This window comes from Rhineura floridana, chromosome 2 (assembly GCF_030035675.1).
Source record: "Rhineura floridana isolate rRhiFlo1 chromosome 2, rRhiFlo1.hap2, whole genome shotgun sequence".
Lineage (NCBI taxonomy): Eukaryota > Metazoa > Chordata > Lepidosauria > Squamata > Rhineuridae > Rhineura > Rhineura floridana.
Window position 1 is genome coordinate 96,966,753 of NC_084481.1, and position 57,937 is coordinate 97,024,689.

Sequence of the window (57,937 nt, forward strand, 5' to 3'; positions counted from 1 at the left end):
GACTCTTGATTTTTGGGGTTCTCTCTGGGTCTCAGGGTGAGTCATCTTAATCTCTGGACTCTCAGCTATCATTTGTTTAAAAAATTAAATTTCTAGGTGGTCTGATACATGAGATATACACCAAAACGTCAGGCCCCCCTGCAACTTTTGTTAAATGAGCTTGTAGCTGGCTTCTCTAACCCCTCCCTTTCAGGTTTGTAGACAATAAGTGAAGTCAGGGTTGTGATAGACCAGGGATTTGTTGACCTCTAGATAGTAGCTAGACCCCATTGCAGGGCAAGAAAACTGTTGTTTTTCCCCGCTTATCTGAAAATCTCATAAATTGAGTAAGTATATAGCTTTCAGTCTTTTTCTCTCTTGTGTGCAGTAGACCCCCATACTCCAGATGCACTTAGGTAGGGGAAAGGGTTTGTGTGTGTTAGCCCAAATGTGCTCATTTTGATATACCCCTTCAACTTCACCAATACTGAAGCGATCTAAGGTTACAGTCCAATGTACACATATGCTTGCTGCAGCCATCCCATTAGGGCTTATTTGGATAGTTGCATTACTACTTGCCTCACAACACACACACACACAACTATCTGGTGAGATGTCTTTTTGGCTTCACCTGTTTGGCTTCACCCTTTCAGTTCCTGGTCAATATGGTGGCTGAGGGAGGGGGGACTTCTCAAGGAGTAAAAGGGCGATAAAATGTCCTGAGTCACTAGTTACTAAACAACTCATTGATACATGCTCATCACACTGATTGTGAATGACTTTAGAGCAACCTTATGTGCAGCTATTGAGTAAAGCTATGAAAGTCTATTGCAATTTAAGAGCAGCATTTTCTGAAACTCTCACATTTTGCTATGAAATATTACTCGATCCAGGTTTTTCTTCTGAATTCAGCAGTAACAGTTCACTAAACCCTACATCCTTGACTAGAAACACATTGGTTTCCAGCTACTCAAGTTAACTGAAAACAAAAACATTCAATGTTCATTAAAATGGATCTTTGCTTACCTTTTCTTTAAAAAGAAAAAAAAAACTCTAACAGCACAATCCAAACCCAAATCAGCTGGGATGAGAGTAGGGTTGCCAAGTCAGAAGCATCCCAAACCCTTTTAGGGGCAGGCCCTAGTGATGTCATTAAGCATCATACATTAAGCATCAACCACAGTTGTGTGAAGCATACCACTCAAAAAAAATTCTCTGATTGGAAATTAAATTGCTTCTATGGATGTAAGGGAGTAAAGTCAGAGGTAAATGGAGTGCAAATGGAAAAAGGAAAAGAAAAGACAGTGATGTTTTCCTAAATGCAATACCATACCAACCACAACAAGATTCCTATGAGTAAGACAAAAAAACTCAGCATCTCACCACCAGTTAGGTTTCCTAACCAAAACTAAAAAAATCCTGGCAGTCGGTCAGCCAAGGTCACAGAAATCCCCATGCAACACAGCCTGATCCCCAATCATGCTGTTTTGCAACTGTTTTATACTTGTTTTATCATTATTGGATTTTAAACGGCTTTATTTCTTTTTGTGAGCTGCCTTGGTTTCCAACCCTACCTCTCGGGGTTGTTGGAAATATTCCATATACACACACACTGGGGATTTAGAAATACTTACACCCCATATAATAGTTTAAACCAGTTGGCCATTGCAGAACTTTTATTAAGTATTTGTTTCCTGTCAAATAAAAGCAGTGACACCTAATGAGCCCTGCCTAACTGCTTTTAAACAAAAAGGATTGGAGGGGGAAAGAAAGATTTGCAATACAATCCTTTTTGATGTTCACTCAAACATCCCATTAATTTACAGTACAGCCCTAACCATGTCTATTCGAACAGTAAGTCCTACTGAATTCAATGGGATTAACTCCCAGGTATGCGGAATTAGCATTGCAGCTTTACTCCCAGAAAAGCTTCATACTGGGAAGGTTTTCAAAACAGGTTATGAATAAGACAAATAAAGTGCCTTCTTCAACAGTCCAGTAAAATTTAAAATTATTTGACTCCTTAATTAGAAAAGTATAACACTGCAGCATGTACATTTTTAAGACTTCTGTTTAAAACAGGGTTGCCAGGTTCAATCCCTGAGATTGCTTCTGTATCTTTAGGAGAAGAGAAATTCAGCCAAGTGCAGGTGTTCTGGCAACTCTGTAATGAGAAAAACCACAAGGTGGAATTCTCCCTTCCCCCGTCACAACTTTTAAAGACACAGAAAACCTCTTGGTTGCCAGGCCCAGCCTCAAAGAGGTTTTCTGTGTCTTTAAAAGTTGTGAAGGGGGAAGGGAGAATTCCACCTTGAGGTTTTTCTCATTACAGAGTTGCAAGAACACCTGCACTTGGCTGAATTTCTCTTCTCCTAAAGATACAGAAGCAGTCTCAGGGATTGAACCTGGCAACCCTAGTTTAAAAATTATTTGAAAGATAAAATGTATAATAAGCCATTTTTGCAAGTAATTAAAAACCTGCATGTACACTTTTATTATAACTAAAATGGTTTACTGTGTATGCCCAAGATCCTGCTGTGATCTTCTGTTGTAGTGCAATCCTATGCATGTTTACTCAAAAGCAAGTCCCAATTCTGTACAGAGAAAGTACTCTTTATCCTGCTGAAAGATATATATTTATGAATTCCTGATGTGAGACAAGCAGGAAAAGGAAACTGTTCGCAGAACTTAAAATGGGATTTAGGAATTGCCTGGGGGTCAGCAAATCTTGTCAATCACAACTCTGACTTCACTTACTGGCTAAAATCCTGAAAGGGCAGGGATTAGAGTGGCTGGTACTAACAGAAGTTGCTGGAGGGGGGACTGACATTTTGGGTTACATCTTTTGAACTAGAACACGTAGAAACTTAATTTTGTTAATTAAATGAAAGCTAAGAGTCCGGAGATTCAGGTAACTTCTGCAGAGAGGACCCCCAAAAACCAGAGTCTCTGGGCAAAAACCAGACACCTGGCAACCCTAGATGAAAGAGTTTAGATATGGCAGATCATGACCTGGGGCTTAGCCAGGTCTATGCCAGCATAAATCCCTCACCCCAGGCCATCTAGGACTCAGCAAGCTCAACCAGGGATGAGGACAGCATTGCTCTGTAAATGTGGATAAATCGTTCCAGTAACAGCAACTAACCTTGTTACAGCAAAAGACCCTTCCTCTTCCTATGATTATGAATAAAACTCAACTTGTATGATAGTATCTGATTGCTGTCTCAGCCTTACCTGTGGTCAAGCAGAGTTTCCTGCACATTGTGCAATGATTCCACAGGCTATGAGGTTTCACCTATTTTAAATAAATTGGGCTGGTGCTTATTGAACAACAGGAAACCTTCCCTTGGTGGCACATCCCATGACACTCAGCGTAGACAAACCACATGGTAATTATTACCATCACATTGTGTGTGTGTGTGTGTGTGTGTGTGTGTGTGTGTGTGTGTGTGTGATGTGCCTTCAAGTCGATTACAACTTATGGAGACCCTATGAATCAGTGACTTCCAATAACATCAGATCTTGTAAATTCAGGTCTGTGGCTTCCTTTATGGAGTCAATCCATCTCTTGTTTGGTCTTTCTCTTTTTCTACACCCTTCTGTTTTCCCAGCATTATTGTCTTTCTCCCAGCACTACCACATTAGTCACATCAAATAAATGCAACATGTGACAATGCTGATGCTTCCTTATTCTAAACCTTGGCCCCTCAGAAGTTGCTGGAGTCCAACACCCATCAGCCCCAGCCAGCATGTCCATTACTCAGGGATGATGGGAGCTGAAGTTCTGAACTAATCAGTGTTTATGTTGAACTGGTACAAACTGTAAAGGACAACCCAAACCCAAGATCTACCAGGATGAGCGAGTTAGGATCTGGCATATCTCTGGCTAAGCCAGCAGAAACAAGGCTCAGCTTGTTCTATGCTGACATACGTGTCCATCCCTGGCTCAGCCAGAGATGTGGCAGTGTAAGTTCCTCAGCCAGGCAAGACCAGCGTAAGTCCCAAAAAAGGGCTGCTCTGGGAGCATGGTGGGGCAGGACATGGGGAGGGGGACTTACACTGGATCCTAACTCCACTCAAGTTATGTGACTTGTCAATTTACACCAGCAAAATGGTGGTGTAAGTCAAGTCCTATTTTAAAGGCTTTAGCTTGTTCTGCCAGCAGTAGCCTCACTCCTGACCAGGATTTGGATCTGGCGTACTTAATGCTTGCTTAACTTAATTCCAAGGGAGCAAAAATTACTAATGTTCACTTACTCATTCCATTTCCAAAATAGAAATAAATCCAGCAAATATGATTAGTATTCACTGTTGTTTTTGTTGTTTTCCATTCTCAAACAATGTGTAATTGAGGACTATTTCCCATTTGTATTGCCTTTTCCTTGTATTGAAATGAACGGTGTAGAATAACGTAATAATGTAATCACATAAATTTCTGCCACAGCAAGTCAAGTAATGTAGCTTTTGTGGGACGCTGAAGTGTGGCAGAACAGATACAGCACTGCATGTGACAAACATAAGCTAAAATGAAATTTGGTGCCTTCTTACATCTCTAACCAGAGCCCACTGATGGACGAGGAGGCTCACCTGAGGACATTTTCCCAAGGCTTCCTGAAATCTAGAGCCAATCCTGGTTGCCAGCCAAGCAACCAGATCTGGAATGTTGCGGTGGGTTGGTTGGTTTTCCAGCAATGCAAATGGCAGGGTTGCTCCCCACTAACAAAAGCTGCCTTAGCTCTGTTCTTCTTTAGCTGTACACTTTGGACAAATGGGCACCTTTTCCACTGGGCTCCACCTCTAGGCCCATGAAAACCTTCTGACCTTTTCCTCCTGGCTCCAACCTTCGCCCACCCTGGGATCTGCTCTTTGACTCAGAAGTCTCTGCCTCAGCCCCCATCCACAAATTTGAAATAAATAATAGTAACAAAACTTTGTCAACTCCTACGTGATAGTCCCTTGAACTTTCCTTTGCTCTGCTTTTCAGTTTCAGTTTCTGTTATGTTCTCTACCCAGCAGGCAACAGTCTGCCTGAACTAAAAAATAAGAGTTTGTTTATTCTGCCTTAATTATGATAAGTAAAGCAGTATTGGGTGCTTATTAATAATAATAATAAATTTTATTTTTTAGTCGCCTATCTGTCCGAATTAACGAACACTCTAGGCAACTTACAACAACATAATAATAAAATACAATATACAATCTAAAAACACAATCATCAATTAATCTAACATCAAAAACATCAATTAATATATCAAAAAGCTAATCCACCCCAAAATTCTTGTAGGCCTGCCTGAATAGCCAGGTCTTTAGAGCTTGGCAGAAACCCATCAGGGAGGAGGCATGTCGAAGATCATAAGGGAGAGAGTTCCAGAGGGTGGGGGCTACAACCGAGAACGCCCTCTCCCTGGTCCGCACCAGCCTAGCTGTTTTGACTGGTGGGACTGAGAGGAGGTCCTGTGTAGCTGATCTTGTGATCTTATTATTATAGGGTGAAATAAAGAGATAACTTAAAAGTGATCTGAAAAAATGGCTACCCTGAGATACTGTTTAGCCCTTTCAAGCACTCACTATACTCACAATCATACTGGCTATTTGTTTCTTTTCCTTGTGTACTTGATGGCAAAGGATGAAAACAGCTCTAGAGGAATAGAAATATTGCTGACTGGCTACCTAGGCTGTAACTCAGGCCTAATTTCTGATTTCCCCAATATGTGGAGCTCAGCATGAGGCCTTGTCAGTGTTTCTGGACAGAAAAATCAACCCTGCAACAAGTAAAAAAAACCAATTGCTTTCCATAATTAGTTTTCAATTAGTTAGTCCTTTATGTATCAACCAGTGAAAAGGTATTCCATAGACTGACTAACAGGCAGGAAAACCTAAAGGTCAGGAACAAGACTAGAAGGAAGAACCCTCAAGCAGGAGTTAACAAACACACCCTAAAATATTTCTGCTTTAGTACTGAGATAGCTAATGCAGCATCAAAGCCAAGCTCAGGAACCCACTGTCATGATCAAAGTAGTTCATGAAGAATCAGAGCACAGGAAGAGACCTCAGGTGAAAGAAGACTGTAGCTATAGTCAAAGTCAAGCTTTGGTATTCCTGGGGATCTCTCAAAAAAGGGTGAAACAATTCAACAGATTAAACTTCATTCATGTAAGTTAAAATGCTTGCTGGATGGAGGAGTGAGGGGGAAGGTCACTGCCTTTCCCTTCCCCGGGACTGCCCTCATGTCCTCTCCACCAGTGGGGGAACTTGGCTGGTGCTATGCACGCATCCCCCTCCCAGTGCCCCACCTACAAATGTGGCTGCCCCACCAAAGAAGGAAAGCTAGCTATACAGCTGATCCCCAGGCAGCGTGGGACTGAGGGGAGTTGTAGTCCAAACCATCTGGAGGACATCAGGTTGGAAAAGGCTGGACTGGCACTGACTTTTCTAAGAGTAAAGCTGCAATGCACATCCCACATACCTGGAATAAACCCCTTTGAATTCAATAGGACTTACTTTTGAGTACACATGGTTAGGATTGTGCTGGCAAGGCAGCTCACAATAATAAATCCTTTTAAAATCCAATAACCCTAAAAACAAGTATAAACAGCTGCAAAACAGTTTAAAGTGGCATAATTCTGAATTTTGGGTTGGGTGAGTGAAGTTCCTTATCACTTGAGGTTGCCGTTCTGTGCACGCTTCCCTGTTTGAGCAAGCCCCATTGAATACATTGGGAGTTGCTTCTGCATAAACAAACATACAATTGCACTATAAATATCTTTAAAGGTTGTGTAAGTATAAACATATTTGACAGTCATGCTTATATAAATATTTCCTCATACTATGTCCTGATAAGTATCTGATTTCACACTATGGATGTACATCATTATTTCCTCTACATTTTAAGTGTGCCCTTCTTCCTTGGGGTGGTCATGGTTCCCCTCTGTTATTTTCATCCCGAGGGGCAGTTAGACTGAGAGATGATGAGTAGCCCATGGTCACACCCAGTAAATTTTATAGCTCATTTCCATTAAAAAAAAACTAATTAAAGTGATTTACATGCAGGCAAATTTTATTAAGTAGATCTACACAACACATTTAAAGCACATCCAACTTGCATTTAAAGCATATGCCTTCCTCTAAAAAATCCTGGGATCTGTAGTTTCCCCCTCACAGTTATCATTCCACAACCCTTAGCAAACTACAGTTCCCATGATTCTGTGGTGGGATTCATATGCTTCAAATGTATGTTGTATGTGCTTTAAATTAATGTGTGGATCTGTCCTAGGTATGATGTGCATTCATTGTGTGTGTGTGTGTTATGTGCCTTCAAGTTGATTACAATTTATGGCAACCCTATGAATCAGCAACCTCCAATAGCATTTGTTATAAACCACCCTGTTTAGATCTTGTAAGTTCAGGGTTGTGGCTTCGTTTATGGAATCAATCAATCTCTTGTTTGGCCTTCCTCTTTTTCTGCTTCCTTCTGTTTTTCCCAGCATTATTGCCTTTTCTAGTGAATCATGTTTTCTCATTATGTGTCCAAGGTATGATAACCTCAGTTTCATCATTTTAGCTTCTAGTGACAGCTCTGGTTTAATTTGTTCTAATACCCAATTATTTCTCTTTTTTGTGCTCCATGGTATCTGCAAAGCTGTCCTCCAACACCACATTTCAAATGAGTTGATTTTTCTCTTACCCACTTTTTCACTGTCCGGCTTTCACATCCATACATAGATATTAGGAATACTATGGACTGAATGATCCCGACTTTCATGTTCCGTGATACCTCTTTGAGGACCTTTTCTTGTTCTCTCATAGCTACACTCCCCAGTCCTAGCCTTCTTCTGATTTCTTGACTATTGTCTCAATTTTGGTTAATGACTGTGTCAAGGTATTGATTATCCTTGACAAGTTCAATGTCCTCATTGTCAGCTTTAAAGTTAAATGTTCTATTGTCATTACTTTAGTGTTTTTTGATGTTCAGGTGTAGTCCTGTTTTTGTGCTTTCCTCTTTAACTTTCATAAGCATTTGTTTGAAATCATTACTGGTTTCTGCTAGTAGTATGATATTGTCTGTATATCTTAAATTATTGATATTTTCCCTCCTATTTTCACACCTCCTTCATCTTTGTCCAATACTGATTTCTGTATGATATGTTCTGCATATAGATTAAACAAATAGAGTTTCCATTGGGGAACCCATCATTTTCTTCATATTCTGTCCTTGTGCATTCATTAGTGAATTGAAAAGAACAGTTTAAAAAGATATTTTTATAAACTGGGGAAGGGCTGTAGCTCAGTGGCAGGGCACATACTTTGCATGCAAAGGTCCAAAATTTATTTATTTAATTAATTTATTGTTTAATTTGTATCCCGCCTTTCCTCCCAGCAGGAGCCCAGAGCAGCAAAGTGTTAAAAACACTTAAAAGCATCATAAAAACAGATCTTAAAATACATTAAAACAAAACAGCGTTAAAAACATTTTTAAAAAAAACAACTTTAAAAAAGGGTTAAAACATTATTAAAAAACATATTAAGCAATTCTAACACAGATGCAGACTGGGATATGTCTCAACCTAAAAGGCTTGTTGAAAGAGGAAAGTCTTCAAAAGGCGCTGAAAAGATAGCAGAGATGGTGCCTGCCTAGTATTCAAAGGGAGAGAATTCCACAGGGTAGGTGCTGCCACACTAAAGGTCCATTTCCTATATTATGCAGAACGAACCTCCTGATAAGATGGTATCTGCAGGAGGCCCTGACCTGCAGAGCGCAGTGATTGACTGGGTATATAAGGGGTAAGACGTTCTTTCAGGTATCCTGGTCCTGAGCTGTATAGGGCTTTATACACCAAAACTAGAACCTTGAACTTAGCCTGGTAGCAAATGGGCAGCCAGTGCGATTCTTTCAGCAGTGGGGTGACATGTTGGCAATACCCTGCCCCAGTGAGGAGTCTCGCTGCCACATTTTGCATCAGCTGCAGCTTCTGGACCAACCTCAAGGGCAGCCCCACATAGAGCGCATTACAGTAATCCAGCCTGAAGGTTACCAGTGCATGGACAACAGTTGTCAGGCTATCCCGGTCCAGAAACGGCCGCAGCTGTCTCACCAGCTGAAGCTGGTAAAAGGCACTCCTAGAGCCACTGAGGTCACCTGGGCCTCTAGTGACAAAGATGGATCCAGGAGCACCCGCAGGCTACAGACCTGCTCTTTCAGAGGGAGTACGACCCCATCCAAAGCAGGCAACTGACCAATTATCCGAACTCGGGAACCACCAACTCACAGCACCTCCATCTTGCTAGGATTCAGACTCAGATTATTGGCCCTCATCCAGCCCACCACCAAGTCCAGGCAGCGGTCCAGGGCTTGCACGGCCTCTCCCAATTCAGATGTTATGGAGAAATAGAGGTGGGTATCATCAGCATACTGCTGACACCTTGCCCCAAATTTCCTGATGACTGCTCCCAAGAGCTTCATACAGATGTTAAACAGCATGGGGGACAAGGTGGTACCCTGCAGCACCCCACAGCACAGCTGCCAGGGGGGCGAAAGACAGTCACCCAATGCTATTCTCTGAGAGTGACCTTGGAGATAGGATCGGAACCACTGTAAAACAGTGTCTCCAATACCCAGCTCACCAAGTTGGCCCAGAAGGATACGATGGTCAATGGTATCAAAAGTTGCTGAGAGCAAGTAAGAATAACAGGGTCGCACTCCCCCTGTCCTTCTCCCGATAAAGGTCATCCATCAGGGTGACCAAGGCCGATTCAGTCCCATAACCAGGCCTGAACCCAGATTGGGATGGGTCAAGATAATTTGTTTCATCCAAGAGTACTTACAATTGCTGCACCACAACCCTCTCAATCACCTTCCCTAAAAAGGGGGTATTTGCAACTGGTCGGTAGTTGTCACAAACCAATGGGTCCAGGGTGGGCTTCTTCAGGAGTGGTCAGATCACCGCCTCTTTCAAGGTGGCTGGAACCACTCCCTCCCACAGTGATGCATTGACCACACCCTGGATTCACTGGGTCAGACCCCCTCGGCAAGCTTTAATAAAACAAGAAGGGCAAGGGTCAAGAGGACATGTTGCTGGCTGCATCATCGCAAGCACCTTGTCCACGTCATCAGGCCGCATCAACTGAAACCGTTCCCAAGAAGTTGCTGCAGACGTTGCACCGGACACCTCATTGGGGACTACAGTAGATGCGGAGGGGGCATCAAGACTGCTATGGAGGCGAGCAACTTTACCCTCAAAGTGCCTTGCAAACAATTCATAGTGGGCCTCCGAAGGGTCTAAGACTCCAGTTACTGGAGTTGACATCAACAGACCCCTGACAATACGGAAAAGCTCCACTGGACGGCTACTTGAGGATGCGATGGAGGCAGAGAAGTGGGCCTTCTTCGCCACCCTCACTGCCTCACAATAGGCACGGTTGTGATGTTTTACTTGTGCCCGATCAGCCTCACAGCACGTCTTTCGCCACTTGCGCTCTAGCCGTTGTCCAGCCTGTTTCATTTTCCTTAGCTCACTGGTGTACCAAGGTGCAAGCCAGGCTCCACAGTGCCAAAGAGGGCGCTCGGGGGCAACCATATCAAAAAGCCCAATGCGCTTCACTGTTCCACAGCATGACAAGGGCTTCCACAGGGTCACCTGCTCTATCTACTAGGAACTCCCCCAGGGCATTCAGGAATCCAGCGGATTCCATTAGGCTCCGGGGGTGGACCATCTTAATCTGTCCAAAACCCCAGCAGGGAAGGATCAGAGCCATAAGTCTAAACTTCACCAGGAAGTGATCTGACCATGACAATGGGGTGACATCCATCCCCCTATCTCCAGACCACCCCTTCCTCCATCTGGAGCAAAAATCAAGTCGACGGTGTGCCCTGCCCTATGTGTTGGAACAATAACAACTTGAAACAGCCCCATGGTCGTCATGGAGGCCATGAAGTCTCGAGCCGGAACACTAGAGGCAGCCTCAGCATGGACATTGAAATCACCCAGCACTATCATTCTGGGCTCCTCCAACGCCACAGCTGAGATGACCTCCACCAGCTTGGTCAGAGAAGCTGTTGGGCAGCAGGCTGGATGGTTCACCAGCAGCAACCTAGTTGACTGTCTCCTCGGCCCAACACCAGGTGCAGGCCCTCACAGCCAGCTCCAAGACAGAGTGGTTTCCTGGTGACAAAGATGGAAGTTCTGTAGATCATAGCAACTCCTCCCCCCCCCGTACCTGCAGCCTGTGCTGGTGTTGCACTGAGTATCCATGTGGGCAAAGTTGGGTTAGATCAACTCCTCCAAGCTTACCCACCCAGGTCTCGGTAATGCACACCAAATCGGCACCTTCATCCACAATCAAGTCATGGATGAGAGTGGTCTTATTGTGTACCGATCTGGCATTAAACAACAACACACACAGGCCAGTGGGCACAGCAGATGAGCAACGAGGAACCAATCGATGAGATGAGTGGCAGCAAGGAACAAGGCGCAGATAGCTTTGCCTTTGCCTTCTGTGGTAATTCACCACATCCCTATGGCTATACTTCCCTCTGCCTGTAATCACAACAAAGCCTGCCGGAGCAAATTATCCCAGTAGGCCTCTGCGAGGATTGGGAACAGTCACACCCATTCAAACCTTTTCACACAGGGCCCATCTACTCCTCCTCCTGTTTCACACCCAGTGTGGGCCAGCCTTCTGCCAGTTACAGACTCTCACTCAGAAGGCATCTGGCGACTTTCTCCTATCATTCAGTTCACTGCACAGGCTCCCACCTTGTGCAGGAACTACACATGCACCACATTCCTTCCCCACCATCAGTCTCCTCTAGACTGGTTTAACAGAGAACACATTAAAAAACAAGAAAAAGTAATAGAAGGGGGGTAGCTCCCTTGCCCTCGGGGCTCCCTAAGGGACTCCCCAAGGGGCAAACCTCTTTGGTGTCACCCCTTTGGTGGCGATCCCACCAGCAGCAGACCCACTGCCCAAGGGCAGCTGGGCTTTTATGCCTCCTGGCCCAGCCAGCAGCTGTTGCAAGAGGCTGCAAGATTAACTGCAGCCTCTCTCTAGAGCAAGGGCCAGGCAGGGGGTCCCAGTCCTTGCAGCACTTACCAGGGACTTCAGCTGTCTGGACAGACAGCAGCCCAAAGGAGCTAGTAGCAAGCACCCAGATGCCAGATACTCACTCCCCCCAAAAAATTCAATTTCTAGAAAAGACTATTGCCTAGAATCTTGGCAAGCCAATGCTAGTCCATCACAACAGTACTGAGCTAGATGGTACCAAACGGCCTGAGTCACTATAAAGCAGATTCCTTTGTTCCTAAAAGTGAAAACAGACCCAAGGGCCACAGTGACTCCAAAATATATTTATGTATATTATTTACTACATTTATATCCCGCTTTATTGTAAAAAATCTCAAAGTGGTTTACAAAAGGAGTTATAACTATAAAATTATTGGCAAAAACAGTTAAAGACAGGTATTTAAAACATTCAGAATAATAAAACCAACAATGAGTTATAAACAGATAAAAAACACAATAGCTTCTACATGCCTGGGTAGGCTTGCCTAAACAAAAATGTTTTTAGCAGATGTTAAAATGAGTACAATGAAGTGCCTGCCTAATGTCAATAAGCAGGGAGTTCCAAAGCATAGGTGCTGCCACACTAAAGGACTGATTGCTTACAGGAGCAGAATAAGTGCTATGTGGAACCCATGACATGGAAAAGCACACCTTGAACTTAGCCTGGTAGCAAATCAACAACCAGTGCAGATTTCAGAGCAGAGTTATTATGTGCTGATAGGGTCTCACTCATGTCAGCAATCATGCCATAGCATTCTGCACTAACTGCAGCCTTGGGTCAGGTTGTGCTGCATGGGAATTTCTGTGACCTTGGCTGACCTGCTGCCAGGATTATTTTAGTTTTGGTTTTTCGTTAAGAATCCTGACTAGTTATGGGATGCTGAGTTTTCTGCCCTACTCATAGATATCTTGTTGTGATTGGTATGGTATTGCATTTAGGAAATCATCACTGTCTTTTGTTTTTGTTTTTCTATTTGCATTTTATTTAACTTCACTCCGTTACATCTATAGAAGAAACACCAGTGGTTCCATGTGCTCAGCTCAACTCCCTTAAACCCACTGATGATGCACCTTGTTGGTTGCATGATGGTTTGTTTCTTGGCCAATACTGGTAAAAGAGAATTCACATACTGGGAAGCGTGGCTGCAATTGTTGTTCCCAAGCTGCTGCTTGTGAAGGTAGACCAAACCATGTGTGTTTTTTCTCTGTCGATTAAACTCACTGAAAATGAGTTTGTAGCAGCCCACAGGGTAGAGAGAAAAAGGTAGAGAATCTTCTTACACTTACTCATTTCTCAGACATCTTTCGGAAGTGAAGGGTCAAATTTGTAAAGAGGTTTGGAGCAGCCATTTTAAATGGCAGGGGCAGGGCATTCCAGGCAAGGAATTGCCAATCCCACTTTGATATGGATATCTTTGCAGAGGATCCCTAGTCAAGCCATACCAACAGCACAATCCAAACCATATCTACTCAGAAGTAAGTTCTGTTGAGTTCTATGTGGCTTAGTCTTTTAGCAAGTGTGTTTAGAATTGCAGTCTTCAGTGGCATCCATCTTTATTCCTAGTGCTCCCATCTAACATCTCCACATCACTAGGCTCTTCTCTTCCTACAATGGCCTTCTGGTGACTGGCCTGGCCTGAGAGCACTTCAACCTTCTTGCCATTGGCAAGTTGGCTAGATTAAATGTTCCCTACCCAGGCTCCATCTTTTAGCTAAGATTTCCATCTTAATTTCCAATTAGAGATATGTTTTTGTTTGAATTGTATGCTTCAAGCAACTGTGGTTGATGCATAATGTATCTTGGTTAATGACATCACTCGGGCCTGCCCCTGTGACATCACTCAAGCCTGCCCCTATAATATCACTAGGGCCTACCCCATGACATCACTAGGGCCTGTCCCTGGAATCTCAGGGTTTGAGATACGTCTGACATGACAACCCCAATTGAGGCCTAGAACTTCTAACAGCAGTCAGCTATCTTATTTTTTAAAACTCAGCCAGGTGTTCTTCTTCCCATACTGCCTCTGGAAGGCAGTTAGCCCTTCCTACAATTATTAGCTGTTCACTCTCCCAATACTATTGCCAACTCTTTGCCAGACTAATGAATAACATGGAGCTAACAAGTATAAACCACTGGTGGTCAGCGGTGTGGTCGTCCAGGGTCTTGGGGAGGTCTTAGACCCCTTACATTTTGAGAGCAGGGTCCCAGCAGGGTCGCTATATCTCTAGCATCCTATGAGCCAATCAGTATGAAAGGCAAATGTGTTAGCCACTGAGAAGAGTTCTAGCATGCTTCCTTGTCCTTTCCTGCTGATTGGAGCCAATCAGAGTGAAAGGGGATGAGTCAGCCATTGGGAAGACTCTTCTCAGTAGCTAACACTCTCCCTTTTCATACATTGGCTTCTAATCTGTTGTTGTGGGAGAAGTTAACAAGGATCTCATTCTCAACCCAGCAAGAAAAAAGGGTGTGTATGGCTATGACTATTATGAAGGGACCCTGCACTTCCAAATTTGTCACTACACTACTGCTGATGCTATAGTGAAACTACGCACTTTCATTGTACAGTTTCCACACTGATTCAGGAAGCCTATGAGATGTCAAAGTACAGACAATGTCATGCAGACAAGAATATGATGTACTGACACTATTCAATTTGAATAGTATAGTTGAGGTTGACAAATACAGTAAACATATTAGCTACAGCTACGGCCTTAGATCATTAGTAGGAATGAATGGTCTTAAGTTAGTTAACAGCCTTGGCTCTAATTAGCAAGTTCATCAATCGTTCATGGCCAGCCCTGTGAGCCTTTATTAAAACAATCATATGACTGCATTTATACCCAAGAGAAGACAAGCAAATGAATAAATAATTGTGTACAGAGAACATTATTAGAAGAAAATAAGTATTGGCATTCTTTGTTTATAAAGTCCTATTATTTTTAATTGCAACATACAGAACTCTGCAACACACTTTATAATTATTCCCTGTGCACTGTGTTTATGACATAACAAAACAACCCTTAGAGTATTTTTCACTCTGTGGATATGATGTAAGATGCATCTTTAAAATGTACATGTGGAGTTGGACTGAGTAAAAACACAACAGAATGTTCAAAATATAAATACAAGATGATTTCTGCAAGTATCCAAACACTAAAAGCTAAATGAGCCAGCAATAATAAAACACCCACCCAACACAGAATATAAAATCCAGTTTCTCAATTCATCTATTTCACAGAGCAGTGTAGCAAAAAATTATATGTATATATATATATCCTGTATATGTCATCAGAAACAAATAACTCTTCAGAGAATTGGTGAATGCAGCAAGCCTTCATGCAGCGAGTATGTCTGCCCCTGTCAGCAGCACTTAAATCTGCAGGGTTAAGGGAGGGAAAACTCACAATGAGTTGGATCCTAAAAAATGTTCATGGAAGCAAGTTGGCAGAAGAGAACTTTTCCAGCCCTAAAAGCCTCTCCTGAGAGTTGGGAGAGCTTCCAGAATAGACTTAACTTTGGCATGAGAGCCACTGGGAGAGGGGGGAATCATCCAAAATTGTTGTATTCATGGAAGATGCCCCTGCCTGATTCCCTTTCCCCCAATAGCCCCACCACCACCACCACCACTTATCCCATTCAGGAGGGTGCTTTGACCCTCATGAATGGTTCTTAGGATCCAGCCCATCATATGTGTTTATATATTTATTCATGTATTATTTCATATATTTATATGGTGAGTGAACATGCCAGTGGTGTTCTCAGGGAAGCCTAACATTTGCCATAATGTGTGGTTCGACCCTTAGATTCATTCCTGAACTGACCTTTAACATTGCAGAGATTGGTACCCCAGCCACTATGTCTTACTGTGTTAAGTGGCACTCACTCCCCAAAAGTGCATGTACAACTGCCTTCTCCCATAACAACGTTAACATACGTCACTGTGCCTCTGTTTACAATGCCATCTGGTTATGGAGCACTCTTCCCAAAGAAGTCTGCCTAATGCTAATTTTATCATCTTTTAGGCATCAGGTTAAGACACTCAGGAATTTTAATGAGTTGACATTTTAAGCACTGGTAATGACAGTTTTATACTTTGCTGCTTCTATCTGGTTGAGTGTTCAATTGTGTTAATGTTTTGTTTAATTATTTTCTTATTAAATCTCCTGATGACCTCTCCCAAGGGCTTCATATAGTTGTTAAACAGCTTGGGGAACAAGATGGTACCCTGCAGCACCCCACAGCATAACTGCCAGGGGGCCAAAAGACAATTACCCAATGCTATTCTCTGAAAACTCCCCCTGTTCTTCTGCCAATAAAGGTCATCCATCAGGGCAACCAAGGCTGATTCAGTCCCATAACCAGGCCTGAACCCAGACTGGGATGGGTCAAGATAATCTGTTTAATCCAAGAGTACTTGCAGTTGCTGCGCCACAACGCTCTCAATCACCTTCCCTAAGAAGGGGGTATTTGCAACAGGGCGATAGTTGTCACAAGCCAATGGGTCCAGGGTGGGCTTTTTCAGGAGTGGTTGGATCACCACCTCTTTCAGAGTGACTGGAACCACTCCCTCCCGCAATGACATGTTGATCACACCTTGGATCCACTTGGTCAAACTCCCTCAGCAAGCTTTATTAAGCCAAGAAGGGCAAGAGTTAAGAGGACACGTTGCTGGCTGCATCATCGCAAGCACCTTGTCTACATCATCAGGCCACATGAACTGAAATCGTTCCCAGAAAGTTGCAGCAGACGTTGCACTGGACACCTCATTGGGGACTACAGGAGATGTGGATGGAGCATCAAGATTGCTACAGAGGTGAGCAACTTCACCCTCAAAGTGCCTTGCAAACAATTCACAGTGGGCCTCAGAAGAGTCTACAACTCCATTTCCTGGAGTTGATGTCAACAGACCCCTGACAATACAGAAAAGCTCCACTGGACACTATTTGAGGATGCGATGGTGGCAGAGAGGTGGGCCTTCTTCACCACCATCACCACCACACAGTAGGCACGGTTGTAATGTTTTACGTGTGCCCGATCAGCCTCACAGCATGTCTTTCGCCACTTGGGCTTTAGTCATTGTCCAGCCTGTATCATTGCCCTTAGCTCACTAGTATACAAAAGTGCAAACCTGGCTCCACAATGCTGGACAGGGCGCTTGGGGCCAACCGTGTCCTTCCCCCACACGTCTTACTGTTCCACAGTGTGACAAGGGCTTCAACAGGGTCACCTGCTCTATCTACTGGGAACTCCCCCAGGCATTCAGGAATCCTATGGATTCCATTAGTCTCTGGGGGAGGACCATCTTAATTTGTCCACCACCCCTGCAGGATCAGAGCCACAAGTCTAAACTTCACCAGGAAGTGGTCTGACCATGACAATGAGGTGACATCCACCCAGCCATCTCCAGACCACCCCTTCCTCCATCTGGAGCAAAAAACAAGTCAAGGGTGTACCCTACCCTATGCGTCAGGCTGGTGACAACTTGAGACAGCCCCATGGTCATCATGGAGGCCATGAACTCCTGAGCTGGAACACTAGAGGCAGCTTCAGCACAAACATTGAAATCACCCAGGACTATTGTTCTGGGCTCCTCCAGTACCACAGCTGAGACAGCCTCCACCATTTCAGTCAGAGAAGCTGCCGGGCAGCAGGGTGGATGGTACACCAGCAGCAACCCTAGTTGACTGTCTCCTCGGCCCAACACCAGGTGCAGGCCCTCACAGCCAGTTCCAAGACAGAGTGGTTTCCTGGTGACAGAGATGGAAGTTCTGTAGACCCCCCCCCCGTGCCTGCAGCCTGTGCTGGTGTTGCACCGAATATCCAAGTGGACAAAGTTGGGTCAGATCAACTCCTCCCAGCTCACCCACCCAGGTCTCGGTAATGCACACCAAATCAGCATCTTCATCCAACATGAACGCCTGCTTTGTAAAATGTTTCTGTGCCAAGGGATTGTGGGATAACACATCTTGCCTGAATTATTATTTATTTATTTATTTTATTTAATGGATTTATATTCCGCTCTAGTTCAAAAAATTTAGAATTCAGAGCGGAGAACAGTAAGGCATAGTCCAATACAAAATACTAGATAACGCAATTAAAAAATATGAAAGTATATCTACTAAAACAATTTTCTACAACATTTTCAATCAGACGTTAAAAGCTTGGTAAAATAAAAATGTTTTTATCCGGCGCCGGAAATCGATGATAGAAGTGGAAAGTCATATCTCGGGCGGAAGCTGGTTCCATAAGGAGGGAGCGGCAACCGAGAAAGTCTTATTTCTGATAGCCGTGTGTCGGATGGTAAATGTTGATGGGACAATCAGAGTAGATTCGGTGGTCGATCTGATAGGATGGGAAGACTGGAATTTAGAGAGACGATTAGTCAGATATATCGGTGCTAATCCGTGTCGGGCTTTAAATGTTAGAACCAGAATCTTGAACTGGTGCCGGAATTCGATGGGGAGCCAATGTAGATGATAAAGAAGGGGCGTGGTGTGGACCCACGGACTAGTTCTAGTGATCATTCTTGCTGCTGCTCTTTGAACTAATTTAAGTGGTCGGAGCGATTTTGCAGGTAGTCCGATGTATAGGGAATTACAATAGTCTAATCGCGAGGTCACTAGTGCTTGAGTAACTTTTCTTAAATCAGACATTCCCAGGAACGGTCGAAGTTGACGAACGAGTTTTAATTTAGCAAAAGCCGTTCTAGAAACAGCCGTAATCTGGGGTTCTAAGGTCAGAGCTGAATCCAAAATTATGCCCAAGCTACGGACTTGAGTCTTTAGGGGAAGGAGAACTCCATCTAGTGAAGGTAAATTGCCTAATTCTTGTGGAGGACTTTTTCCGATGAGAATGACCTCTGTTTTTTCTGGATTGAACTTTAGTTTGTTCCTGTTCATCCAGTTTTGTACTGCCACAAGACATTGATTAAGGGGATAGACAGCATCTTTTGCATTTGGTGGAAAAGAGCAATAGAGCTGAGTATCATCCGCATATTGGTGATAATGAATTCCAAATTTCTGAATAATCTTACCTAAAGGTCTCAGATAAATGTTAAACAACATTGGGGACAGGACAGAGCCTTGTGGGACACCAAACCGTAGAGGCCAGGGTGTAGAATGATAATCCCCTAGGGCAACTCTCTGAGTCCTGCCCTCTAAGAAGGAGCGGAGCCACTGTAAGACTATACTTCTAAATCCTATTGGAATTAGGACCTCTGAGAGGCCATGAGACCATCAGTTCTCACAGCTGAACTCAGTTAATTAAGCAGTAAGCAAGAACACCAATTTTTATTATTTTTAATGGTCCTCTGTGAGCAATGAAGTCCTTGCATCAGATTGCTGGGGATCCAAGCTGAATAAATATCACCTCTTAGGCATGCCAAGCAAGCACACAAGAGACAGGTGAGAATACTGAAGGATGAACTGAGCATCTGATAGATCCAGAGCAAGCAGTGAAGATTGCTGCTACAACAATCAGATGGGTAACAGCTCTAAAGGGCTGGAGTTTGTGATGAGTCAGAGCATGTGTGAACAGAAATTCTGTTGAGGTACTTGTGATGGCTTGGTAGAGAATCAAATAAAAAATAAATTTCAGGATAAGGTTTTCACAAGGCTTGTGTTTCCACCAGAGCCTGAAAGTAATTCTTTACAAGTAATGACTTACTTGTAATTCATTACTTTTTTGAGGAATGAGTGGGTAATTCCTTTACATTTTGATTGTAATAGAACTAGGAGTAATTTTACTACTTTTGTGGAGTAATTGTAATGTTTCCAGCATTACGTTTGGGCATTACTTGGGGGGCGAAAGCAGGGGAACTCTTCTACTCCTCTGATTTGTGGATGAAAATCATGTGCCCCAAACTGGGCTTCTGTGCAGCATCGCTCTTCCCTCATGCTCTGTGGGTGGGTAGGAGGCAACGAGGGAGGAGGTGGAGAGTGAGACGGGGTGGAGTGGAGAAAATAATTGTTTTAAAAAATGGATGGTGGTGGTGAAGAATGGAGTGGAGGGGAAAAGGAACCGGAGGGAAGAACATGGATAAAGGAGGAGAAGGAGGCAGCAGCAGAATGGAGATAAAGAACTGTGGAGGTGAAAGATGACAATGTGTGTGTGAATACTGTGTTAGTACTTGGCACACAAAGTGGCCTCCACTACACTCTCTGGCTACTGTGCTGCATTTGCAATATTTTAACTTTTTTGTATCTTGGGAAAATGTTTGCTTGGGTGAGTGTCCCTTTGTTGGTGGCAGGACAGGGTCCGGGAGATGGTGAAGTGAGAGAGTTTATGTTTGCTGGCTGAGTAGGGGCACATGGTGGCACTTGGTTTGATGTGCAAAGATTTGAGTAGTGGCCTCTGCCTCCCTCCCCATCTCCCTTACCAGCAGAGAGACCACCATTGCTATCTTATGGATAAAAAGAATTATTCTACTACCTCTGTATGTGTGTGTTTATTTTTAATGTTGTTTTAGGCTACATAGTTGTGTAGCAGCCAAGGCCAGCACCTTGTAGGCATTTTTTTAAAAAAAGTAACGAAAATTTAATTGTATTGATTACTTTTGAGAAAAAGTAATCAGTTACTTTCAGAGCAGTTGTAATTGTAAGAGTAATTACTACTTTTGGGGACATGTAATTATAACTGTAATTTATTACTTTTTAAAAGTAATCTTCCAAGCTCTGGTTTCCACTGACTCAAGGTGATTTTGAATGTTCAGCAACTTAATGTGGGAGGTAGGGAGCAGGTAGCCTGCCATTTCTGAGCACCCAAAGTAATGTATACTTTGAAATTGTAGCTTTATTAGAATGGCCTTGTAGTGATCAGTGAACTACAACTCAGGACCTCTGTGTTAGCAGGAACATTATGCCTCTTTCTTAGCTGAAATCACTCAGGCAAAAGTCATCTAAGGGCAGGGATGGGCAACCCTTTTTCTCTCAAGGGCAGTAGTGGTCAATGGGGCAGTGAAGCCAAGGTGATGTTGCACACATGGCTTCCAAACAGCAAGTGTTGTTGTCACCAGTGGTGTAGTTTCAGAGGGTCTTAGACCCCTTACCTTTTGGGAAGCAGGGTCCCAATGTTTTCAGCATCCCACAAGCCAATTAGCAGGAAAGGGGAGTGTGTTAACCACTGAGAAGAGTCCTTTCCTTGTCCTTTCCTGCCAATTGAAGCCAATCAGAGTGAAAAGGGATTAGTCAACCACCAAGTAGACTCTTTTCAGTAGCTAACACTCCCAGCTTTCATGCTGATTGGCTCCTAGGCATGTCTGTTGTGGGAGAAGGCATTAACAAGGATGTTATTCTCAACTCAGCAGCAAAATAAGAAGCTGAACTGGGGCCACAATGTGTTGCACAGAATATTGCTTTCTTAAAAAAAATTAAGAGGCTACAAGGGAACTTGAAAAGAAGAGCGAAACTATTCATAGAGCTGAAGGATGGGCATACTGGGAAGAAACTGAAAGAAAGAAATGCATAGAATCAGACCTGCAGCTGGGAGAAGGTGGCATGCCTTTATCAATACATCTGATCCTAGGGATAGAAAAATCTATAAATTTTGGTTCTCTCAGTTTTTCATTTTTCCAATGTTAAATCCAGTTCCCCATATTTCTGTATCAATTTGCACTTTAAAAAAAATGAAAATTTTGTCAGCATTTTAGTGTGAATTTCTCCTAATAAAGTTCTGACTACAGCACACATATTTGCAAGCAGTTTCTCCTAATATGATTCACTGTATGCTGTATTCACTAAGTTTATTTGTATGCACACTTTTCTCCAATATATGCATTCTTATAAACACTGTTTGATTGGAGAACTACATCACAAAATTCAGATAAGCTTGAATTTCAAAAGATGGCTGTGTTTCAATTCTCATATTGTTTTGGAACATACAAATTTGATAGATTTGGCTTTTGGCTTTAAATGAGAACTGAATCAAATTTCTTCCCAATTGCTGTCTGATCCTCAGTCACTGCAAGCTAATGCTTATTGCACAGGTCTGTCCTATGTAATAACTGAGACATAGTTTGAAAGACTGGAATGAAATACCAACCCATCTCAATGAAGGAACTAAAGCTGTTTCCAATAAATCAAGTAACAGCAATCTTGATCATTAAACCGATCTAAGTAGTGCAAAAGTAGCCAATATGGTGCTCTCCAGATCTTGGGCTAGAACTCCCTTCATTCCTTACAATTTGCCATGCTGGCTGGGGCTGATGGTAGAATCATAGAGTTGGAAGGGGCCTAAAAGGCCATCTAGTTCAATCCCCTGCTTGATGCAAGAATTCAGATTAAAACGTTGCTGACAAATGGCTGTCCACCTGTATCCTGAATGCTTCCAGTGTTGGAGACCCCACCACCTCCCTAGGTAATTGGTCCCATTGTTGTACTGCTCTAATAGTAGTTGGAGTCCAACAACATTTGGAGGGCATCACATTGTCTACTCCTGATACAGTGGGTCGAAGGGAATGCTCCCTGCAGGAACTTGTCCAGAAACGTGTCCACACAGGACTTCAGAAGCATGCTGGTTTCTGTCTCCCTTACCAATATGTAGTATCTAGCTGTTTCCAGAATACAATATGACAATCACTTTGTGTAAATTATACAGAAGAATTATTCACTCTCTTGGGATTCATTAAGAAGTGGAACAAAGATGCTGAGTAAAGAATGCTCTATACAGCATACTGTATCTGGGGCTTTACTTCGAGTCGAGGAAAAAGCAATGAATAAAAACTTTTAATAGTTGTATTATATATATATATATATATATATATATATATATATATATATATTGTGTGTGTGTGTGGTCCCATTTAATACAAGAACTACTTTCTTTTCTTTAGGAAAAGGCACAGAATGTGATCGTTTATGTTCCCTTCTGATAATAACTTCAGTAGAGGGGACTTGAAGCGATAAGCAGGCCCAGCTGCAGAAGGAGTGCCATGGTCTCTGTCCAGCAGTGCAGACTATCTCTACCCCCATTTTAATGTTCTAGGCTACAGAGCATTTTTTTCTGAGCTACGTAGTGTCTCCAAGCCCCAATCCCAAGACCTCTGACTCTCTTTCAGCCATGATGGCTGAGGGCAATCACACACAAGTGACAGAGTTTGTTTTCTTGGGCTTCACAAATAATCCACACCTAGAAATTGCCCTCTTTGTGGTGTTTTTTTTCATCTACCTGGCAGATGTGGTGGGAAATGTGGGCATGATCCTCCTGATCATCATAGATGTACAGCTCCACACACCCATGTATTTCTTCCTTTGCCACCTCTCCTTAGTGGACCTGGGCTACTCCACTGCCATTGCCCCACGCATGCTGGCTGACTTCTTATGCCAGAGCAAGGTTATCTCCTTTTCCAGCTGTGCCACACAGTTTGCATTTTTTGTGTGCTTTGTGGATGCTGAATGCTATGCCTTGGCCGCCATGGCATATGACCGCTATGTGGCTATCTGCCGTCCTCTCCATTATACCACGGTCATGTCAAAACAGGTCTGTTTGGTATTGGTGATTGGTTCCTATGTAGCAGGTCTGATAAGCTTAGTGTCCCATACCAGCCTGACTTTCAGCTTAGATTTCTGTGGCTCCAACATCATCAATCATTTCTTCTGTGAGATCCCCCCGCTCCTAGCACTGTCTTGCTCCAACACCTACATGAGTGAGATCCTCCTCTTCAGCCTCTGTGGATTCATCGAGTTCGGCACCATCCTTATCATCCTTGTCTCCTACCTCTTCATCTTCACTGCCATCTTGAGGATCCGCTCTGCTGAGGGCAGACGTAAAGCCTTCTCCACTTGTGCTTCCCATCTCACTGGGGTCACCCTCTTTTATGGGACAGTTATGTTTATGTATCTGAGGCCGACATCCAGTTACTCGTTAGACCAGGACAAATGGGCCTCTGTGTTCTACACAGTTGTGATCCCTATGCTGAATCCTCTCATCTACAGCCTGAGGAACAAAGATGTGAAGGAAGCTTTTAGAAGAGTCATCAGCAAGAAAGCTTTATCCCAGTAACGTCCTCTTTAATTATGAGATGCTGAATTCAAAAATCATGGGAAGGGGTACTTTGTATGTCTTATAATGCAACATAATATTGTGCAGGAATCTACAGATGTCTGTGCAGCTTTACTCAATATAAAGGTTAACATGTTAAAGAAAGAAGGATAGTAGTTATTCCATAACAATAAGAGAAGGAGGAAGATTCACTTTCATGAAAGATGTGATATTCGTTTCCATGTACGAGAATCTGTGAGTATAATGCATGTTTTATAAAAATTAAAATCTTTCTCTTTTTTCAAAACAAACAAGAGTTAATTATAACATTTGATTTGGAAATATTTTTATTTTTGAAAAATACTATTAGACTTTTTCCCTGCTTTAGTTTTGATTGTAGAGGAGTGGGGGGGGCATTCCTAAAGCAAAAGTTTTAGGAGAGTATTTTTCTGCAACCAGAGCGTTGGATTAGAGCAAATTAGTGAAATCAATGGGACAGAAGTTAGTCATGACTAAACTTTCACGTTGATTCCAAGAGTCCAAAGAATTGAAATCATTAGCTTTCATGTATCAAAATATATTAGGAAAGAGTGTCAGGACTGGAAAATAAGATTTATATTAAGGACTATATGGAACGCAATCAAAATTATTTTAAGAGGTGAATTGATTTATAGCTCAATTTGTTGCTACTTGGAAGTAAGTCCCATTGAGTTCAGTGAGACTTACTCTCAGGTAAGTGTTTATAGGATAATTTGAGTTTCATTTATTACATTACACTGACTGCAAGTTGCTAGTTTGTTTTTTCAAATGCCTTATGGAAGATCCATGTAGGTGATGCTTAATTATTGAAAGTGCTGGGAGATGGGGATCAAAGGGCAAAGTAAAGCTGTATAAGGATACTATAAACACCACTCATAGTGAAATGTTCTATACCCTCATAAAGATGAAGCATAACAAGAGTCATTGCTTCCCAGAAGATAATTTCTACATAGATATCATTTGAGTTGTAGGGAGAGTTTGTATATAGTACACTTGAAAATGTGGCAATACACATGTAGGCCATTTAGAGTCATTTATGTACATGAGTGCATTTGTCATGCATTATGATGTGCATACAACTTGCATGTGTGTGTTTTTCTGACATGGGAGTACTAGCTGTTTAGGAAATTGTCTTCTGTAGAATGGCCAATAAATCATAGCCAAATTCTATCTGGATCTCAGATCCATTATTGCAAGGCATACTGCTGGCCCCATCCCTTGGACATTCCCATGTGGGTGTGAACATCTGCACTGATGAATGCACTAGGGGAGCATCTCCTTGTACACATCCTTTGTCAGGACAGATATATAAACCAATCTGGGGGCATTCATGGACTGGAGAAAACAGCACACCTCATGCTGGCCGACAGCATGGCAATGTTAATTGTGTACAGAGGGGTTACTGATACAAACATAACCCTGTGAAAATGTATTTTTGTGAATCCTGGATTTTTGTGAAGACTCCGTATATTCATTCCTACTGTCTCTCAAATCTTCAACCTAGCATCTTCTCTTTGTACACCTTTTTCCAAAATAAAAAGACATATAAAATAAAATCAGTAAAAATAAACATATATAAGATTTCTACATAATACCATTATTAAAAGATAAGAACCAATAATATGTTATTTTCTGTCATATGCAATAAGAACCTAAAGCAAAAATCAGAAGCTAAGATGCTTAATGGTGTGTTTATTCCCCAGAGTAGAAGAAGCTGGGGGCTGGGACCTTATCTTCATGATCAAGATAGTCAAGTCCGCAGCTATGGTCTGTTCCTGTAATAACACCTTCACTACCTCCTCCTGGGGTCAAGGGCAAATGGTGGTCTTTCATTCTCAAGGCAAATACATAAGCCCACAGTTCTAATTTGAGGGCACACTGAAAGAGTATTAGGCCCAAGCTGCTTATATACACTGAGTCAAAGGAAATACTGAAGGAAAATGAGTATCCCAGAATTTGTATTTCCCTAGGATGTCAAATGACTCAGGGCTATTCTTGCACTAGCATGTGTGAATTCAGATTTTCTTGATGTGATGGAAACTTGTAGTCAGCATGTTCATTTTGGGCCCCTTCAATCATCCTTTTTTATCATGCGTTCATGATTATTTGTGTTCATGGTGCTACCAGGGCAGTCATATGCAATCCCACTTTCAATACTGTTTGCGCCTGCAAACCTTTTGGGACAGTCACCCTGCTTCATTTCCTATCCATGCATATCCTGTAACTTCCTGTTGAAATCTGGTAACTTTTTGGGCCCCACCAGAATGGTGTCTGTCTTATTGTGTGTGTATTCTACAACATGTTATTGACATGATAACAGTGGTGAATTCATTCTGCTTTAGTTTGTACTGCAGTGCTTCCCCAATGCTACCACATGATTGTGGAATGGTCCCACGCTATGGTCTGAAATCACATAAGGCCAGCTCCCTGCTGAAGCTAAGTAGGGTCAGGTCTGGTCAGTGCCTGGATGGGAGACCGCCTGGGAACCATATGTAAGCTGCCTTGGGTTTCAACCATTAAAAGAAAGGTGGGGGTATAAATGTAATAAATAAATAAATAAATGCTGTCTGGAAGGATTATGACACAACAGAAGCAGAACAAAAATAAACAAGAACATTTGTAGTATAAAATGTTACAGGATTTCAGCAAGAAGTTATGGGATATGCACTGACTAGAAATGAAGCAGTGCGACCAATATCATTGAAAGAGGGATTGCATGTGACCACCCTGATAACATCATGAGCATAAATCATCATGCATGTGCAATAAAAAGGATGTCTGGAGGGGCCTATTATACCACAAATGTTCTGTTGTATGTTTGTCCCACTTTTGTTGTGCTGTGGCCCCTCTGGACAGCAATAATGAGGGATCATTGGGGAAGAATAAAAAAAACTAATAACGCAGAATAAATCCGCCACTAATGCACTATTATTGTGTCAAGGGTCCCATTCACATGATAAATTTATGTCACTATTATTCCACTTTAAACAGTCATGGCTTCCCCCAAATAATCCTTGGAAGTATCATTTGTGAAGGATGCTGAGAGCTCTTAATAGACCCATGTTTCCCTCACAGAGCTACAGCTCTCAGAGTTCTCTGGAAACAGAAACTGACTTAGGGTTGCCAGGTCTCTGGTTTTCAACCAGAAACTCTGGTTTTTGGAGGTCCTCTCTGGATCTCCGGGTGAGTCATCCCAATTGCCAGACTCTTAGCATACATTTTAAAAAAATTAAGTTTCTAGGTGGTGATCTGGTTCAACAGATATACACCAAAATAACAGCCATCATCCCCCGCAACTTCTGTTAGTATCAGTTGCTATAATCCATGCCCTTTCAGGTTTTTAGCCAATACGTGAAGTCAGGGTTGTGGTTGACAAGGGATTAGTTGACCTCCAGGTATTAACTAAACCCCATTGCAAGGCCAGAAAATTGTTGTATTTTCCTGCTTGTCTGCACATCAGGAATTTATTATAGCTTTCAGCAGCATAAAAAGTACTTTCTCTGTGCAGGAGATCTGAATACATCGGGACTTGCTTCTGAGTAAACATGCATAGGATTGCACTAGAATAGAAGATCACAGCAGGATCTTGGTAGTCATGCACAGTAAACAATTTCAGTTATGATTATAATAACAGTGTACATGCAGCGTTTTTAAATACTTGCAAAAACAGCATATATATTTTATTTCAAATACTTTTTTTAATTATGAGTCAAACAAGTTTAAATTTATCTGGGCTGTTGAAGAGGGCAGTTTATTTCTCATATTCATAACCTGTTTTGAAAACATTCCCAATATGAAGCTTTAATCCTATACTCAATTTTCTGCGACTAAAGCTGCAATGTTAATTCCACATACATGGGAGTAAACCCCATTGAATTCAGTAGGACTTACTTTTGAGTAGACATGATTGGATTGTGCTGCAAATTAATGGGAGTTTTGAGTGAACATAGCAAAGAATTGTGTTTGTGTTATAAATATTTCCCTTCCACTTTAATCCTATTTTTAAAGCAATTAGGCAGGGCTTACTTCGGTATCACTGCTTTTATTATGTTGGAAACTAATACTGATTTTATCTTATTAAAATGTTCTGCAATGGCCAACTAGTTTTAGCAATAAACTATTACATGGGGTGTATGAATTTTTACATCTCCACTATGTGTGTGTATATGGAGTCTTTCCAACAGCCCTGCAAGCTAGGGTTGCTGACTGGAAACCAAGGCAGCTCATAGTAAGAAATAAATCCATTTAAAATTCTATAACCATAAAACAAGTATAAAGAGTTGCATACAGCTTAAAATGGCATGATCCAGAATTTTGGGTTGAGTGAGTGAAGTTCCTTAACACTTGAAGTTGCAGTTCTGTGCATGCTTCCCTGTTTGAGTAAGCCCCATTGAATACATTGGGACCTGCTCCTGAGTAAATAAACATAGGATTGCACTATAAATATCTTTACAGGTTGTGTAAATAATAAACATCTTTGACAGTCATGCTAAATAAATATATCTTCATATTATGCCCCTATAAGTTTCTGATTTCACGCTATGGTTGTACATTATTTCCTCTACATTTTAAGTGTGCCCTTCTTCCTTGGGGTGGTCATGATCCTCCTCTGTTGTTTTCACCCTGAGGTGCAGATTAGGCTGAAAGATGGTGCGTAGCCATGGTCACCCAGTAAACTTTGTAGCTTATTTCCATTTTAAAATTTAATTAAAATGATTTATATGTAGGCAAAGTTTATGACACAATGCAGATCCACACAATACATTTAAAGCACATCCAACTTGCATTTAAAATGCATGACGTCTCCCCAACAAATCCTGAGAAGTGTAGTTTCCCCCTCACAGTTATAGTTCCCACCACCTTTAACAAACTACAGTTCCCATGATTCTGTGGTGGGATTCATGTCCTTCAAATGTATGTTGAATGTGCTTTAAATGAATGGTGTGGGTCTGCCCTAGGTATGATGTGCATTCATTAGTGAAATGAAAAGAATAATTTAAAAAGATAATTTTAAACAGAGGAAGGGCTTTAGCTCAGTGGCAGGGCACGTGCTTTGCATGCAAAGGTCCAAGTTCAATCTCTGGGAAATACTATTGCCTGAAATCCTGGAGAGCCAATGTCAATCTATGTTATCAGTACTGAGTTAGATAGTACCAAATGACCTGAGTCAGTCAAAGGCAGATTTCTCTGTTCCTAAAAGAGAAAAGAGACCCAAGGGCCACAGTGACTCTGAAATTTGTTTATGTATTTTATTTACAAAATTTATATACAGCTTTATTGTAAAAAAAACCTCAAAGAGATTTACAGAAGGAATTAAAACAATAAAAGTATTGGCAAAAACAGTTAAAGACAGGTATTTAAAAACATTCAAAATAATAAAACCAACAATGAGTTAAAAAACAGATAAAAATTATAATAGCGTTTACATGGCTAAATGTTTTTAGCAGGTGTCAAAAAAAAATGCAATGAAGGTGCCCACCCAAAAAGTACTATGTGGCACCCGTAACATGGAAAGCACACATTGAACTTAGCCTGGTAGCAAATAAACAACCAGTGCAGATTTCAAAGCAAAAGTACTATGTGCTGATAGGGTCTCACTCACATTATCAATCATGTTGCAGCATTCTGCACGAACTGCAGTCATCTGGTCAGGTTGTGCTGCATGGGCATTTCTGTAACCTTGGCTGACTGCCTGCCAGGTTTTTTTTAGTTTTTGTTTAGGAATCCTGACTGATTGTGGGATGCTGAGTTTTGTGCCTTACTCATAAGAATCTTATTGTGGTTGATATGATATTGCATTTAGGAAATCATCACTGTCTTTTGTTCTTGTTTTTCTATTTGCATTTCAGTTACCTCTGACCTCACTCCCTTACATCCAAAGAAGCAACACCAGTGGTTCCATGCACTCAGCTCAACCCCCTTAAACTCACTGATTATGCACCTGGTTGGTTGCATGATGGTTTGTTTCTTGGCCAATAGTGGTAAAAGAGAATTTACATCTGGGAAGTGTGGCTTCTTGTTGTTCCCAAGCTACTGCCTGTGAAGGTAGATTTAACCATACATGCTTTCCCTCTGTCAATTATTATTCACAGGAATTGTGTGGGCTGTCAAAGTGAGTTTATAGCAGCCCACATGGTAAGCAGGAAAGGCAAACCGCTTTCTGCAGTGAAGGCTAAAGTCTGTAAAGAAGTTTAGAGCAGCCATGTTAAAAGGCAGGGACAGGGCATTCCAGGCAAGGGTTTGCCAACCCTGCTTTGATATGGACATCTTTGTAGAAGATCCCTAGGTCATGCCTTACCAACAGCACAATCCTAACCATATCTACTCAGACATAAATTCTGTTGAGTTCTATGGGGCTTAGTCCCTTAGTAAGTGTGTTTAGAATTGCAGCCTTTGGGGGCATCCATCTTTACTCCTGAGTGTTCCCATCTAACATCTCCACAACACTAGGCTCCCTTCTTTCTACAATGGCCTTCTGGTGACTGGCCTGGCCTGAGAGCACTTCAGCCCTTCTTGCGAGAAGCAAGTTTTTTTGTGAGAATTTTTTTTGCTTAAGTGGTATGCTCCAAGCAACTAGTGCTATGCTCCAAGCAACTGTGCTTGATGCTTAACATATGCTTAATGACATCACCTGGGCCCACCCCTGAAATCTCAGGGTTTGGGATGCTTTTGACCTGGCTACCCTAGACTTACTGTTAAACCACTCTGGCAATTGTATCTCTGTGAAGGGAATAGAGGTCTCTTAACACCTCTCAGCACCCTTCACAAACTCCTCTTCCCAGGCTGTTTTGAGGAAGCCATCACTGTTTAAAGTGGAATTCACTAATAGGCAAAAAAACCCTTGCTGTTTAAGAATGTGCCTATAGCCAACATATGTTTCTATCAAACTTTAAAAAGCAGGTAAATTGGGCAGCTATAGTGAATGCAGCAGGGGAGCAGGAGAGCTAACCTCCTCTCAGAGATATTGTACTGCCCTACAAATTTGTAAAAAATGCAAATACAATTTGGGTTGGTCTTTCATAGTCCAATCCACTTCCTTTATAGCTTGGAAGAACTTGGTAGCATGTGCCTCTGAGGATATGGTGAAAAGCAAGAGGGAGGGGATGAGGGGAAGAGGGGCTGACTGTTAAACCACTCTGGCCACTGGAGCTCTGTCTGGGGAATAGGAGTTTCAGCACCCTTCACAAACTATGCTTTCCAAGATTCTTTGGTGGAAGCCATGACTGTCTAAAGTGAAATAAAGCTCTGGCCTGAGTGTGGCCGCCTGATTAGCCAAACCAAACAGCTGTGAGTCTGGCTTTTAGAACACTGACAGTTACTGAGCATGCCAGACGTTGTAACAGACTTAAATGTTAAATTTCTTAAATTAATTAAAAATCAGCCAGGCATTTTTTTTAACTTTCAAACTGCAGAAGATGAAGATCAGATGAAGATGAGTATGGCACAAGGTCAGTAATAGGATTGCAGGTACTCTGTGAACATGGCTGATTTTTAATTAATTTAAACTAATTATGAGACCACTGACAGAAAAAAGTCCAATAGGGATCTGGATTTTCTCTCTCTCTTGTTTTACACTTTGAATGCTTGATTCTCTCTGAGTGTTTTGTGTATCACCATGAAAACTTAGAGGGATGTTAAGCAAGCATTTCTGAGTTCAGGACTACAGTTTTTTTCTGGTTTTGTTTTGAAATGAGCTTAATGGCATAGCGGGTATTTTCAATTTAACACTGCGGGATGCAAAAAATCCATGGTGACTATAGTATACAGCCACTCTTGTGGCTGTATAATAATAGTGGAATAAATGTAGCCAAGAACATGTTGCATAATCCGCTGTCAAACAGCAGTCTTGTCACATTCATGCTTAAAATGAAGCAGCTCCTCTCAGGAAGGTCAGTCTGTAATTTCAATTACAACATTAAGATCTTTGTTATTCATCCAGTAGATGCCTGAAATAGTTACACCAAAAAATGACTTTTTCAACAGTGTTGGTCACATCTCTAATTTCAGCTTTTCCAGTTTGAAGTATGATGATAAACAGATATATTAAATGGGATGACACCCCCTCCCCTCACCAACCAACCCCCCAGGATGCTTGCAATGAGGAATTATTACTTTACAGTATCAATACCTAATCCAGGAGCTCCAGGTTAATCCTACTCTGCACTATCTGGACCCCCAGTTGCCAGCTAGAGGCAAGGGGTTATGTGTATATATGGAAAGGTGCCTGTGGCCATGAAACTGGCTAGCAATTCCTTTGCAGTATCTCTCATTCTCCAAAAAACATATCTTCCACAAAGTGGCCTACCACCAAACATGGTGGCCATGTGCCCTAATTTTACAGAGGACATTCCTCAATCTGAAGAGCTGTCAGAAGACACCCCTTTGTTTGAAAGAGTCCTCTATTTGAAAGGCTGCCCTGTCTAAGCCCACTTTAAAGATAAAGAACCATAAGAATAGAGAGCAGGGGCCTTTCAACTGCCCATAAAGAGCTAGCACCTGGGCAGCAGAATGAACAGACACACAGGTCACCTGGACACAGCTTGACTATGGTGATGTGTACTTCTATTTCAACAGTAGTAATTATTTATAAATTTTGGTCAGGGACTCTGTAGTGCAGCTAATCCCATGGGGCTTATTGTCACCACTGATTAGCAGCACTGACAGCAAGCTCCACTTACACAGGAGCAATCAGAAGCCCACTTTAAGGCTCCTGGTTGTTCCTTTGCAGCCACATCTCTACCTGCCCCACACCTGGCATCATATATGATGGCAGGTGTGGGGCAGGTGGATGTGGTTTGGGGGAAATGGCCTCGCAGGCTGAACGGCAAGCAATGGCCCACACACAGCAATGGTAAGGTGAGTGACCAAGTCCATAAAACTGGTGAGAAATAGGGGCTTAAGCACTCTTTTTATAGGACTGGGTGGAGGATATATGACACACCTATGACACATTCACCCTGGGAACTTCCCATGATAAATCCTCATGCCTTTCTCACGGTAGGTCTCAGTCTAATTCCATATACAGTCTCTCTCTCTCTCTCTCTCTCTGTGTGTGTGTGTGTGTGTGTGTGTGTGTGTGTGTTCAGAGATTATTTGTATGTTACCCATCCACTGAAACAAGCACTGTGAAATCCTCCATTACATATAGCCATAGTAGTTATGGAAATAAGAGAATTATCAACAACTTTCCCCATAGAAGGGAGATAAGCTTGTAAATATATGATATGCCTGGCATTTTCCAAAGTATGCTGGACAACATCTCTTCCAGCATGTTGAATCCATACCATTATGGTGGACACTGCCGCATCTCTGTCCTCTGGTAATTCCACATGATTCAACTGTATACATCCTCTGTAATTTGTAGACAAAATCACTGGGCTATCATTAGGTCCCCGATTTCTTATCCATGGCCATTGCCTCTAATGGATTGTATATTCTAGGCATAGAGAAAGTTCCTGCTGAGTTAAAAATAAATAAATAAAAATCAAAGCAGTGTTAAGCATTTGTAACTCCAAATCAGGTAGTCACTAGAATACCTTCTAGGTGCCATCTAGGAGAATATTCATATAATGAACTTTCACTTCTTGGTGGGGAACTGGTATTTTCCACCCATCTGTGACTGACTTGAGCTTATTCTCATTTCATCATCCTTGCACCAAACAAATCTCAGAACTGCTCCTGAGTGACATTTGTACATCCACTTATTTCACCTCCTTATTGCATAATATTTCTCATTCTTCATCCACAACATCTCTATGCCAATAAGCTGTTTGGTTGCTGTTATGTACCTTCAAGTCAATTACGACTTATGGCGACCCTGTGAATCAGCGACCTCCAATAGCATCTGTTATCTTTTCTAGTGAGTCATGTCTTCTCATTATATGTTGTACAACTCCGGACTCTCCTTTCACATCTGTGTGCATCAGCCTCTGGGCTTCCATTTGGCTTTTACCCAGTGGCATCATTAGTCACAGCACTACTCATACTTGTCTGTTGTTCTTCCCCAGCAGCTCGCTGAGTGCCATCTGACCTGGGGGTCTCATCTTCCTGCACTATCTCATTTTGGATACTCTGTTCATAGTTTTTCATGGTAAGAGGTATTCAGAGGTGGTTTACCATTGCCTTCCTCTGAATTTGGATGCATCTTAGTCTGGTGTCTCAGTTTTGACCATTCTGCCTTGGGTGACCCTGCTAGGAATCTAGTCTCTTGGTCTAGACTCCTGACGGCATTGCTCTCAGCTTCTTCAACACTCTCAAATCCCCTCACCACGTTAAAGTGTGCCTCCTAGAGGAGGAAGCCGTTTGGTACCTGATTGTAATAGCCATCCTCAGTTGTCGATATTTCAGCAGTGCTCACTCCAAAACACTCTTGTCTTCATCTCCAGTCTCTAAAACCAACTGCGTAGATCTTTGGGAGCTTTATATCTTGTCGCTCCTTCATCTTTTTTTTTTAACCTTGATTGTTTACATAGTTTGTTCAACAGCATGTTTGACATGTACACTTGTATGAAAAAATTTCTCAGCTGCTTCTAATTGGACATCTGACCTTGGGTAGTGTTGCAGGGGCCCAACTGGGTCAATACCTGCTAGGTTTAATCCTGGGAGGCCCTAATAAATTCTCTCAAGACTAAGAATTGATACTTTGATTAGAAGTCTTTATTTAAATACATCCAATTGCTTGAGGAGTCACACAGAGATAGAGCCTCAGTGTAAGCCCCCCGAAATGTTCCACACAGTGAGTTTATATACCCTTTTCAAGGTTACATTGATTACACAATTATCACATGATTACACATTCATCAACACAATAACTTGGCATCAGTAAATGTATATCTTCCAAAATATGCATGTCCAGATAACTTGTTTCTTCCTTTCCCATGAAATAACTATTTCATCCTCCCCTGCCCATTTCCTCATTTCTCCACTGGCAAGCATTTGCGGTTTAGCTTCCATTACCTTCATAGCCTTGCAATTGCAGTTTCAGCAGTTCCAATAATAGTAATGAGGCCTAGACACTTTGGAGAAGCCTGAACCAATATTTTCTCCAACAGGTGGGTACAGGTGTCTATCCAGCAGACGCAGAGCCATTTTCTAATAGCTGATGCAATTCAAGTGACATCCATAGATGCTATTCTCTCTTGTCTATCTGGCTCTGCAATATCATGGTTTGAGGATGCATATTCCTTGAAATTAGTTGAGATGTTTCCATCAGGGGTGCAGAATTGAACTCCTCATGATTCTTTTCTCTACTACAAACATGTTGGCATGAATGTGGTGCAAGAGGTACGTATTACCACCTTTGGTGGGAGTGACGTCAAGAAAGGCAGTTCTGAAAGGAAATGTTCAAGGAAATCTGTAATATTATTTGGGAGCCTTTATAATGTACTGCACAACTTTTTAGATTGTCTGTATTTGAAAAGGAAAACATAATAGTTAAATCCAAGGAACCTGTAATATTTTTACTAGTTGCAGCAAGACAGACTATTGCTCAAACATGGGAAACATTGCATAGTTTGAATATTGAAACTTGGTATAGTAATGTGTGGAATATTGCCGTCTTAGAAAAACTCATAACTTGGGATCTCTACAGGGAATTGAAACACCAGACATTTTTCACATCATGTGGTAGAACTTTATAATATATGCTGACAGTGCAAACCTTCCCCAGCAGCAGTCTGCAGTTTCCACAGAAATTTGGGATGCAATATAGATTATTTTTGGTTACATACCCATGGGAAAAATTGTATACATATTTACATATAATTGGTTGTTATTCTCTCCTTCTTGTTTTATTGGGGGGGTTGTTTGTTTTGCTGGTCTTTGTATATGCATAAAAACAGATTTAAAAAATTTAAAGAAAAAGGGCAACCAACTGGTGCCTTCCAGATGTTGTTAGACTACAACCCCCAACATTCCTTATCATTAGCCATGCTGGCTGGAACTGATGGGAATTCGAAACCAACATCTGGAGGGTATCATGTTGGTGTTAGAAGAATCAATGCCGTGCCCACACCAGCATAAACTCTGTCTTTATGCTCTCATCCAGAATCTGGCAGCTGCGCACATTTAAGGGATGCTCCACGTGCTCTACATTTGGTCCAAACATTATTAAATTTGAGGAGCTCCTTGCTCTTCCTCCTGCTGGCCTGCCATCACCATTGTCCACCAGTGCTGCTCTCTACTATCATGGTACAATGGGGTCTGTCCATGCCAGACATGAAAGGTAAGGCTTTTTCTGTTACAATAATAGATGTCATGCCAACACCAACCTACTCCTCAAAAACCTTGGCTTGTTGCTCTGTGTGCTGTTCCTAGAAGCACTCTTCTATGATCCATGCCATTTTTTCCCGATGAAAATGGATTTTTGTTGCACGCAAAGCTAAAGGGAGAAAAGCAAATCCCTTTTAGCAATATTCTGCCAGGATCAAGATATAGTAACTAAATTAATGAGACAAGAAATTGCATTTGAAAACTATCATAGGAGAGAGAAAATTTTGATTAAATTCTCATGGGTGGGGTGCAGGGTTTTTGTCATGCTTGCCTTACATTCAAGACTTACCTCTTCTCCCAGACATTTTAGCATGTGTTTATAATTGTTTATTTAAATATGTGTTTTTAAATTTGTATATTTGTTTTTAATGTTTTAATTGTTGTAAACCCCCCAGAGAGCTTCAGCTATGGGGCAGTATACAAATGTAATAAAATAAATAAATAAATAAATAAATAAAATATTCGGCTGGTCAAGGGCTGTTTGTAACTGTCCTTTCCTTCACTGCATTCTGCAGCCTTCCCAGATGCCTGTGCTTTCAGATAATCCCATGATTTGGCTTTCTTGAAAGCATAGGTCAGTGGGGAGCCTGTCTACCATCCTTAAAGCTGCCTGCTATTTTTTTTAAGGAAAGTAAGGGTTTTTTTATACTTTTAAAGAAATAAGTGGGAGGGGGGACATTTAAAGGTAAAAGGAAGTACTTCCCTGGAAAAAAATGACATCAGCAACTGCATCAGTCTCAGGCTCTTGGTAGCCAGACTCCTGGTTTCCTGCACTTCCCCATCCAGGGGAAGACATCACAACTGGCAGCGACTCCCACAGGGCTTGTTCAGATCAGGAAGCAGATTGTGGAAACGGTAGAGGATGGGATAAATATTTAATTGAAACAAAAAATGCACCATCCTTGGACATCTCACAACAATATGGTGGACTCAGTCCTATACCCACTGAAATTATAAAAGTGTTCTAAAGGGCCCTGCAAGTAAGGCATAACAAGAGAAGCCTCTTTTCCAAAAGAAGAAGACTGTCAAAAAACTGGAGAAGGATTTTCACCACATCACTTGTAGATAATTTTAGCATCTACACCTTTATGGAAACTCTACTTTCTTGTCTCAGTTTTAAACCACATCATAACGACATACAGAGGTGCATTTTTCACATGGAAGGTAACTTTTTCTGCCCCAGAGGAAGATCCATGGAGTACAAGGAAATTTGCAATGGTGGAATGACATATTGCCATTCTACACTTCAGTAAGTAATAATACTGGAACAGTATTAATTAATTAATTAGATTTATATTCCACTCCTCCTCCCAGAAGCAGCCCAGAGTGGCAGACAAAAACCACTAAAAACATATAAAACATCTTAAGAACAAAGCATCTTTTAAAACATCTTAAAAACATCTTTAAAAATAAATCTTTAAAACCTTTTAGAAAACTAAAACTTCCAAAGCAGATGCTGACTGGGATAAGGTCTCTACTTAAAAGGCTTGTTGAAAGAGGAAGGTCTTCAGTAGGTGCTGAAAAGACAACAGCCTGTCTAATATTTAAGGAGAGGGAATTCCAAAAGGTAGATGCCACTACATTTCCTATGTTGTGCGGAATGGACCTCCTGATAAAATGATATCTGAGGGAGGCCCTCACCTGCAGAGCGCATGACCAACTGGGTATATAAGAGGTAAGAAGGTATTTCAACATATGTCACTAGGTGCTGATTCTGCAGTTCACTTAATCTGTTTTTCCTTATCCTTACAGATTAAATAATGTGAATGAAAATGGTTATCTCCAACAAAACATTTGTGACCGAGTTCATATTGCTAGGGTTCTCCAATCAACCAAGGGTGCAGCTGGTCCTCTTTGTGGTGTTTCTGGCTTGTTACCTGCTCACAGTTATTGGGAACATCATAATCATCTCAGTTGTCAGAGTTGACCCTCGGCTTCATACACCCATGTATTTTTTCCTTACTAATTTGTCCTTCGTAGACATTTATTACGTCTCCACCAATGTCCCCCAGATGCTGGTGAACATTGTGACCAGAAGAAAAACAATCTCGTTTTGGGGTTGTGTGATCCAGATGTATTTTTCCCTGGCATTTGGCATGACGGAGTGCTTTCTGCTCGGGATCATGGCTTACGATCGGTATGTGGCAATCTGTCAACCTTTGCGTTACTCAACCATCATGAACTGGAAGCTCTGCCTTCAGCTAGCTGCTTTTTGCTGCTGCAGCAATTTGGTGAGCTCCATGTTTATTAACATTTTCACCTTACAGTTGCCTTTCTGTGGTCCTAACATCTTGAACCATTATTTCTGTGAGGTGCTGGCAGTGCTGTCTTTGGCTTGCACTGACACTTCTGTCACTGAAATGGTTGTCTTCATTTACAGCATAATCATAGTCTTTATTCCCTTCCTCTTCATTATTGCCTCTTACACCTACATTTTCTTAGCTGTGCTGCAGATCCAAACTGCCTAAGGAAGGGTCAAAGCATTCTCTACCTGTGCATCCCACCTCACTGTAGTCACCATATTTTACGCGACAGCCATTTTCATATACATGCAACCAAGGTCGAAGTTCTCACAAGACAGAGACAAAGTGCTTGCTATGTTTTATACCACTATAATGCCCATGCTCAACCCTCTGATATATAGCCTGAGGAACAAGGATGTGAAGAATGTTGTGAGGAGACAACTGATGCTAATTAGATGCTGAATGTTTTGACAGTACACTGCCCAGGGAACTTGTTTTTACTTAGCAGCATATAAATCTCATAAGTGAATGACATAAATAAAAATGAACTGTGAGCCAAGGAATCCATGTCACTTCGTAGCTAAATGGCATGAATAGTTTCCCATGTTTTCAGGAAAACAGCTATGCCAGATAATCTCCATAAGAAAGGAGAGGAGGGTAACACCAGCTCCAAAATTCAGCAAGGTAAGGCCAACATCCAATAAGGCAGAGTGCCCCATGTGATTTCCCTACCCCTCCCCTTGGGGAAAAAAACAGCCAACCTTCTAAAGGAGGGAGTGGTAACTCACCCGTGCTGAAAAGTGGGAGCAGAATACTCTGAAGTAAGTTCTGCCGGAGCATGATGAGACTAAGTTTCAGCAACTGGCCAAGGTCAATGACCAATCATGCAGCCCAAATGATGAAAAAATAGCACTGACTGTATCAAGTGTATGACATCCCTCATGTTAGAGTTGCTGTGTTTTTAACAATGATTTAATTTGCAGCAATTAAGAGGTGGTACTGCTTACCTTCCATGCTGTGAAAAACTTAACCTGATTACAAAAGTGCATATGTTAGGGGGGGGAAATAACATTCAAAATGCATTATATGGTGAGAAATTGCTTGCAAAAGTGTGTACATTAATCAAAACTGCTTACAAAAATGTGTTTATTTAGGAGAAATTTGCATTAAAATGCTGGAGAATTTTCATGATTTTTTAATTTAAAAAATGCAAATTGTTGCAGGAATGCGGAGAACAGAATTTAAGATGGGAAAAATGAGAAATGGAGAGAACCAAAAATAGCAGATGGTTCTATCCCTAGTTTGGGGGCTCTGTCACTGGTGAAAGCATTATATGGCACTGGTTGCCTCCTCCTAGAGATCTGATAGGTCAGCTCTTTGTCTCCCACTCCATTCTCCTCTGCTTTGTTCCTCTCCTTTCCTTCGTTCTGTCTACCTTCTACTCTCCCCTCTTCCATCAATTGGACTGTATCTTTTCCCACATGCCTTGCCTGTGCACTGGGTCAGCAGTGTTTTAAGCCTCCTGCCTGAGCTGCCAAAGCCACATACTCTCCTTGTTCCTGGTGGCTACATCAAATCAATGTCTTCCTCAAAAAGGACTCACATGAATAGGGCTGTTGAACACCTGAAAAACTGAATAGTTAATACAGAAACTGCAACCCTATACACACTTATCGGGGAATGAGCCCCACTAAACTCAACGGAGCTTACATCTGAGTAGATATGTAAAAGATGTGCTGTAAATCACAGGCTCATCTTGTAGAACAGGACCAAAAGCCCATCTATAAATCTGAGCATTTTCTCTATGGGCCCCTTATACACACTTTTTGCTCACCTTCATTGCAAGCCAAGGATTGGCTACCTTAAAATACCTAGAGAGAGAACACAGACACAGTGTTTCCCTGCCAGATGGTCAAGAATTCTTGCCTATGCATGAGAGTCATGGGCTTCTGTAGGCTTGTGTATGTTGGCAAGTAAAGGGTTCCTGAGAGTATTTTTTCCATGGCAGAGTTACAAGGCCAAGACGCTCAGAGTCCATGCAGATCTCAAGGACAAGTATCCAAGGCAACCAGCTGGCCTTATCTATAAGACTTGGCAGATCTGGCCAGTTGGTGTGGGGGTCGAGGAGTTTGTACAGAGAGAGAGCTTGTGATATATTCTATTGTCAGTAAAGTGACTCTTAAAACTTATTGCTTGTCCGGCTCATTGCTTCAACTGGCATCCAGCCTGTCACTATACTGTTCTGCATCCTGGGCATCTGCTTGCGCCAGATACAACATCCAACAGTGTAAGCCAATCCAGACCATAATGTATTCCAAGGAGAGAGGCAGGCACACTGCAGAAAGATGCTCATTGAGCAAACCTCTTAAGATAGTTCAAATAATTGAGTTTATGTAGGTGAGAAGACTAGTATCAAGACAGAAGAGAAGAATGGCAGGAAGGGAAAGAAATTCCTAGTGCCAGGGACAGAGAACAAAGACAAACGGTTAGAAATAACTGTTGGAATTTTTGTTATATAAAGTTGATTTATCATCCTCATCAATTCCTGGACAAGTAAAGAGTTTCGCTACATAAATAATCTAGATTTTGTTTGCAAAGATCAGTCCCAGGAAAATAAACTCACTCACTTTCACTTCTGTGTCATTCTCTTCATGTATTGCTTGCATTTGCAAGATTATATGAGTTAGATCATAAATGGATTTCAACCTGAGGAGCTGATGGGCCCCAAAGTACTGTCTCTGTTTTCTGTTTCCTCTGATGCTCTGGAGAAGACAGGAGAGTCAATTTTGTGCACAGTTTATCTTTAGACATATCACCCCCAACCTCTAGCTCTTCCAAGGCCAGCCCATCATCTGCCCAGTACTGTAAATAGGTATGCAAAGGAACTGTAGAGCAGAGGCTAGTATGGGACCTAAATAATCACAGCCCACACACACATGTTCAGCAAAACTGCAAAGCAACTTCAAAGGAAATAATGAGGAATGGTGCTTAACTCCTTCTCAGCTCCAAACTGCCATCCTCAAGTCACTTGAATCACTAACAGGTATTTCCTTTTGAATTATTGTCTTCATTTCTCCATCTTGTAGAGCAAGATTCAATGAACTTTCATCTCCCAACCTTTCCCAACCTTTGGGTCCCCAAATGTTGCTGGACTACAACTCCCATCAGCCCTAGACAGCATGGCCAGTAACAGGAATTATGGGAACTGTAGTCCAGCAACATCTGGGGACCCAAAGGTTGGGACAGGCTGCTAGTCTAAGCCAGAGTCTCTAAGTTGCTGATGTACACCATGCTTCGCTATTGCAGGTGGAGTTTATTTATTTATCCCAATAGGCATAAGGAGTGAATAAGGCTGAGGAGATATTGGTCCAGAGAGAAAGAATGCCTGTTGGATAGGCACGTGAACTGATAAGAATTGGATAAGGATGCAGTTACAGGACAGAGAAGGCCCTTAGATGAGATGAAAGTAATGGCAGCAAGTGAAGCAGGTTGACTGATACGAGGGCCGGCTCCAGGCATGCGGGGGCCCTTGGGCATCAGCTTGCCCTGGCCCCCCGGTGGGTGGGTGCATGTGCACGTGCCCCCCCAAGCCCCCTATGGCCCCCCTACCTGTCTAGTCTTTACCATTGCCCTTAATGAAGACGGTGGCCGTGGTTTCCCTAAGGGGAATGAAGTCTCTGCTGCCATCTTTGTTGATGGCACATGTGCGTGCTATGCACGCACATCTCTGCCATCAACTAAGATGGCGGCAGCGGCTTCAGTATCTTAGGGAAGCTGCGGCCGCCATCTTCATTAAGGGCAATGCTAAAAAGCCGGCTGACAGGTAAGTGGGGGGCATGGGGGGCACAGATCACGAAGGGGGAGCGGAGGACCCCTCAGGGACCCCTCAGGGGCTCCTGTAGCTCCAGGGTCCTCGGGCCAGTGCCCAACGTGGCCACCCTTTAGAACCGGCCCTGGGTGAGAGCATAAGTTGAGGTGATAGCAACAGAAGTGGGAGTGATGCTGCTACCTGTACACACTCCCTCATGTGAAGGGGGTTGTTCATCTTCATAGCATATTTGGGTTTTAATCATAGTATATTTGTGTTTTAATCTGTTAGTAGTTATTGTGATTTATTTTAGTTATTTTAGGGTATATTGATGTTTAAGATATTTTTAGATGCTTTGTATTTTCTTAAATATGTAATTTGGTTTTTATGATTAATGTTAAGATGTTAATGTTTAAGATAATTTTTCTTCAAATATTTTGTATTGTTTTAAATGTGTAATTTTGTTTGATTTTTTACAACACTTTTGAAGTATGAAGCGGTATACAAATTAAACAAACATTAACATTCATTGTTTGATTGTTCACATGCCTCCTCATATCTATTTTTTTAAAAAATTCTCTGACTTCAGCCATATTCACAGTTCTTTACTAGCCTGTTGTCTCAGGCAAGCAAAAACTATCTCACCACCAGCACACTGAAAAACTGACAGGGAAGTTGGGGGTAGGGGAAGCAAAATAAGTTTGTTAACTCTAGATGAAGTAAGTTGGCTAACTGCTATCCAGGCAGGCTAACTGTAAAGTCAAGAATTCAACAGACAGCAGGACTTGCAAATAAACTGGATTCAGTTTTTAACTTTCCAAATTATATCACATAGCTGAGCTGGAAAAAAAATAAACTGCACAAGCTGCATTTAATTGCATGGGGAGGAACTTGTTTACCCTCCTCCGACAAACAAAACTCCTAAGGCAAGATGACTTCTTGTTCTGCAATTACCTGGCTCATTTACTTTTGAATACCCCCCCAAAAAATGACAGGCCATCATTAGAAAAAACAAAAACCATGACATTATTTTTCAGCAATAGAAAAGGATAGAACAGGAAAAGCAGAAGATAATAGAGTGCTAACAGACCATAACCAGATGCCAATTCATTGAAATGGCAACCAAATTGGTACCAAACTGAACTATATCCCTACCCCTGATCTATAGCATTAGCATTTTATTGCTCCATTCAGCTAACTCATTGCACTAGTGAAAGCCAAAGTAAAGATTCCTGCTAGCACAGTGGGACTTTCCCCCCTCTCGTCCCCCCGTGTGCCCCTCGTGCCCTGCCCAAATCTGCTCCAGAGGGTCAGGAGAACCTCTGGAACAGTGTGCAGGGGGAGGAGAAGGGACAGCATTCCAATGGACAAGCAGATGCTTGCACTGATAGAACAATCTCCTTGTTGCTACATTGAAGACAACCTTAGACCCCCCCTCCCTTTTTAAAGCTCTCTTTCCTTCTTATATCTAGGCAGAGCAGATTGTAAGCAGCAGTTGTCATGAGCTGTCAGGAACTTCCACAGAGGGTACTTCTATCAAGTCTGTTTTTCACCGTTCTATAAATCTCCCCTTTGGACATCTGAGCAGTTTTCAATGCAGGGGGAACAGACAGGAAACCTGTCTTTTAAAAAAAAAAAAACCAGAACATTCCCGTAGAATGTTAATAATTGACTAGATCTATGGGGGGGTTGGGGGGGGACAACAACCCAAAGAAAAAGAGGAAGGGGGTAGAAGCTATTTTGAAGCAGAAAAACAGAAGTTCACTTCTTTCCCAGTGGGTACACCCAATTTTCAATGTGTGAGTTTCCTAGTTGTTTCCTTGAGGAAGGAAGGATTTCATGCTCTGAACATCAGAAGTTGTCCCTGAGGAAGAGCAACTCTGCTCAAGACACTTCAGGAGCAAATAACAAAAAAGGCTTCTTTGTTTATGGAGAACCAGTGTGGTGTAATGGTTAAAGTGTTGGACTACAACCTGAGAGACCAGGGTTCGAATTCCCACACAGCCATGGAGTTCACTGGGTGACCTTGGGCCAGTCACTGCCTCTCAGCCTCAGAAGAAGGCAATAGTAAACCCCTTCTGAATACCGCTTACCACGAAAACTCTATTCACTGGGTTGCCGTAAGCTGGGATTGACTTGAAGGCAGTCATTTCCTTTTTGTGTGTGTGTGACAGTGCTCACTGATATGGAGTATTGGAACCTCTTTTTTTTTTTTTGTCCATGGCAGCCATTTTGTGCTGCGACCCAGAGCACTTTTATCAAAATATGAATACGGGCACCTCATTTTTACCAAAAGAAAGCAATAACAACAACAACAACAACAATAATAGGGTATTGGGGTGTTTTCATAACTAAACTATTTTGTCAGCACCTCAGGGTTCATCTCAGGGTTTTCTGGAACACAGACACATACAGAAAACTGGTCCAGCCCCAACTATAATTTCTCTCAGAACATTATCTTGTGAATTTATTTCGCCAAGTCCTCTCTGCTTAGTTTGAGCTCTTAGCTTTGTGGTCTGTCAGGACAACCCACACACACACACACACACACACTTCCCTCCAAAATAGCTTAGAGTTGCTAACAAACATTTTATGGATATATTTATCCTTTTAGTTGTGAGTGATTTGTCAGTGTTGGTGTATGGCTGATATACTGATGTTGATATATTATGGAACAAGCCTACTCACTATTTCTTGGTGGTTTTTAAATTAGGCCGGCTGCTCCTCTGATAGTTTCCATAGACAAGGAAAATCACAATAAATCCAAAACTGTAAAAAGAAAAGTGAAATTGGGTTTCCAGCTAGGAAAGTTTGTTGAAAACAAAAGCCTTCAGTATTTATTAAAATATATATTTTTAACAGGCTGTATCCAGGGGGAGCTGTGTCTGAGTAGAAAGTGAGCATCATTTTTACCAATCCCCCGCCCCCGATTACTGCAGTCATCTGTGCCTTACTCCCATTTCATTCTGGAGAGTTACCCAACAACACACACATCTCCAACACTGTTCCTCACAAGGAAGTGACACTATACAAGACTACCCTGAAAGTAGCGCTGTACACCAGATCTGGCCAGAGCCTGGGTCCCATTTGAATTGGGTTAGGCTTCGGACAGATGATGATTAATTTTTTTACCTGCCCATCACCAGCAGGTCCCAGAGTGGGTTACAACAATTTAAAATTCTATATTAAAACAAATTACAGTCACAGGAATGGGGGGGTCCTGCAAAAACACATCCCAGTTGTCAAAAGCCAGGGTAAAGAGGTGTGTCTTCAGCATTTGCTGAAAACTATACAGTGAAGATGCCAGATGCACCTTTGTGAGGTGGGAATTCCACAATTTAGGGGCTGTCACAGAGAATGCCCTCTCCCTGGCCACCACCCTGTGAACCTCGAAGAGTGGTAGAAGAACCACCAAGAGGGCTCCCTTTGCCAATCTCAACACCCAAGAGGGTCTGTAAGGGAAGGAGGTGATATTTGGGATCTAAGACATTTAGGGCTTTAAACACCAGCATGATCACCTTACACTGGCCCCAGAAATGATGTGGCAACCAATGCAGCTGTTTTAAAACAGGGGTTATATGAGTTCTAAAAGCAATCCCAGCCAGTAATCTGGCTGCTGCATTTCAGATTGCATTGTTTGTTGGCCCACATTCAGCCCACAATACCTCCAAACACCTGTCTAACATCTGCCTAGCATAGGCCCACCTGAAAACTTCTACTACCTGGTGAAATGCAGAACAGTACATACTAATAAGATATTGAACAGTCCTGGTTCATCTTGCTACTGGCTAGACACTGGCCAGACAGAGTTTGAAAACTTTACTAAATTCACTCTTTACTCTTTGCTAAAGGATTTATAAACTTTATATAAAGCTATTCTCTTTTTGGCCAAAGGTTTTACTCTGGCCAAAAGGTTCTCTCTGCAGTGCTAAATACCTTCTAAACTTCAATACAAACTTTTCACTCCTAGAAAAGTGAGCTTCTGCTATTTAATGTAGTTCTATAAAATGGCAGAGGTTGTTTTAGTTTCTGCGTCATCAGGCAGTGTCTTTGCTTCAGTCCCAAGGACAGGCTTATAATCTTATCTTTAGCTGTCATTAGCAGACTTGCTTCGGTAGCCTCTGCTTCATTAATTTTCTTCAGCAGCTTCTGTGGCTCCCTAATCTTATCTCTTTAGTCTTAGCACCAAGACTGGCTTCTCTTTGGCATAGTTGCAAAGACTGGCAACAAACAGCTCCATTCTGGCTTTTTTATAGGCCAGCTCAAGGCCTCACATGAGTGGGGGCTTGCCAGAGATGAAAAGTGTAGTTCCTGTTGCCTGTTAAAAGTGTAATAGGACATGAGCTGTAGCCTTTAAAAAAGACCTTATTTCCACATTTCCTCTCCCTCTTGGGTGTCTTCTCAGATTCAGCAGCAGTCTTCTAAAAGCTGTATAAACAAGAGAGGCAGGAGATTGCTCAGTCTTCAGACAGGGAAGAGGAAGGAGTGGAAGAAACTTAACCCTTACGTCAGCTAGCTATAAGCAGCTAGGCTTGTGAGCAGCTAGGCTGTGCTTCCAGTTGGGGTGTTTTCTGCACAAAATAAACTCCTGTCTCCCAATTTTTACACCTTTTGTTCTCCCTTGGAGACCTCGAAAGGGCCCAAAATAAGAAAAATCTCAAGGGGCCTGTAACAACCTTCTGGAGAACATATTTTTTGGGGGGTGAGGGTCAGTGTGTAGAGGAACCAGTTAAAAAACCTAGAACATTGTACAATTAATAATTTACCTGCACTGTTGGAGGCAGTATGCCTCGGAATACTAGGGCTATGCACCAGACTCAACCAGGTCCCAAGCCCTGAGCCATGTCAGATCTATTTGGAGGCATTTGGGCCTCAGCCAAGCAGGGTTGAGATAGCCCAGAGTGATCCAGGGTTATTGAGGATAAGGTGTCCGGCAGAAAGGAGAGGCAGATGTGAGCAGAAAGATGGAGGTTGAGAGGGAAAGGCATCTCTTCACAGGAGAAGGTAGGTGCCTTTCCCACCTGACCCCTCCTTCCTGCCAGGCTTCCCCAAGCACCCACTGTATCCAAGCCCCCTGTCAGTTCCTTTCCTATGTGCAGAGAAGTTACTGATGAAGATGCAGTGACCAGCACTACGCCACCCACCTGCTTTTGATGGAGGAGGGAGAGAAGGACACACAGCATCTCCTTCCCCCACCCCCCAAACAATGTTTAAATCCTATTTTAAGTTAAAATATGGTTTTAAAAACCCATAGCCCCACCTCTTGAAAAGCTTCATGGATGGATCCAGTTTGGGGTGAGTGATCCCCTGGTCAGAACAGGGTGGATTGGCCCTCCTCAGACCACATAGATGGGGGCCACAGGGCAGATCAGGAGGGCTGTGCCCAGTAGGGCTCTACTGAATACCAGTTGCTAGGAATTGCAAGTGGGGAGAGTGCAGTTACACTCACGTCCTGCTTGTGTCCTGCAGGCATCTGGTTGGCAGTTATGAGAACAGGAAGCTTGACTAGATGGCCTTTGGTTTGATCCAGCAGGGCGCTTCTTATGTTGTTATGTTGAACAATTGAAGATAAATTATTACAGGTTAAAATATACATCAATATATACGGTAAAGAATATTTTTCATTCTTACCTAAGTGAAAAAAATGGGAAATGGGCTTAGAACAAGATGATGAAAATAGAAGGGTAGGGAGAGAGTGATCATTTATTGACCTATAAATGAAATGGTAGCACTGAATGTGCACTCCTCTGGGGGGCTGTTCTCAACAAGCTGATAGCAATTTTTGTTTACCAATAGCTGATGTTTGAATTACATAGTTTGAATTCAAGTTCATGGATTCATCATGCCATGATGCAACATGGGATATGATTAGCAATGCCTATTTTTATTTACTCAGACAAGTCAGTGACACCGTTGTGCCTTGCATCATTTTACAAGTACATTCCATTTGCTATGTGTTCTCTGATTGGCCTGTAGTTCTACGTGGTCTCACATTCTTCAGAGATAGAGTGATTTTATGTGAAGTCTGTGAACTAAAGAGCTGAGAACAACAGAGCATATGGGGACTGATATCAAGAAATGATGTCAAGAGATTTTGTACCAAAAGTCATTCTGCTTCTTTTTTTGTGCAAAAAAGGTATTGATTTGACAAAAATGGAAACGCCTATTTCAGCCCAAAATTTAAAAATCGTTGATATTCATTGAAGTGCCTAGATAATATGGCCTTCTGATGGACCAGTGGCCCTTATGTTTCTTGCTTTTCTTTGCTGAAATCATAAAGATAATCATAAATGAAATAATAAAGAAATCATAAAGATGCACTGTGAATCACACATGGTAATAAACTCTAGGGACTAAGTTCCTAAGATTTATTCCCTCCACAGGGAATGCAGCAAGTGAACAAATTGTTTACATAACTATATAATCATATAGTTGCCCATCTGAGAGGAAAAAAACACCAAATGCAAATGTTTAATTGCATCTGACGTGCAATTCCATGGAAAGCTCTACTGGGATCAAGACCTTCAGAGAGAGAGAGAAATAACCTGGATAAATATTCATGTGCCCTTTCTAATCAGGATTCTTTGAAGTGATGGAACAGAAGTATACTGAGATCAGTTTCTTCTGAGAAGATTAAACATGCTATCTTTCCCCTGATATATTCTCGTTAAAACACTTCTAGGATCCCATACATTGTGCATTGTATGACAACTATTGACTTTCCAGTATAATAAGGAAAAGAGGACAGAGATCTTAGAATTTTGTTTCAGAGCTTAGTCTAACAGCAGACACCTTCCATAATTTTGCAGTTCTCCGATATGATGCAGACAGAAGACTCTTTATACTTGTCACTGATAGAAAAATGGCATTATCTACCATTAATTGGCAATTAGCTACCAGCAACAGAAACCATGTATTCATAATAGAGTGTACCTAAAACTGGCTTACAGTTTTCTTGTAACTTCATTCATCTTTTCTTTCTCCTAGCTCTGAAAAATTTGCAAAATCTGGAAAGAACAAGAGATCTCTCCTTGGATGGGCTTGATAAAGTAAGGAAATTAGGCTTGGTCATTTCAAAGAGATTCATAATTTAGGTGCCAGAATGATTATGATGACTATGATGTTAAAAGATCAACAAAAGACCTCAGATGTCTGCATTTAATTTTAAAACTGCATCTAATTAAATCATCTGTTCAGAAGAGGGTTTAAAAAAAGGGGGAAAGGTTTTTTTCTGTTCTCTATCTTGCGGGTTGGTATATACATGCATGCCTTGTTTACAGCATCAAGTGGTGACTTGCAACCACTAATGAGCTATCATGGAGCAAACAGCACAGTTTGAACTTCCATGTCACCTCAAAACACAATCAGACCAATATAGCAAGCGAGATCTACAGGGGGAAGACGTTTTCCACTCATGCAGCTGATGAGAGTGCAAACATCTGGATTGCATTCAAGCTTTCTTTGAACTGGTCAGGTGTGTCTTTTGATATGGCTGGGGATGAACATCCTCCTCTTGAACCACTGGTAAGTGACTTGATCAGGACCATCACATTTAAATTAAGTCAATTCACAAATTAGGTAATCAAGAATTAAATGGGACAACATTCTTACCAGTTGCTTATTGTTTATATGCAATGTAGGAAGATGGAAAAGGACTAGTAGAAATTTTGCTTGGTTTGAGACAAGCAAAATTTTGAGACACTAAGTTCCTTAGTGCTGTTTGATTAAACAAGTGGGATCTACAACACAATGTCATAGTGTGTCCTCACTGTATCCTAACTGGAGTTTTCAGGGCTTTAGTTTTAATGCTGTTACAAGATATTCATATATTAAACAATCCTATCTCATGTGAACTAGGTTGTCACAAACAGGACCTACAACAAGTTTGGGGTGTTCCGGTTTGGGGTTTCAGCTAGCCAGCCAGCCAGCCAGCCATGGCCTCTCCTAGATGACTCCATTCCATTCCAGACCTAATTGAAAAGGTTAAAAAAAGGCAACCAAGATGATCAAGGGGATGGGGAGACTCTGAGGCTATTTGGTTTAGAGAAAAGGTGAGTAAGGGGTGACATGAGAGAAGCTTATAAAATTAGGAGAGAGTGGAGAGAGTTTTCTCCCTCTCTCATAACACTACAACTCATGGATATCCAATGAAATTGAATGCTGGAAGATTCAGGACAGATTTAAGAAAGTACTTCTTCACACAGCACATAGTTAGTTATGGAACTCGCTCCCAGAGGAGGCAGTGATGCCCACCAACTTGGACGGCTTTGAAAAAGGATTAGACAAATTTATGGAGGATAACGGTGTCAAAGGCTACTAGCTGCAATGTCTATGCTCTGCCTCCACAGTCAGAGGCAGTATTCTTCTGAATACCAGTTGCTGGAAACTGCAAGGTGGGGAGAGATCTCTTGTGCACGGGTCCTGCTTACAGGCTTCCCATGGGCATCTGGTTGGCCATTGTGAGAACAGAATGCTGGACTAGATGGGCCGCTGGCCGGATGCAGGAGGCTCTTCTTGTGTTCTTGTGTTCAACTGAAGGGACACTCAGCATCCTGTGGACATAATGTTTTGTTTAGGAAAGCTGCTTCCATGAAGGAATGCTGTTCATTGGGTCTGTTTTGCCTCCACTCCTCCTTCTTCAAGGAAGACTCAGGTGGTTTGGCCTGAGGGAAGAAACAGGTCATGTGTGCCCATGGATCCTATGGGGCAGGGGCTGGGAGCAAGCCTTATAAGCTTGCTCTGCCCCCAGCTCTCCTTCTTTTGCTTTTTGATGTGCCCACCCTCCTGCACTTTCAGTATGAGCTTGGCTTGGCACCACTTAGCAGCTGAGTAGGAATTTGGGAGGGGGAGGCATGCTTAGACACACACCCCGTTGATTTGCCTACTCCATACTGAGGGGCTTCATTCAATTGGCTTTTGGAAGCAGGGCTGCTGCCAGTTGGCATGGAGTTTGAGCAGGTAAGGAGGTTGGAGGGTTAGTGTGAGGTATACTGAGGCAGTTATGGGATTAGGGGCACCCTATGGGGAACTCCCAGTGCTTTATGCCTGGGATATGCCTGGCAGGTGTCCCTGGGGCCTATCTTGCACATTCTAGTGAATGCCGATGCAGCAGGGCCTGGATGTGCAGGATGGGTGACCACCCAAGGATCGCATAGCAAGGAGGGATGGATTTATCCACATCCTTGGCTGGGTGGCCACAGCCTACACCTGTTGCCATGCCCAAGGGTCCCGGGGGGGATGTTTCCCCACCAGGGGCAGATTTAACCTCACCTGCCTGAACAGGTTTTAATTTGGTTAATTTGGTCTGCAGGTTCTCCAAATTCATTGTTATATTTTAATAAATGTAACATTTTCCCAATCTCTGTGTCATAAATTCAAAATATGTGCCTACACAATGAAAAACCAGCATATATTTTAATTACAAGTTATGATTGGTATGGATCATTTAATCTATTTCCTACAAGGCAGGAATTTTGTAATGCAAAGTGGTCCTTTGAAGACAAAAAAAAGATAATACAAAGGTGAATAATTGGCCACTGATCTGACTAAGCTCTCACAGTATGTAACTGACAATATGTAACAGAAATATCTATTTTTCCTATGTCAGTGGTCTATTCTCTAATGATATTTTCTGATCTCTAGAAATTAAAACACATTCTGGTAGTATTTTAAACACGCATAGTTACTACCTACTTCAGAAATCTTTTTTCAAAGCAACTAAAAGATGAACAGAGAAATCCTTTAGTAGAAAAAATAATAGTTTCCAACAAAAAGCATCATCAAAAAGCCATTTTAAATAGATTTAATAACATGATTTTGTTCGAGTTTTAAAAGCTGAAAGCCAAAAAGAATTTTGAAGTTCAACTAAGTATGTCATAGTGAGGGTCCCATTAAACAAATCTGGGCTCAATTAACTCCCTTTCCCCTCCCCTTTTTTTTTAAATTGTCCTTGCAAACTTGATGGGTCAGAAAATATTAAGGAAAATGAGCTTTGATAGGACATGATGCTGTCATTCCAAACAAATTGCCATTCTTTTTTTTTCAGGGACTCCAGCAAATGACTGCCGGAAAATTCATGGAAGGAGGAAATCACACTACAGTAACTGAATTCATCCTTCTGGGATTCACAACAAACCTGAAACTGCAACTGATTTTGTTTGCAGTGTTTCTAATCATTTATATAGGAAGCTTGGTAGGGAATATGACACTCATTGCTCTAATCTGCAGCAGCTCTCACCTCCATACGCCTATGTATTTCTTCATTGGGAACCTCTCCTTCCTGGACCTCTGGTATTCCTCTGTCTATACACCGAAAATCCTGGTGAACTGTGTCTCTGAGGACAAGAGCATTTCCTTTGGCGGTTGTGCCGCCCAGTTCTTCTTCTCAGCTGGCTTTGCATATAGCGAGTGCTACCTCCTGGCAGCCATGGCCTATGACCGTTATGTGGCCATTGCTACTCCACTGATGTATGCCACTGCCATGTCCAGAAAACTATGCGCAGCACTAGTGGCCTTCTCATACCTAGGTGGGTTCATCAATGCCACTGTCCTTACCAGTGAAACCTTCACATTGAGCTTTTGTGATGGCAACATCATTGATGACTTCTTCTGTGATGTACCCCCTCTAGTGAAGCTTTCCTGTGATGTGACTGAAGATTACCAGACTATGCTATACTTCCTCTTGACTTTTAACATCATTGCCCCTTCAGCCTTCATCCTTGCCTCTTATGCATTTATCCTGGCAGCCATTTTGAGGATCCGCTCTACTGAGGGCAGGTGCAAAGCCTTCTCTACATGTGCATCTCACCTGACTGCTGTTACCTTGTACTATGGCTCCATCCTCTTCATCTACTCACGCCCCAGTACCAGCTATGCCTTGGATAGAGACAAATGGGCCTCCGTGTTCTACACAGTGGTCTTCCCCATGCTGAACCCCCTCATTTACAGCTTAAGGAACAAGGATGTGAAAAAGGCAATGAAGAAGCTAACAACAAGGAGGACCAATTTCTAAATAAAAATTACTGTGAGTGTGACTTTGGTAGACAGACATAATTGTGTAAGCTAGTTTTGTAACACATGTTTTCTACGCTATCATTTTAGTAACTTCTAAAATATGAAATATCCCTTTTTGAGGCACCAGATTGAGAATTTATATTACCCCCTTCTCAGATACATATGACCCACAGTCTTCAAATGAATATGTGTCAACCTCACACCTGTGTATTGCTAATCACTGGAAGAAATCTAGGTGTACATTCGAGGAGGTTTAGAATGGCATGTGCATGGCCTCTGTCCCATAATTCATGCCTCATAGCCCTGATTTATTGGGGTGCTTATTGCTTTGAATGCTGTAATTGCAATGTACTGGAGTCTGAAGAGCTTAAAGCACAAGCTTTTTGACATGATTATAAGAAGATTAGAAATTTTTCATTCTGTCTGTGTTCAAAAACAGCACTTGGGAAAGTTGTTCAAGTTGACCAAAACAATCCTGCTCTGTCAGGTGTGCTTGTTTGTAACTTTCTCAAGCTTTGAAGGGACAGTGAGCACAGGGATGTGGTCAGAGAAGACTCTTGATAGTCAAAACAAGGGAGGGCATAAGCAAAACCTGGGAATAAATGTCACAGCTGTATGTCCAAGGCCAAGTTGTATCAGAAGAAGGTAAACAAAAGTCACCTAAGAGGGAAACCAGCAACCTGGATGATGGGAAGACAATGATCTCATAGGTATGAGGTGCCCCCTCCCAGAGGGTCTTTTAGGTATAAATAAAGGATCCCTAGATTGGGGAGATTAAGCCTCCAGGGGTCTGAAAAACCTCAGAAGTAACAACAAGATAGAGCCTCAGATTGACATAAAGAAGGCCAAGCTTCAGCTTCAAGCAGAGTTTCCAGCAAGAATTCTCACTGCTGCTGTTCCAAGGCTTCCAGCTTGCAGGCCAAATGTAAGAGCAACTAAAGACAGGGGAGGGGAAGAGACCCATTAGCCATTAGTTTCATTTTAGTGTTTTATTCCTAGCAACCAACAGCTTCATGTAAACAGCTTGCTTAATAAACCATTTAACCTCATTGCCTTTTGAAATTTCAAACTAATTTGTCTTGTGCTTGGCCAGGGCTAGGCATTTGGCAAAACAACCTGTCCAAGGATAAATGTGAACAATAAAGATTTTCTCCTCCATCTTAGCCTTGCACATCTCCAGAGATGTGAATGTGTTATAATACCCCAGTAAAATAAGATATGTGGTAAATAACAACTAAGCTGCAACCGTCAACCAAATCACATGACCCAGGTGGACTAGACCACCTTGTAGTTACGTTCTGGTGTGCCACATTGTACCATTTAGTCTGCAATGATGTTTAACATCTCTATGAAACTGCTGAGTAAGGTCATGCAGAAACATGAGGTGAGACATCAGTATGCTGATGAGTGCCAACTCTGTTTCTCTTTTTCATCAACTTCAGGTATCTAAATGATGGCGTTTGTGATTTTCCTATTTGGCAATGTTCAGAGAAAGGATAAGATAGACATGCCTGAAGCTTTTGAGGAGGTCAAAAGTAAAGAACCCACAAGTTGTAAATGTAGTATGTATACTTTTAGACATTATATCAAATGCATAGAGGTGAACCGAGGATGGGGCAGGCATGTGACATGTAATGGATATTAAAGAAAATATAAATTAATTCTTATTTGCATGTTGTTTCATTCACTCCCAGAAGCCTTTTCATCTCATTTAAAATATGCCTTCTTCAACACTGTAAGATTTTTGCAATGCAAACAGCCTGTTGTCAAATAATTTGATTTTGGGATTTGCCCACCTATATCTCTTCAGTAAAGATGAAATCAGTCAAAGAACCGGTTAATCAAAAAAGGGTTTTCAAAAAGATGAGAGAAAATATTTTGAGAATAAGTAGGCGTTCTAAGCTGTTAATGATAAAACTAACCCAGAGGCTTTGTGAACCAAAGGAATATGACATAAGGTCAGGAATTTTGTTTTTGAACAGAAGAAACTTGTGGGGTTTTTTTTAAAATGATGATAAAGGAAGTTAAGTAAACATTTATCCTGATCCATAGTGATCTCTGCCACCTAGAAGAGGCAGTGGTGCAAAACGGATAATGGGAGGCAGACCCAGGACTTCCTAAGCTGGTTTTATACTAGAGTGAAGTCAGGACCCTGGACAGGAACAAAGGCACTGTGTCTGAATGCAGGAGCACTAGGTTCAGAACCATGGTCAGCAATCCCACAGCTGAGAGCAGGAGGAACAAGTTGCCTGGGCACTGGTTGATAGAGCTGTACACACTTCCTCTTATCTGCCCTGTGACTCCAATCCAGAGAGGGGGCATCAGGCCAACCAGCCCTGGGTCGACCAGGGGACCACCCTGGCTCAGAGCCACTCTCAAATAAGTTTGCAGGTGGAGTTCATGTTTAATTAGGGTTAAAAATCTAAATTAAACATATGGAGGGGAAAGGGTAGGGAAGGAGATACTGTGTCTCCTCCCCCTCAGCCAAGGCTGGGGTCAATTTACCTTGTGCAAGTGCTGCTTTGCAAAACAGCATCCTCCAGAATCTCTCTCTCTCTCTCTCTCTCTCTTGTTTGGCAAGGGGCTTTCCTGCAGGAAAGAAGTACCTTGTAAAACAGCACCCTCACCCCTGGAGGATCATTGTTCCTGCTTATCAGGCAGGAAGGAGACCTGTGGCTGCCTCTTCTTCCTGCCTGATACCCCACCCCCTGACAGCCCAGGGTCATTATGGGTCATCAAATCTGACCTGTAGCAATCCATGGTTGTTAGAACCCAACTCAGCTGAGACCCAAAAATGTCTGAATGGGCCCAATTTGGTTCAAGACTTGGGCCTTGGCCGAATACAGTGCACAGCCTTACTGGTTTGCTACAACTGCCCAGGCTTTTTATAGTCAAGCCTAGAGGGCCATGACTGAAGCACGGACATTCTGAATGCTACAACATGCCATGATAGGAGAAAGTTGCCAGATGCCTTCAGAGTGAGAGTCTGTACCTGGCAGAAGGCTGGCCCTCCCTGAGTGTGAGACAGGAGGGGGAGTAGATGGGCCCTGTGTGAAAAAGTTTGAATGGATATGACTCTTCCCAATTTTCACAGAGGCCTACTGGGATAACTGGCTCCAGCAGGCTTTGTTGATGGGCTCATCTTGGGTCGATATCAGGTGTTTAGGAGGAGTCTTAGTACGGAGGAACATGGGTGATGCCACCCCAATTTCAGTGATTACGGGCAGAGGGAAATATAGCCATGGGAATGTGGTGAATTACCATAGAAGGCGAAGGCAAGGCTATCTGTGCCTTGTTCCTTGATGCCACTCCTCTCATGGATGGGTTCATTGTTGCTCATCTGCTGTGCTCACTGGCCTGTGTGTGTTGTTGTTTAATGCCAGATCTGTACACAATAAGACCACTCTCATCCATTATTTGATTGTGGATGAAGGTGCTGATTTGGTGTGCATTACCGAGACCTGGGTAGGTGAGCTGGGAGGAGTTGATCTGACCCAGCTTTGCCCACATGGATACTCAGTGCAACACCAGCACAGGCTGCAGAGACAGGGTAGGAGGAGTTGCTGTCATCTACAGAACTTCCGTCTCTGTCACCAGGAAACCACTCTGTCTTGGAGCTGGCTGTGAGGGCCTGCACCTGGTGTTGGGCCGAGGAGACAGTCAACTAGGGTTGCTGCTGGTGTACCATCCACCCTGCTGCCTGGCAGCTTCTCTGACCGAGCTGGCGGAGGCCGTCTCGGCTGCGGCATTGAAGGAGCCCAGAATGATAGTGCTGGGTGATTTCAGTGTCCATGCTGAGGCTGCCTCTAGTGTTCTGGCTCGGAACTTCATGGCCTCCATGACAACCATGGGGCTGTCTCAAGTTGTTATTCGCCCAACACATAAGGCAGCGCACACCCTCGACTTGTTTTTTGCTCCAGATGGAGGAAGTGGTGATCTGGAGATGGGGGGGTGGATGTCACCCCATTGTCATGGTCAGATTACTTCCTGGTGAAGTTTAGACTTATGGCTGTGATCCTTCCCTGCAGGGGTGGTGGACAGATTAATATGGTCTGCCCCCGGAGACTAATGGAATCCACTGGATTCCTGAATGCCCTGGGGGAGTTCCCAGTAGATAGGGCAGGTGACCCTATTGAAGCCCTTGTCACACTGTGGAACAGTGAGGCGTGTCGGGCTCTTGACATTGTTGCACCCGAGCGCCCTCTCCAGCATTGTGGCGCCCAGCTTGCATCTTCATACACCAGTGACCTAAGGGCAATGAAACAGGCTGGACAACGGCTACAACGCAAGTGGCGAAAGACGTGCTGTGAGGCTGATCGGGCACGAGTAAAACATCACACTGGTTCCGATCCTATCTCCAGGATCACTCTCAGAGAATAGCATCGGGTGACTGCCTTTCGGCCCTCTGGCATTTGTGCTGTGGGGTGCCATAGGGTACCATCTTGTTCCCCATGCTGTTTAACATCTATATGAAGCCCTTGGGAGTTGTCATCAGGAGCTTTGGGGCAAGGTGTCAGCAGTATGCGGATGATACGCAGCTCTATTTCT

At 42.4% G+C, this 57,937-nt stretch overlaps 3 protein-coding genes and 1 long non-coding RNA gene across 8 annotated transcripts; 3 read left to right on the forward strand and 1 right to left on the reverse strand.

Moving 5' to 3' along the window:
• The first annotated feature begins 19,358 nt into the window (after nucleotides 1–19,358).
• Nucleotides 19,359–54,383, forward strand: LOC133376808 (olfactory receptor 9G19-like). 3 transcript variants are annotated; one of them, XM_061609600.1, is made up of 3 exons: nucleotides 19,359–19,443; nucleotides 49,364–49,425; nucleotides 52,422–54,383. In XM_061609600.1, the coding sequence occupies exon 3, from the start codon at nucleotides 52,434–52,436 to the stop codon at nucleotides 53,385–53,387; it is 954 nt and encodes a 317-aa protein (XP_061465584.1). In that variant the 5' UTR covers nucleotides 19,359–19,443; nucleotides 49,364–49,425; nucleotides 52,422–52,433; the 3' UTR covers nucleotides 53,388–54,383. The 3 variants fall into 3 exon arrangements, with proteins under 3 accessions (XP_061465584.1, XP_061465582.1, XP_061465583.1); XM_061609598.1 differs by lacking the exon at nucleotides 19,359–19,443 and adding an exon at nucleotides 46,923–47,380; XM_061609599.1 differs by lacking the exon at nucleotides 19,359–19,443 and adding an exon at nucleotides 47,619–47,671.
• LOC133376810 (olfactory receptor 5AR1-like) lies at nucleotides 19,363–25,567 on the forward strand. Of its 2 annotated transcripts, none has more exons than XM_061609601.1 (2): nucleotides 19,363–19,443; nucleotides 22,869–25,567. In XM_061609601.1, the coding sequence occupies exon 2, from the start codon at nucleotides 23,096–23,098 to the stop codon at nucleotides 24,035–24,037; it is 942 nt and encodes a 313-aa protein (XP_061465585.1). In that variant the 5' UTR covers nucleotides 19,363–19,443; nucleotides 22,869–23,095; the 3' UTR covers nucleotides 24,038–25,567. The 2 variants fall into 2 exon arrangements, with proteins under 2 accessions (XP_061465585.1, XP_061465586.1); XM_061609602.1 differs by lacking the exon at nucleotides 19,363–19,443 and adding an exon at nucleotides 19,521–19,589.
• Nucleotides 34,715–46,623, reverse strand: LOC133376812 (uncharacterized). 2 transcript variants are annotated; one of them, XR_009760568.1, is made up of 5 exons: nucleotides 46,313–46,623; nucleotides 45,065–45,145; nucleotides 41,196–41,330; nucleotides 36,329–36,434; nucleotides 34,715–35,384 (listed from the first exon to the last, which is right to left on the reverse strand). It is a non-coding gene; the product is annotated as an uncharacterized LOC133376812 (long non-coding RNA). The 2 variants fall into 2 exon arrangements; XR_009760567.1 differs by having other exon boundaries at nucleotides 36,325–36,434; nucleotides 46,313–46,620.
• Nucleotides 38,092–39,205, forward strand: LOC133376811 (olfactory receptor 2G3-like). Its single transcript, XM_061609604.1, is given in 1 exon segment — nucleotides 38,092–39,205. A coding segment is annotated over 1 exon segment (939 nt). The 3' UTR covers nucleotides 39,031–39,205.
• Nucleotides 54,384–57,937: the final 3,554 nt, after the last annotated feature.

What these genes read in the sequence shown, in the direction of transcription:
- LOC133376808 (XM_061609598.1), top strand. Translation starts at nt 47,341, where the DNA reads ATGGAGGTTGAGAGGGAAAGGCATCTCTTCACAGGAGAAG. An exon ending in GCATCTCTTCACAGGAGAAG is followed by an intron (nt 47,381 to 49,363) that starts GTAGGTGCCTTT and finishes TCTTTCTCCTAG; the next exon opens with CTCTGAAAAATTTGCAAAAT. An exon ending in CCTTGGATGGGCTTGATAAA is followed by an intron (nt 49,426 to 52,421) that starts GTAAGGAAATTA and finishes TTTTTTTTTCAG; the next exon opens with GGACTCCAGCAAATGACTGC.
- LOC133376810 (XM_061609601.1), top strand. Translation starts at nt 23,096, where the DNA reads ATGATGGCTGAGGGCAATCACACACAAGTGACAGAGTTTGTTTTCTTG.